This window comes from Triturus cristatus, chromosome 2_2 (genome assembly GCF_964204655.1).
Source record: "Triturus cristatus chromosome 2_2, aTriCri1.1, whole genome shotgun sequence".
NCBI classification, from domain to species: Eukaryota; Metazoa; Chordata; class Amphibia; order Caudata; family Salamandridae; genus Triturus; species Triturus cristatus.
This window is the reverse complement of record NC_140582.1, coordinates 1268462630-1268534718: the sequence shown is the minus strand read 5'-3', so window position 1 is coordinate 1268534718 and position 72089 is coordinate 1268462630. Positions and strand designations below refer to the sequence as shown.

The following is a 72089-nucleotide window of genomic DNA, read 5'->3' as shown; positions in this document are numbered from 1 at the left end:
TTTAGGGCAGATAGCTGACACAAATTCAAGGAAACCCACCCCTTCCACAAATGAAAAAGGGAGAAGGTCCAGCACTAACATTTTAGCCAGCTTCGCATTGTACAACCGTGCCATTGGGTGGTTGCGTTGGAACTGCCCCTCCAACCTAAGCATGCTCTCAATGGTAGGCTGGATTACTTTCCTTTGTGGTGCTGTTGTTTTCATTAACCCACTTAGGCTCAACGACGCAGTTTGTCTCATTGCAGTACTCGGTCGCCTTGGTGTCTCAGCCTGACTCTGAGAATGGCTCTTACTGCGGTGCAACTCAGATGTTACTGAGGAGGATGTGGGCGGTACCACTACACTACTGGGGACAGGGCTAGAAATGCCTCCCTCTTCTTCACCTTTCACCACAATAATATCACCCCCTGATTCTTCCTGACCAACTTCAATGGGTTGAGTTTTTCTACTTTCTTTTAACTGAAGTAGGTGATTCTCCCACACGATAGTGTGGTGTATTCTGACATGACTTGCTTGGCCTCCGGTACCATAGTTTGTACCAAGCTTACCCCGCCGAACACCTTGTCGACAAATTGAGCATATAGCAACGTTCTCCTCCTTGGTGCTAACAGAAAAGAAGTCCCACACTGGGGAGGAGAACTTTCTGGCACTGCTGGATGTGCCACTTTCAATACCAGATGAACTGGAGGGTGTGCTTGGAATGTGACCCTGTGCAGCTACACTGTGACTTTTATTACCACTACCTACTGAGATGGTTGAGCTGGATGTAGGTCCCTGCCGGGCCTTGGAAAATATGGCAGCTGGAGGTAGCGGTGGTGTAACCTGTGTTGGTGATATCCATGCTACATCCCGCTCAGTAGCAGCCTTTCTGGATAGGGTGAGAATGTTGGTCTACAATCCCTTTGGGGCGGGTGCAATGTGCGTGGTGACTGGCTCGTCTTCATCAACATCACCCCCCTCTTCTACATCTACCTCCATAACTCTAAGTTTTTCTGGGACCTTCCTTTTCAGAAGCATTGTCTTGTGGCGTGCATCACTCTCAGACTGAGCTGGTGGATGTCAAGTGGCATCACGATCATCAGAAGCGGGGCTTGAAGAAGAAGATGATGGACTAAGCCTCCATTTCCTTGCTGGTGGTCTGGAAGACAATAGATCTTCCGAAACAGTGGTTTGCTCCACTTCGTCTGCAGGAAGCTCGATTTCCTGAAATGCCCCAACGTCAGGAGCAACAACTACTATGGTGGGCTGTTGTTGCGGCTGCTGCTGTTCTTGTTGCGGCTGCTGCTGTTCTTGTTGCGGCTCCTGCTGTTCTTGTTGCGGCTGCACACTTATCTGCTGAGTTTCTGCCTGCGTTGATTGTGTACTACTTTGCGATAATGACATTTCAACATCGCTGCTCATTAGTAGACTGGCTACCTCTGCGACACTAAAGGCCTTGGGCCTAGGTTGGTGGGGTTGGACCGCTGGTGCTGAGGTGCTGCTCCCAGCTTGGTTCCCGGACAACACTGCTGCAGGCGTAACTTTTTTGGTGCCCAAAAAAACATTGGCCGGCACACCAGTCGTGGTTAATGGCACTTCCTTTTTCTGTTCCTTCTTCTCATCGGCAACTTTCTTGGTACTGGACCTGGTACCTTTCTTTGGGGCCATCTTCTTCAGATGTCAGGCAGGAGGCAGATGCACAACAAGTTCTGGTCACACGTGGACGTGATGCGCAGCAGGACTTCTGTCTGGCTGGCAGTACTACGGGTAGCTGGGTGATGATGATGACACCTCCTACCCTGGCTTTTTGTGCACCTAAAAGCAAATAAGCCAGGAGAAGAACATCAGTGAAATGTTGCATTTGTTGTTGTGGTTCAGTTACTTATGACTGTACTAGTGCAAACAAAAGATATAGTCTAGCCATTTATGACTTTTTTTCAACAAGGGCTATGTTATACTACTGTGTACAGTCACACACTACACTCTCAGGAAGGATAGAAAAGTTAATAAGAACCACCAAAATAAAAATGTAATGGAAGTGGGGTGGACCCTATTTGCCATTAAAATATTTGAGCATCTCATCTTCCATGGAGCTGCTGCAGGCAAAGGGGGTGGATGGATGGAAGCAGTAAGCCAATAGGAAAACCATGCAGGCCTATATGGCAAAAGCAGGACACTAATAACTCCCAACACAAAAAAAGCCACCAGCCACATGGACACTCACAAATCATAAACTAGCAGGGGGCCTGGAAAACACCAGGAGCTGAAAAAAGGCCTATAAAAGCCAGGCAAAGGGTGCATGCTAAAGCACACTGCTTTGCCTTTTTAAGGCAACAAAATGCAAATACAAACATTCACAGGCCCCACAAAGGTCTGTAGGGTGCATGCATTGCACACCAACACACACCAGACAAACACAACAAAAGCATATCTTTAAGACAACCAACATCATTAAGCCCACCCCAAAAAAACACACTTGCCAACTCAATCCAATGCCATCCATGCCCTAAATGATGTGTAAATTCAACAGACCACACAGAAACACTTGATTAATACAGCTGTGGCCACCTGCTCAGCCTCTGAGCCTAGTAGATGAAAGCAGGCCTGTTGTTGGCAGACAAGGCCAGACAAGCTTGCAGGCCTAGGCTTCAAAACGGCAACGAGCCACATGGCGAGGCCCAACAACATCAGCAAGGCCACCCCAAAAAAACAGACTTCCCAACTCAATCCAATCCCATCCAGGCCGTAAATGATGCTTGAAAATGAAATACATTCAAAAAACACCAAAGGAACAGTTGCTTCATCATGCCCACACCCATGAGGCCATGACTAGCTCGGGCCTACTACTGACTACTACTACCCACAACATTTAAAAAAAAAAGGAATGATAGTTATCAAAAATAAATTGTAGTTACAACAACTGCAATGCCCCCAATCAAACAGACACAACAACCACTTACTTGTAAAATATCCAATTAAAAAATCCTGAAATCCAATTGCAATGATGCAGCAGACAAAAAGAGTGATCTTTCCAGCTCCAAATCCAAAGGCAGAATGAGCAGGAGATGGACAAAGCAGAATGTATTTTTTTACAGCGCGAGCAAGAAAAAAATCACCTGTAAGATGCGGATTGCGGAAATTTTGACATTATCGCGCTTTCCGCGGATCGCGAAAATGCCAAATTATCGCAATTTCCGCAAGCGGAAAGGAATTTTTGTCCAGGCCTAGTTACTACAAAAGTGTGAGTTATTACAAAAGTGCAGTTTGTGAATACCACAAAGTAGTTAACTTAGTCAGAAGTGTAGGTTACTTTGCGAATCAGGCCCGCTTTGGAAGAGGAACTTTCTGCCCAGACGTGTTGTAGCGGAGGAAGTAGCTTATGGCAAAGATGCAGGGCAACAAGACAGCTCTACTCTCAATATAATAATAGCATTAATATCACCAGAACATCAACTTATACATAAGAAAAACTGGAATATAATTCTATCTGCTTCGCTGTCGCTGTGTGAGGTGTGGACATCGCATCTTGTCCTCTCTTTGGAGATTTGAGTTTTCTAGAACCGTAGCTACATTTTTGGCTTAGAATAATGTCTTGGTCTCTTTCACTCTTCCTGTCTATTTCCCTCTCTTGTTTTCTTGATTCCTCCATCTCCATCTCTCTCACTCTTCCTCCTCCTTCTCACTATCTCTATCTCAGGCTTTCTTTATCCATTTCCTTCACTCTCTCTAGCATCTTCTTTTCTCATTCTGCCTCTGGTTCTCCTCCACTCTCTTTTTCTCTCTGCAGTTTCTTCTTCTCTCTTCTTTTTTTATGTTTCTCTCTTTCCCTCCCACTTTTGCCTATGGACAATATACCCAGGATTCAGAAACACATTATGGCTGATTTACAAAAGTATTTATGAGTAATGGGATTTATAATGGAATAATACTACAAGAGTAATATTTTACATACTTTCTCTTTCCTTCTCTCTTTTTCACTCTTACTCAGACTCTCTTCCCCTTCCCCCTCTATCTCTCCTTTTCTTGAACTATTTCTGCTTGTACCCCTCTTTCTCTTGCTTCCTCTTTCTATTTCACCCGTTTCTTTCTCTCTTTCTGTTCCCTTCATCTTGCTCTGTGTCTTTCATGCTCTCCTAGCCTTCCTCTCAACTCTTTGTCTCTTTCTGTGTCTGTCTTTCTCTCTCTCTATTCAGCTTCCCCCTCTGGCTCTCTTGCTCTCTCTTTTCTTTGACTCTCTTACCTTTTCCCTTTATCTCTGTCTGCTTGTAGCACTCTTTCTTCTGAGTCCTCTTATTTATTCTCTTTTTCTCACCTTCTCTCTCTCCCTCTCTCTTTAAATCAGCCCCTCTTCTTTTCCCCACAGCAGTGACCCAGTGTGACCAACATAACAAACAAGGAGGAGCCGGTGGACAAGACTACACCTGCCCAAGACACAAGCCTGGAACTGAAGATTCCTCTTCCTGGATGGGTGTATTGCCCTACCTGAGAGAGACATTATGTCTCCGCGCAGGTAATTGGATTTAATTTTAAAGTTTGAAGCTTATTTGTTGATTTAAAAAAAAATATAGGACCAAAAATTAAACTTTAAGCTCCTTAACAGGAGTTTAGGTTAAAATATATTTTCTTGTCCAATAAAGGCAGCACTTCCCGGTTCCAATCCACCCAGATATTACTATTCAAGCCCCTCAGATCCACACACACCCTGTTGGAGCCATCGGTTTGCACTATACTATGGAAGAAAGCTACTCCGATGCGTCTATCGGTTCAATCACAACTATTTTGCCTCACTGGACTATTTTAACCTCCAGTTATTTGATATAAAAGGTCCATTCTAGACCTCAAGTGTTTCATCATTACAGTCTGGAGAAATCTGTCGGGATTCCTGATTACATTATCAACCACAGGGATAATGTTCATCTAAACTTCCTAACTCTGAACCCAGTCAGACTAGAATGTAGTCAATCGCAGACCCTATATGAAATTGGCAGACCTATACCTCCTACGCGAGTGTTCCCTGTTTTGATGTATACCCTGTATATTAATCAGTAGGATTGGAGCTCTAGAAAGTATATAGGCTCTCTTTTCAGATCTCATCAATGCATTGATTCCTTTCTCATTGTCATTCCTACTTAATCGATTCAGTCTTACTTATTTAAATTGTACTTCTATATCCTGCCCCCTTTTTGAGAGAAATTTAATTGCTGATATCTTTCCATCTTTTATTTCATCTTCAACAAAAATATTCTATTCACATAAGTTACTGTAATACACTAGATTTACAGTACAAACATCTTTTCCAAATTACAATTTTAATACATGACGCCTCTACCATTCTATTTTTAGAAGAGTAATAGGGGCATATCATCAAGCCCCAGCGATAATTATTGCTAAGCGCGCTTGGTGTGCTTTTAATTATTGCCGGCTATCGCTGGAACATATCGCCAAGCTAGCGCTGTATTGTCAACGTTTAGTGCTATGACGATAAATATTCCAGTGATAGCGGGGTTTTACATGGAACATGGCTGGTTTTCCAGCGATGTTCCATGGAAAACGGCGATAAGCTTGATGATAGGCCCTGTGGCCTTAGCCCCACAATCCACATCCCATGTTAGGTTTGCCTTAGTCAGGAATTTAACAGACGTTAAATTCCTGAGTTAAGGCAGAGTTAGCGCGATTTAAATTATCGCTACGCCTCGTTGTTAATATCGCGAAGCTGCCTTCGCGATATTTTCCCATGTTGTTTTCACAGCCACGCCTACTTTGCATCTCAATATCGATGCGAGGCTTGTGAAAAACGGGAGCTAAGTCAAGGAAACATGCGCTAGCGTGTCCTTGTAAATAATGCGATATAATTATTGCCGCTTTGCGCACAAAAAACGGATGTTAAAGCAGCGATAATTGTATCGCCGGCCCTTGGTAATATACCCCATAGTCTTCCCTAGGTATCACATTCACTCACACAATATCAGGTAAACCCCAGTGGAGGAGGGGAGATACCGTCATGTGACTTTTTTTATTTTAGTTCACCACAATGACAGATCTACTCTAATATCCGCCTCCTTCTTCTAGATACTTTTCAAAAACTGTTATCAACTTTATACACAATGTTTCGGCTCATCAGTTAACACCTTCCTCGCTATATATAGAAATCTCAGCTGTAGTGAAATGCATACATCAGCTATTTCATTATCTGCTCCTACATATGTGATGTGTCTTTCTTAACTGAATTAATCTGGTTATCCAATATAAATTATATGCAGAGTGCCCTGCTTCTATTTATGTCAATTCCTTTCTGCACAGTTAATGTTAATGTTAGGTTGAATTATAGAGCGCACTGTTACTAAACGGTGTCCTGGCGCTAACCAATGATCGAAAGTTTAGTTAGGCTTCCTTCACCAGAAATCAGATGTACTGAAAAGCCATGTTTTCAGCTCTTGTCTAAATTTGAGAAGTGAGGTAGCAGATCGAATGGATAGCGGAAGCGAGTTCCACATTTTCACGGTACTGAGGTAGAAACTTCTTCCACCCCATTTCTTTCTATCAAATTTTGGTACCCCCATGAGATTCAAATTTGATGACCTTAATGTCCTATTTGGAATGTAACATCTACATTTCAGCTCAAGATATTGGGGGTCTTGTTTATGCAAGGCTTTGTAGGCAAAGCACAAAGCCTTAAACTAGATCCTCTCGTTTACTGGTAACCAGTGCAACTGCATGAAAACACTCCTCACCGAAATGTGTTTAGGAGTACTGGATAATACTCAGGTAGCTGTATTTTGCAGTACCTGTAGTTTCCTAAGCTGTTGGGCCCAAAGATTGAAGTATAGACCGTTACAATAGTCCAGTCTTGCCAATTCCAAGACAGAGACCACCAGCCTTTGGGTAGTTTCCACGATGAATGCTAAAATCTTCCTAATTTTACTTATAACAAAATAGACGGATGAGATCAGAGCATTAATCTGACTCTTAAAAAGATAGTTTGTTGTCTATTATAATCCCGAGGTTTTTAGCTTTGTCGACTGGAAAGGGTAGTTTGCCTAAGTTAGATGGCCACCAGCTGGGGGGCCAAAAAGAGGGATTGTTCCCAAACAGCACAACCTCAGTTTTGTTGCTGTTTAGCTTTAAACAATTAAAGCTCATCCAGTATTTCACTGCTGACATGCAGTTGTTGAATTGCCTACACGCCTTTCCTCAGGTGCGTCCAACATCGTAATCAGGCCCTCAGTGTTTCCTCAGGTTCGACATCGTAATCAGGCCCTCAGTGTTTCCTCAGGTTCGACATCGTAATTGGGCCCTCAGTGTTTCCTCTCGTCTGCCCGACATCGTAATCAGGCCCTCAGTGTATCCTCAGGTCTGCCCGACATCGTAATCAGGCCCTCAGTGTTTCCTCAGGGTTGACATCGTAATCAGGCCCTCAGTGTTTCCTCAGGTTTGACATCGTAATCAGGCCCTCAGTGTTTGCTCAGGTTCAACATCGTAATCAGGCCCTCAGTGTTTCCTCAGGTCTGCCCGACATCATAATCAGGCCCTCAGTGTTTCCTCAGGTTTGACATCGTAATCAGGCCCTCAGTGTTTGCTCAGGTTCAACATCGTAATCGGGCCCTCAGTGTTTCCTCAGGTCTGCCCGACATCGTAATCAGGCCCTCAGTGTTTCCTCATTGTAGCCTTTTCAGCTGCAGCCAAAGTGGGATTACTGTAATACAGTGTAGCTAATGATGGCAGTGAGTTAAATAATATTGCAAGGACTAAAAAGATTGGGAATGATAAATCAAACAAACTGCCACCGTTGAATTTGTCATAGCTAATACAGAAAAGAAGTTATAGAGCTTTCTTTTCTGCGAGCCAAATTCCAGGCTTCTAGCATGTCTCTCCTGATTGGCCAGTCTTGCAGGCTGAGCCAAACTGCTTTGATGAGGTGATAAGGGGCCTGCATACAGACAGCGGTTATCTGGTGGGGGGAGAGCTACAGCTGCAGATAGCAGGTCAGGAAGGGGGCTGCGTAATCAAACTCATGTTCACAGAGAGCAGGACAGTAAGAATGCAAGCAAGGCTTACGCCTCGTCTTGTATCCCCCAACCGGATGAAATCGGATTGAACCCCCAGAATGGAATTTGCACAAGGGCTGGAAGGGGGAGTGTTAAGGGAAATGAGCCCCACTGATAGTTTGGCTTAGCCAGGTCTTCACTCCATTCTCAATGTTGATTTTTAAAGTGCAGTGCTTGTGGGACAAGAATATGCCACACTTCGGAGGAAGCTGTCATGCTTTTGGGTGGCACCCCACACCTATTGGACAGGAGTGCCGCCTATTTCTCTCCCCAGAACATTGGATAAATACGTGAGAGCAGCATAGCAACTCAGATCTGCTGCCTGAAACTACAAGAAGGACTGTCCTGCAGGAACCCCGGCCTGCACCAAGAGGACTGTGGTCTGAAAGACTGTGCCTGCTGCACACTAAGGAACTACAGCCCTAAGGACTTTGCCTTGATTCAAAAAGAGGAGTCACCTGCTTTATCTCCATCAAGAAGAACCCAGCTGTCAACCTTCAGCTGAACTTTAAGGGATTTGGCCAGGTGCATTGTGAGAACGGTAGTCTCAAATTCTAAGGAGGAATTCAGAGACTCTGGAACCTTGGATTCTGTTTGTGGACACTTTGAACCCTCAAGAGGAACTTCAGGAAGAAGTTCCAGACGTTTGGAGTAACTTTGGGGAAAGGTTCCATAAGGTGACTGATTCAACGCCGAGAGTCAAGCGGACTATGTCTAACCACGTCCCGGCCTGGATTTGAGGTTTGCCCCATTAAAAGCTCCGTAGCTCAAGACTTCCAGGAGTTGACTGGGAGAGGCCGCTGAACAAAGCCTGTGAACCCGCTGTGAACCTAGGCTGATAAAGTGCCTTGCTTGCAGTCGAGAGAAAAAGCTCAAAAGTTTCTAAGTTCGAAGGCAAAATGTTGACGGTAACCTCCCGCTTAGTGTATCCGACCACGGCTCTATTGCGGTTGGCCTCAATCTTTGACTTTGTCCCGGTCAAGCATGACCAGATGTCCCCATTTGGCACTATTCCTTTTTAAGCACTAGAAAGAGGTTATTCTTAAAAATGCACATCGTCGGTTCCCTACATTGGATCATTTTAAAGATAAAAACATTTCCCATTTCTATACATAGGTGCTGGATTTGTATTGTGTGTTGTGTCTTACTTATCTAATGTATTGGTGTTTTTCCATGCTTTACACACCTGTCTCCAAAGTTAAGCCTGGACACTCGTTACCAGCTACCAAGGGTTGAGCAAGGGAATCATTTATTGAGGCCTTGCCTGGGCCTATATTGTGTTGGCAACCTTTTTTGTAGTGGTAGGGGCATACTTACCCCAACTAATAATCCACCTTCCAACAACAGTCTTTTACCTTTCTTTAACAAATTATTTTTTCATCCAATATAAATTAAACACATGGGGGCAGACGTATCAGTTATTCACACAGCAGAGCAAGACACCTTGACACCGTGAAAAATGGAAAGGGAAAAGAAAGTAATGTGTCATATTTAACATGATACAGCGCATTCTTGTCCTTCCCTTGTGTGGCACACAATGTGCTGTCTTGCACCAATGCAGGCATACTTGCACCATGGTGCAACACACTCAGAAAGAGGAAACAACAAGCAGAAATAAAGATATTTCTATTTGCTGTGCTTCCCCTGGTTAGGCGTAGCATTGTGACCCATTCCCAGGTTTACCAGTGTTGGTAAATATGGCAACGCACCAAAATCAATGGGTGGATGTGTGGGAACACCCATGCTCCACCCATGGAACGCCTCCCTGGGGTAGAGCAGCACCACGCAGCGTTTTGTGCTGCCTTGCATTACTCCAGATTTACCAATGCAGAGACACTCAAGGTGGCCTTGCGTTACTACAGATTTACCAATGCAGAGACACTCAAGGTGGCCTTGCGTTACTCCAGATTTACCAAGCAATGCGGAGACTCCCAAGGTGGCCTTGCATTACTCCAGATTTACCAAGCAATGCAGAGACTCTCAAGGTGGCCGTGCGTTACTTCAGATTTATCAAGTCACTCAGGACCAACCAAGGTGGCCTTGCGTTGCTCCAGATTTATCAAGCACTGCAGGGTCACTCAAGGTGGCCTTGCATTACTCCAGATTTATCAAGCCCTGCAGGGTCACTCAAGATGGCCTTGCATGACTCCAGATTTACCAAGCGATGCAGACTCTCACGGTGGCCTTGTGTTACTCCAGATTTACCAAGCAATGCAGAGACACTCAAGGTGGCCTTGTGTTACTCCAGATTTAGCAAGCAATGTAGGGTCATTCAAGGTGACCTTGCGTTACTCCAGATTCACCAAGCAATGCAGAGACACTCAAGGTGGCCTTGCATTACTCCAGATTTACCAAGTAATGTAGAGACTCTCAAGGTGGCCTTGCGTTGCTCCAGAATTACCAAGCAATGCAGAGACTCTCAAGGTGGCCTTGTGTTACTCCAGATTTACCAAGCAATGCAGAGACACTCAAGATGGCCTTGCGTTACTCCAGCATTACCAAGCAATGCAGAGGCTCTCATTGTGGCCGTCCGTTACTCCAGATTTACCAAGCAATACAGAGACACTCAATCTGGCCTTGTGTCACTCCAGATTTATGAAGCAATGCAGAGACTCTCAAGGTGGCCTTGCGTTACTCCAGATTTACCAAGCGATGCAGACTCTCACGGTGGCCTTGCGTTACTCCCGATTTACCAAGCAGTGTAGAGACTCTCAAGGTGGCCTTGCGTTACTCCAGCATTACCAAGCACTTCAGGGTCACTCAAGGTGGCCTTGCGTTACTCCAGATTTACCAAGCAGTGCAAAGACTCTCAAGGTGGTTTGCGTTACTCCAGATTTACCAATTAATGCAGAGACGCTCAAGGTGGCCTTGCGTTATTCCATATTTATCAAGCACTGCAGGGTCACTCAAGGTGGCATTGCGTTACTCCAGATTTACCAAGCAATGCAGAGACTCCCAAGGTGGCCTTGCGTTACTCCCGATTTACCAAGCAGTGTAGAGACTCTCAAGGTGGCCTTGCGTTACTCCAGCATTACCAAGCACTGCAGGGTCACTCAAGGTGGCCTTGCGTTACTCCAGATTTACCAAGCAGTGCAAAGACTCTCAAGGTGGTTTGCGTTACTCCAGATTTACCAATTAATGCAGAGACGCTCAAGGTGGCCTTGCGTTATTCCATATTTATCAAGCACTGCAGGGTCACTCAAGGTGGCCTTGGGTTACTCCAGACTTACCAAGTAATGCAGAGATGTTCAAGGTGGCCTGCGTTATTCCAGAATTATCAATCCGCTCAGGGCCAACGAAGGTGATCTTCCGTGCCTTGATAAATCTCACTTACATTTCGCATCACCCTCATGCCTTCAGGTCGCAAGGGCGACACAAAACTATGATAAATTTGCCCCTTGGTATAGATGTTTTTTTGATGTGCAGACACTTTCTGCATGGTTCTTCACACCTTAACCTGATTCTCTTCCCTGCTAGCACAATGGGGATCAGCTGTGATTCTCTCAGTTACTGGTCGGAGGAACGAGAAAATGTTGATAGTTACAATATGCTCTTATTCCATGTGCTGATTCCATGGATTATGTTCATAAATCTTCTTTTTGTGTTCATATATCACGTCGGAGTTATTGATCCCTAATCTTGCTCTTATTCCATGTGCTGATTCCATGGATTATGTTCATAAATCTTCTTTTTGTATTCATATATCACATCGGAGTTATTGATCCCTAATCTTGCTCTTCTTCCCTGTTCTGATTCCATGGATTATGTTCATAAATCTTCTTTTCGTGTTCATATATCACATCAGAGTTATTGATACCTAATCTTGCTCTTTCTGTGCGGCTTAGTTTTCTCTGCACAATATTTCTAGGTCTTGGCAAAATTTAAATCACAGCGCTGCAATTCATGTAATTTCATGAATTTCACATTCTGCTTTTTAAGGTTAAAGTTCCCAAATGTTCACCATTATGCAACTTTTTTATAATTATGGCATGCTCAGGGCAAAAATTACCATAAATGGTGTCATTTGAGGTACTGTGAATGCACAGGAACAACAGAACGTGGGCAGCTGTTTAAATGTGTCCGTGCACCAATAATTGACACAAGGACGCATTTTGCACAAAAATACATCACGAAATGAAAGATTTGAATTTTGTGGAATTACGTGGAATTTCACATAATATTGCCATAATTTCATATAATTATGTGAATTTCACACAACCCTAAATATTTCCTTGTTTTCCCCTGTCACAAAGGGTTTTTTTGCCCCAGGCCCTCCTCTCATCAGAACTCTGCAGTGCCCCTATTTGTACTCATATAGCACAAGAGCAGTCTCAGTCTGGTTTTGTGCTCTGAAAATGATGAAGCAAGTAACATCAGTCGCAGCTAGATAGCACCAGATAACCTCGAGACTGACCTATGGCATTGGTTTTATTTATAGTGTGGGGCTCGTGCACCAGTGAAAGGCCCCGCATAATGCTGGCCTCTGACAGGACTGGTTTCTCCTGACCAGCAGTAAAGAGTATCACAGTGGTTTTTAGGTCTCGGCTAGACTGCGAATGTGCTGTCTCAAAGAGACATGTTGGGGCCCATATCTCTACAGGAATGTCACTTTTAGTGAAGTTTCTGTGGCGATAAACTCTTCGCCGTATATACAAGGCAGCGTTAAAGCACATAACGTGGCTTAACGCTACCTGGTAAATAAGGCCACCTTTCACAGTACACTTAATGTGAAAGGGGTGGGCAGTGGGTGTTGTGTTGGGCGTTCCACCGCAACACCCGTTGATTTTGATGCTGAGCCCTATTTACAAGGCAGTTCGGGCTGGACTGTTCCCATGAGGCACAGGGTCAAGACTGATTTGCATATGGCCATGTCTAAACTGGGGTGGTGTAGTGGGCAAAAGAACGATGGATTTAACCCAGATCTCTTGACTGGGGGAGAATGTATGCATTGTCAGCATTCCGTCCATCATTTGTTTGTTGTAACGCTATTTACAAGGGTGGCGTAAATAGGAGACAGCGCCAAAATTAAGACCAGGGAAAAACTGGTCTTAACATGGTGAAACAAGGAGAAATGGTTATTTTCTCCACGTTTTTCCCGTTTCTAAGTGTGTTGCATTGTACAGCACACATAGAAACAGTAAATCGCCATAAATTATTGTTTATGTGCAGGAAGGTGCACTTTCCTGCATATAAAGAATCATTTAAAAATGATTCATTGCAACTTCTATGTGTGCTGCACAATGCAGCACACATAGGAGTTTCAAAACCGGCATTCTGGGTGGTTTATGTGCAGGAAGGGACACATTCCTGCACATAAACAATCAGTGCCCCCAACCCAGACACCCTTGCACTATGGTGCAAGGGCACCTGCACTGAAATCATTTTTTAAATATGATCTTTTGTTGCAAACATATTGCTATCACCGTAAGTTGCCAGCAATCACACCGGAAGTTTGGCTCTGGCAGCGGTGGGCGTTCCTGGTGGAAGGGTTCGGGGTCAGCCCAAGAGGGGTGGGGCTGCGGTCCATTCTAGAGAGGATCGAGCCTCGTTAGTTCTTTCCAGACCATCTTTGGAGAAATCCCGACTTTTATTCACTCCATTTTCTCTAGTGTATTCCGAGGATTCCCGTTGCTGTTATTCCACATATGCAGCATTCTCATCGTGTTCCCGATTCTCCGCAGTGAATGTGCCTTTTGTGGACGCTCTGGCATCGCTCCAACATTACCATGAGTGTTTGAATCTCATCTTTGGAATGCTTCTACTACAAGAATTGGATCTTGATTGGTCTTAGACATTTCGACCTGCCTGATTTACCTACCTACCACCTGTGTCCCACTGCATCTGGTGTCCCTTCGAATGCACACTGGATAAATGCCTGGCTACGCAGACACCCGCTGCCTTGGACTGCTAATGAGTCCCTTAGGGACCCATTTTCAGAACTGTGGTTTGGGCTTGCAACTTCTTCACAATGCGAGGTTTGAGCCCTTGGCCTACGAGGAAACGTGCATCTGCGCATTAACCACAAGATACAGACTCTATTAACACGGATGCAGGTTGCCCAGTAACTGCCTCAGCATCGGCTGAGACTGGAGAGCATGTTTGTTCGTTGGAGCTCGTGACTTGGGATGTGGACCAATCGTTATGTGAAGAGTCGGATTCCTTCAAGGAATCTTTGCCCTATGAAATGGCGAGTAAAATTATGGATTCCTCCGAATCACCTTGAATTGATTGTTTGTGATTGACATTTCCTTCTAATTTTAGTTTTCAGCCATTCTCATCTCTAGAACAGGGCTTTCAGATTACATTTATCATATTCAGGACCTATGTAAGTGCTTTATGATGAACAAAGGGAGGGTGTCATGTGTTTACTGCATGGCCATTTGTAGTATTCCCGATGTTAGCCAAACCGTGCACGTTGTAGGCCTATTTTTCCTTTGCACACGTTACCTTATAAACCTGCTTGCTTTTGTACCACATTGTACTTTCACACTGAACCCTGCATATGTTTTCGAGTTCTGTTCTTTTCCTGGGATTTAGTCTGAGCACCATAGATAAGGTCAAACGACAATGTACATTGTTATTCTTTCTGGCCAGGCACTATCACCTAGACTTAACACAAGAATGCAGCTGTTGTTTCTGCGCACACATATCCTATCATACAAATGAATACACAAGCTACAAACAAACACATGGAACGAGAGCTCTGAGACAAGAGCACTGCCTCTGCGGAGATCCAGAGCATCCATCTGTGAATGTTACGGTTCGGGGTCTGCCGGTAATCCCAGAGATCTTTCATATGTAATCAGTCAGCTTTAGTAGCAGGGGAGGGGGGCTAGGTCACTCTGTCTTATAAATTGACAGGGTTTTTCATAGTATATGGACTATTAACCATACTAACAGTATTTTAATTGTGAATTTGTTTCCTAATTGTAGCACCTATACTGCATTTCAGAGCACGATAGTTTGAATAAATATTCTAAACTTTCCTTGTGTCTCCTTATTATCTCATTGTGAACAAGTACAAGTGAGAGAGCGAAAGGGCGTGTCCTGCTAACGCGAACCCTGAGGGAGTAGAGAGTGTTGTGTTCTGGGTGGGTGCCCACTCACTTGTTTCTCTGGTAAGGTTAGGAGAGCAAGGGAGGCATTATAGCTGGTCAGACTCGGGCTCATAGGTACTGAGATGGTATGGTGATTCAGTCCCTACATACTGATGTTCTATGGTCCCAAGCATAGTTCTGTTCCAGAGCAGAATCCCTGCAACAATATGTAGGGGTAGGTGACACTAAGGTATCTCAGGCAGATGTGAATGGGTTGGTCACACTGAGACACCGCTTCCAGGTATGTAGGGGTAGATGACACATACACCACTGCCACGTACATGGGGTGGGTGACACTGAAACACATCTGACAGGCATGTAGATGAGAGTGACACTAAGATTTCTCTGACAGGTATGTAGGTTTGGGCGACAATGAGACACCTCAGGCAGGTATATAGGGGTAGGTGACATTGAGACACTTCTAAGTGCATATAAGGGTAGGTGACACTGAGGTGATACTCTGTCAGCATATAGGGGTGGATGAAACTGAGACAGCTCTGGGAGAATATAGTGGTGGGTGACACTGAGACACCTCTGGCAGAATGTAGGGGTGGGTGACACTTAGACACCACGACCAGCATGTAGGGGTAGGTGACTCTGAGAAACCTCTGCCAGGTTTGTAGAGGTAGGTGACACTGACATACCGCTGCCACATATGTAGGGGTAGGTGAAACTGAGGCACCTTTACCAGAATGCAGGGGTAGGTGACACTGAGAAACCACTGTCAGCATATAGGTGTGAGTGACACCAAGACACCTCTACCATCACGTAGGGGTGAATGACACTGAGACACCTCTGGCAGCATGTGGGATTAGGTGACACTGAGATATCGCTGCCAGGTATGTAGGGGTTTGTGACACTCTGAAAGGTATATAGGAGTAGGTAACACTGAGACTCATCTGCCAGCATGTAGGGATAGGAGACACAGACACTTTGCCAGGTATGTAGGGGTAGATGACAAAGTGCCACCTCTGCCAGCTGTGTAGGGGTAAGCGATACTGAGATACCTCTTTCAGGTATGTAGGGAAAGGTGATACTGAGACATCTTTACTAGGTATGTATAGGTAAGTAATACTTGGGTACCTATGCAGGTATATAGGGGTAGGTGACATTGAGACATCGCAAGCAGGTATGAATGGAATGGTGACACTGAGATACCGCTACCAGTTATGAAGGGGTATTCAACACTGAGACACCGCTGCCACATATGTATGGGTAGGTGACACATATACCACTGCCACTTATGTAGAGGTCAGTGACACTGAGACTTCTCTGAGAGGTATTTAGATGTGGGAAACACTGGGACACCTCACGCAGGTATGTAGAGGGTAAGTAAAGCTAAGAATCCTTTAGCAGCATGCAGGCGTAGGTGACATTGAGATACCTCTGACAGCATGTAGGGATGGGTGACACTGAGGCACCTTTACCAGCATGTAGGGGCACATGACACTGAGACACATCTGCCAGCATGTAGGGGTAGGAGACAATAGACAACCCCGCCAGGGTATGTAGGGGTGGGTGCAACAAAGACATCTCTGCCATGTATGTAGGGGTGGGTGACACTGAGCCACCTCTGCCAGATATGTAGGGTTAGGTGATGCTGAGACGACGCTGCTAGGTATGTAGAAGTAGGTCACACTGAGCCACCTCTGCCAGATATATAGGTTTAGGTGCAACTGAGACACCTCTGCAGCATGCAGGGGTGGGTTGTCATGTAGTTCCTACTGATCAGTAGGATCTGTGCGTGGTTTTGGACAACATAAACTAAGGGCTTAGTGTCAAGACTGATTCCGGACACCTCATAGGATATGTTGGCCTGTAGACCAGCTAGCTCACAGTGCCACCGTCAGCACCCCTAACCTCCCAGCGAGCGAATGGTTTCTGGCAACCACTGAACATGACAACCCTGTCCCCTCACGGGGATCGTGGAAACAGTACAGATCCTTTTGCTCAGTCACTTGTGCTCACTTATCCTCAGAGTAATGTACAGAGAATACACAGTGGGACGTTTTCAATAATGTTTATTGAACCAACGTTATTCTTCCATAAAATACGTGTGATGCAATGATTAGGAGACAGAAGCAGATACACGTGATTACAAGCACCAAAAGTGTAAATAGTAGATACAGTTCTACCATGGTGCTAAACAATTGTAAATATGCAGGCATGTAAACAAGGCAGTAATCTAGCGTACTCCTACTATGTGAACCCTACTCTGACCTAGAGTGTGTGTAGGTGTGAAGCCAATGTTCCCCCCAAGGGACGATGCAAGGGCATTACCTGGTGGGATAGAGGGAAGGACCCCGTCTTGGTCACAAACTGGACACCCCTCACGAGATGTCAGACCGCTGCGTGGTGAAGTCTCAGCATGCAAAGACCCCCGGTGTTAGCTGAAGTGCCTCCTCTACTAATCTATCAGGATGATCATGTTTTATAAGAGAAAGCAGCCTCAGGATGTACACATAGATTAGTGATGTTATGGGTATGTAGATAGCCCTGACGCCCCATGGATGAAGATAGTGATGACACTTGTACGTAGTGGGAAACGAGACCTTGTACATGATGGTCAGGGCGTTGTGATAATGCTGTGCGAAGCTAGATGTAAAAACACGAGTTTCGGTTCAGGGAAACTAATCCAACATTGTTGTGCACACAAATATGTGCAAAAGGTCAGAGCTGGAAATGTTATTGATGAGGACAATGTAAGAAAAACGCTGCTTCGCTACATGGGCCTGACTCGGTAATATAACAGGGTGACACTGAGACACCTCTACCAGTATGTAGGGGTGGGTGACACTGAGACACTGCTACCAAGCATGTAGCGGTGGCTGACACTGACACACCGCTATGTATGTATGTAGGGGTAAGTGACACATACACCACTTTCAGGTATGTAGGGGTGGATGACACTGAGACACATCCAAAAGGCATCTAGGAGTGGGTGACACTGAGACTTCTCTGACAGGTTTTTACTTATTTATTTATTTATTATTTATTTTAGGGTTTTATAGAGCACGAACCAGACCCGTGAGGGTATCAGAGCGCTTTACAAGACTGAAGGGTGGTATGCAATAGATTTAAGAGGGGAGGGTACTATTGGGGTAAAAATAGGTAACTACAATATATAAGCAAAAACAAGCAGTACAAAGTCCTGGATACTTTTGGGATAAAAAAAATAGGTAGATACATTATAGAAGAAGGCACGCAGTCTCAAATTCTTAGGTGGAATGCCCAGGAGTGCAGGGTTGGTATCAACCGTAAAAGCCATGGATAATGCCAAAGTGGTGGGTGGAACAGATCGTTGAGGTGATTGTAATTTGATCGTTATGCAAGGAATTTGCCTATTAGGAAAGTTTTGGTCTCCTTTTTAAAGCGTGTCAAAGTTGGAAGTATTCTGATGGTGGGTGGGAGAGAGTTCCAAATTCTTGGAGCGGCCCCAGAGAAGGCCCAATTGTAGTTTTTTTTTTCCAGAAGCGTGCTGGTTGGAGAAAAAGGTCTCTGGCAGATCGGGAGTTCCTGGCTCCTCCGGATATCACGAATTTCCGGACGAGAAATGCAGGGGAATTGGAGTAAAGAGCCTTGTGAGTAATGCAGGCCTGTTTAAGTTGGATTCTGGCCTCAAGGGGAAGCCAGTTCAGAGCTTTAAGGTGGGGCGAGATGTGGTTGAATTTCTTTGAGCCAGTTAGGAGTCTGGCGGCGCTGTTCAGGCAGGCTTTCAAAGGGGCCAGAAATATCTTGGGTAGCCCTGCGAGAGTAGAGCATCCATATTCGAGTCTGGAAATCACTAGTGTATGGATTGCCATTTTTAGGTCGGAGACATCGAAGAAGGGTTTCAGGCTTAGGTAACTCAGGTGAAATCTGGCTGTTTTGGCCATCGAGTTAATATGGCCCGCATGTTCAAGCTGCCGTCAAGGGTTATTCCAAGGGATTTCACAGAGTCCACAATAGGAGGGAAGTTTAGCGCTGTGATAGCCTTGATCTATTCCTGGATGTCTAGATTGGTTTTGGGTGGGGAGATTAAAAGAAACTCAGTTTTATTTGCATTAAGTTTGAGCTGGTTGGCGGTGAGCCAGTGAACAGTCAGCTTCAATGCCTCATTCAGGGAGAGAATGTCCTCAGGGGAAGAGATTTTAATGTAGATCTGTGTGTCGTCCGCGTATAGGAGGTAAAAGTTATTGGCGGTGCTTAGCACCTCTGTGAGCGGTTCAAGGTAAAGATTGAAGAGGGTAGGGGAAAGGGTTGATCCTTGGGGGACTCCAACCGTGATCGGAGAGGGAGTGGATAGGTTACCGTTGATGAGGACTCTCTGTGAGCGACTTTGGGGAAGGGACCTAAACCATTCAAGGACGTTGCCATCCAGACCCATCATGAGTTTGAGGCGCTCAAGGAGTGTTTCGTGGTTGATCGCATCGAATGCCGAGGATAGGTCTAGGAGGATTAGGAGACAGGATTTGCCTTGGTCATCCACAATATGAAGGAGGTTCGTTTCAGTGCAGTGTCCAGGTCTGAACCCAGATTGGAAGTCATCTAGAAGGTGCAAGTTGGTGATGTGTGACTCAGCTGCTGGTGCACACATTTCTCCAGAACTTTGGCTAGGAGTGGGATGTTTGATATGGGTCTGTAGTTGCCGGTAGAAGCCGGATCCAGCATAGGTTTTTTTAAGATGGGAATGACTTGGCCGGCTTTAAGAGAGTCAGGTATCGAGCCCTGTTCGAGGGAAGCATTGATTATTGCAGTCCAGGAAGGGATTATAGCCTGAGAGGTGGCAGCTAGGCAGTTAGAGGGGAGAGGATCATTGAAGTGATTGTTCGGGTTTCAGGAGGCTAGAATTTTCAAGATAGAATATTTGTCATAGACTTTGAAGTTAGACCAGTGCGCTTGGGTTTTGTTTGATGTTTGGGAGGGCAGCGCAGAGAGAAGAGGTAGAGCTGACGGATTTTGGTGATGAGTTGCGGACATAAGTTTGTTTTTCTAGGGCAGAGATTCGTTGCAGAAGAAGGATGAAAATTCCTCGCATGATATTAGCAGTTTAGGCATTTCTTTGGAGGTTTTTGCTAGTTTGTTAGATTGGTGTTTGACCAAATCAAATAGCTTGTGAGGTCTGTTCTTGGCGTTCTCTAGTTCTGTTCTGAAGAATTCTTTTTTAGAGTTGAGGATTTTCCTATTGTAGGCAATTCTGCCCTCGCGGAGAAGTTTTAGATGGGTTGCTGATATGTGCTTTTTCCAGTTTAGTTCAGTCTGTCGAAGGGATCTCCTCTCTTTGTTGAGGGATCTGTTGAACCAGGGATTCCTGTCTTTGATCTGGGTTCTTTTTAGTTTTAGCAGAGCAAGGTCATCGGGAATGTCCGATATAGTTGAGGAGTAGTGATCTGCTAGGTTGTTAACCGAAGTGCACTGAGGGGGGGGAGGTCGGTCTCACAGCGTGCAGCCAGTTTCCCTAAATTAAGGATTTTGGTGTCTCTAACCCATCGTTTGGGAATCACTGGTTGTGGTGTCCATGTCTTGTGGGTGCTAGGCAGGAGGAAGGTGATAGCGTGGTGGTCAGACCAATCACATGGGTCAATAGAGATAAGTTTGACCGCTGATTCCTTAGCGATGATCCAGTCTAGGATGGCGCCTTTCATGTGAGTAGGGAGAGAGCAGGCTTGGGTAGGGGCTTGGTCGGCCAAGAAGTCTCTGATGGCGTTGACCTGGGGGTCCTTAGGATCGTTCCAGTGCAAGTTGAAATCGCACAGGAAGATGTCATTAGAGTTAGGGGAAACCTTGGCTGTGATGAGTTCCATGAGGTGGTCAGTGAAGGTGTCATTCTTGCCTGGGAGGTGGTAAAAGATGTGTAGTCTGCACAGTGCGGAGGTGTTGTTGCAAATGGAGAGTGTATTCACAGGGTCCGCCGGAAGTTCAGTAACAAGGAGGTTAGAGCGGTGGATGCAGGCAATGCCTCCCCCTTTTTAATTTGAATGCGTGTCCAGCCTAACGATGTTGTAATTGGGCGGGGCTAAGAGGTCTAGATAGGGCAATGAGGATTCCTTGAGCCAGGATTCAGTCAAGATCGCTAAGTCTGTGGTAGTCATACGCTGGTGGCAAGGTAGTGGGGCTGGCTCGACCAGTGACGTGATCCCTAGCAAGTTTGGTTTGTGAAAGGCTAGGCACACTTGTTGGATTGGGCGAGGGGTGTTGCAGGGGGAGCGTGGACTGGGTAGGGTAGTGAATAGGCCTGGGCAAAAATTTCGTTCCGTTCGCGGAAATTGCGATAATTTGACATTTTTGCGTTCCGTGGAGAGCGCGAAAATGTCAAAAATTCCGGTTTCCGCAGCTTGGCGATAATTTGTTTCTTGCTCACGCTGTAAAATGATACATTCTCGCGCGCACGCGATCGCCTTACCTGAATCCCTGCGTTCGCCGACAAGTTTTCTTGATCCGGTCGCGTTCTCCATGAGATGTTGTATTGTTTTTAGCCATTTGCGCTGTCTCGCGACCGCAGTGACGTCATGCGTCGCGCGATCACGTCTTTCTTCTCGCGATCATGCACCGCGAGAACAACTCAAAACAAGATGGCCGCGCCCGCAAGCAACCACATGGGTAAGTTGGCGACCCGCAACCATGCAGAAAATCTCGCGAACATGCCGGAAAAAAACTTCCGCATCTTCGCGATATTTCTGCTTGTTTGCGATAATTTTAAACATTCTCGCTATAATTTGCGAAGGTTAATTCCGCAAATTCCGCCCACCCCTAGTAGTGAACATATTTTTTAAGGAGGGTGAAGATGTCCGCAAATTTAATGAGGTCTGTGGGTGGCGCTTGTATCAGGATGATGCCACTATTGTATAAGGTGATGGTGAGGTCAGTGGGTATAAATCCAGAGGGAACACCCACCCAATAGATATGTAGAAGGGCCTAACACATAGGTCCCCAGATTAAATACAGCACTAAACTGGAGCTGAGAGAACAGAACAATTTAAAAGAGATACCAGACAAAGTTTATACATAGAAAAATATAAATTTCTTGTTCATTGTGTTTTTTTTATATATATAGCGACATCATTTTTCCAGATACTTTTTGTTGGTTTTTACTCAGTCAGTCAAATACTTTTATTCGATCAATAAAAGATCATAAAAAGAGACAAAACACACATAAAATCACAGTACGGAAATACAGAGCAAAGGTACATCAATTACAAATCTGGTATATAAGGAACATAATCAAAATTTAAAAATTTAAAAATACGAAGAGAACCTATTACATCGATTCAGTTCTTAAGTTAAAATGAATAAATAGAGTTTGAGGATACAGTTTCTATCTAAAAGACTAGCAGGGATAAAATAGTCCATAATTAATGACCGCCGCCCATCACTGCCACAACCGTTGTGTTAATAGTGTGTCGCTCTCTGGCACGCATCTTACTAATGCGCACAGCAGCGACTAAAAAATTTGCTACGTAAAAGGCAGTGGTGATATTAGGCAGGAGTTGTAGGGACAAGAGCGCTGGCCGAACCTGAACATGGCCAGCCTCTTTAAGTAAGGGTAACAGGTATTTTCTCCTGATGTGTACAAAATGTTCACAAAACATGATGAAATGTAATGTATCTTGGCTAGAAAAATTATCGCAGTCACATGGGGGCGCATTATCCGGGGTTGCCCACGTGGGATAAAAACCTAGCACATACGGTATCAAGTTTAAACGAAATTTAATCAAGAGAGACCTGTGAAGTGGGCTTGTGACAAAAGCCAGGTAGGGTTCAAGGCCCGGAACAGTAATTAGCCCATAGGGTAACTAGACATAATATCGAAAAAAAAATATCGAGTAGCCAGAATATCGAGTTTTTAATATCGAATGGACAGAATATCGACTTGCAAAAATATAGTGGTGAAGAATATCGAAAAACAGGTAAGAAATATCGATTGCAATAATATAGAAGTAAGTAATATCGACAGTCATAATATAGTTGTTAAAAATATCGAATTTTTTATAGTGTTTTAAGTGTTAGTATATGTGTTAAAAGTATGTATTAATATTGGAATGTATGTTAGAATATTTTTAAATTAATGAATTTTATGTTTTTTTAATTTTTTGTAATTTAATTCCGTAGCGGGTTGTGGGTTTATAGGGGAGTAGGGTGGGAAGTAATTTAATTATAGTACATTAGATAATAATTTATAGGAATTATTAATTATTTTTAATTTAATTTTGCGTTTTACTTCTGTAGCGGGTTGTGGGTTTATAGGGGAATAGGGTGGGAAGTAATTTAATTGTCATTAGTTAATTATTAATTGGTATTGAAAATTAATTGGTTGTTGATGAATTATTAATTGGTAAATAATTAGTATTAATTGGTAAATAATTTGTATTAATTGTTTAATTGATAATTATGTTAATTGTATTCATTTAATATTTGTAGCGGGCAGTGTGTTTATAGGGGAATATGGTGGCAAGTAATATAATTGTAAATAAATAATTATTTAATTTATTTGTGTATATTGTTAATTAATATATCTTTAATTTAATTTTGCGTTTTACTTCTGCAGCGGGTTGTGGGTTTATAGGGGAATAGGGTGGGAAGTAATTTAATTGTTATTAGTTAATTATTAATTGGTATTGCAAATTAATTGGTTGTTGATTAATTATTAATTGGTAAATAATTAGTATTAATTGGTAATTAATTAGTATTAATAGTTTAATTTATAATTATGTTAATTGTATTTAATTAATATTTGTAGCGGGTATTGTGTTTATAGGGGAATATGGTGGGAAGTAATATAATTTGAAAAAAATAATTATTTAAATAATTTGTGTATATCCTTAATTAATATATTATAAATTAATTATTAATTGGTATTATTTGCATTTATTAATGTTTGTTATTGAAAAACAATTGTTTGTTAATTAATTATTAATAGTTAATTAATTAAAAAAAAAATTATTGGTATTTATAAATAATCAATTCTTGTGTGATTGGTAATTAATTGTAATACTTGTTTTTGTATTAATAATTAATTAATTTAAAAAAATTATACATTTATTATTTTCTCTACTATTGCACTTACTTGAGTGGGAATAGTAATTTTTACCCCTACGCTATCCAATACTTTCCCTATTATTGCACTCTCTGAAGTGTGAATATTAATTTTTACCCTCCCGCTATCCAACACTTTCCCTACTGTTGCATTCTCTGGAGTGGGAATATTAATTTTTACCCTACCGCTATCCAACGCTTTCTCTAGTGTTGCACTCACTGGAGTGGGAATAGTAAATTTGACCCTCCCGCTATCCAACCCTTTCCCTACTGTTGCACTCTCTGGAGTGGGAATAGTAATTTTTACCCCTACGCTATCCAACGCTTTCCCTACTGTTGCACTCTCTGGAGTGGGAATAGTAATTTTTACCCTACCGCTATCCAACGCTTTCCCTACTGTTGCAGTCACTGGAGTGGGAATAGTAAATTTGACCCTTCCCCTATCCAACGCTTTCCCTACTGTTGCACTCTCTGGAGTGGGAATAGTAATTTTTACCCCTACACTATCCCATGCTTTCCCTACTGTTGCACTCTCTGGAGTGGGAATAGTATTTTTTACCCTACCGCTATCCAACGCTTTCCCTACTGTTGCAGTCACTGGAGTGGGAATAGTAAATTTGACACTCCCGCTATCCAACGCTTTCCCTACTGTTGCACTCTCTGGAGTGGGAATAGTAATTTTTACCCCTACGCTATCCAACGCTTTCCCTACTGTTGCACTCACTGGAGTGGGAATAGTAAATGTTACCCTCCCGCTATCCAACGCTTTCCCTACTGTTGCACTCTCTGGAGTGGGAATAGTAATTTTTACCCCTATGCTATCCAACGCTTTCCCTACTGTTGCACTCACTGGAGTGGGAATAGTAAATGTTACCCTCCCGCTATCCAACGCTTTCCCTACTGTTGCACTCTCTGGAGTGGGAATAGTAATTTTTACCCTCCCGCTATCCAACGCTTTCCCTACTGTTGCACTCTCTGGAGTGGGAATAGTAATTTTTACCCCTACGCTATCCAACGCTTTCCCTACTGTTGCACTCACTGGAGTGGGAATAGTAAATGTTACCCTCTCGCTATCCAACGCTTTCCCTACTGTTGCACTCTCTGGAGTGGGAATAGTAATTATTACCCCTACGCTATCCAATGTTTTCCCTATTATTGCACTCTGTGGAGTGGGAATAGTAATTTTTACCCTCCCGCTATCCAACGCTTTCCCTACTATTGCACTTACTGGAGTGGTAATAGTAAATTTTACGCGCCCGCTATCCTACACAGAAAATATTGAATATTTTTAATTAATATTACGTTAAGATATATGTATTATTTTTTTTTTTTACTTACTTTAATTATTCATTAAGTTTACTGTTATTTAAGTATTTTTAAGTATGTGTCAGTTAATTATATGTATTATTTCATTAATTTAACATTACTTTTAAAACATTTAAAAAATTCGATATTTTGACTAACTATATTATTTACAACGATATTTTGGATTCGATATTTTTGTAATTTCCTGTTTGGAGATAGGACTTCGATATTTTGGTATTCTATATTTTTGCATCGATATTTTTGTAAGTCTATATTTTTGTAGTCGATATTATGTCAGTGATCCAGCCCATAGTTCCTTCTCACTACCGGCTTAATTAATTCAGTGTCCTCCCTCTCGACCGTTAATCTTGTCATTAATGCGGTCTTAATCCCCTTAATGTCCTGCTTGTTAATGCCTTCGGGGGAATTAAAGAGCACTGAACGTCCCACTGAACTCAGCATCTTTTTGACGTATACTAGCCATGGAATTGTGTGGGCTCTTTCCAAGGCTAGACAATCCTTTAGTATTAAATGCGTTAAAGGAATATCTTGATTAAGCCAGGTTTTAAGCCAACATATGACAGGTGCCATTTTAATTAGATCAACAACATACCCCAAGCCCAGTTCAGAATGTAATGTAAAAGTAGGTGTGGACTGAGGAACGGACAACAAGGATCTTAAAAACTTGTTTTCCACCCTCTGGATGGTGTCATTTCTGGAATAGCCCCATATGGCGGAGCCATAGGTGGCCAATGCCAGGGTTTTAGCTTTGTAGACTTTCAAGATGGCCTCCAGGGGGCGACTACCCAGCCGTTTGGCAAAGCCAAGTATAGCTGCCACAGATCTTGCCATTGCGTTGCCTTTAAGGTTGTGTTGAGGACCCCATGATCCCTTCTCGTCAAAAATGACCCCTAAATAGGTGAAAATTGGGACCCTTTTGACCTCGTGGCTTAGACAAAAGAAGGATTTAAATTTCTTTTTCCTACTAGCCTGGCCCGTGATCATGACCTGTGATTTCTGAGTATTAACTTTCAGGTCTAACGATGTCATAAAGTCTCCGAAAGAGGCCAATAATCTGTCAAGGGCCACTCCTGTACGCGCCAAAAGAACGGCGTCGTCCGCGTAAAGGAGAACTGGGATCTTGGTGTCTCCTACCCGTGGTACATCCCCCGCAGCATTTGCCAGGGCGGGGTCCAGTGCATTGATGTAAAGCGTGAAAAGGAGGGGTGCCAAAATGCATCCCTGCCTTACACCTCGCTCTGACTTGAAGCGGCTGGTACACCTTCCCTCCTGGGTGACTCTCACCGAGGCTGATAAATCACAGTGGAGATCTGCCAAAAAACCAACCAGTGGGGGATCGACTCCATTGTCCAAAAGAATACTCCACAGTTTCGACCTATTGACTAGGTCGAAGGCTGAGGAGAGGTCCATAAAGGCCATGAACAACGACCCCTCCTTTGCGATGGTGTATTTGCAAATAAGTAAGTGGAGATTCAAGCATTGATCCTGCGTGCTCCTGTTAGCCCTAAAACCATATTGGGCGTCGCATAATATATTGTTACCTGCCAACCATGTATTCAGTCTGCCCAAGATGACTCTGCCTAAAATTTTGACAGCAGAGTCAATTAGGGAGATCGGCCTATAACATGCCGGATCATCCCTCTGGCCTTTTTTAAAAATTGGTATGATAGTGGATGTCGCCCAGGACTCAGGGATATACTTGTGTCTTGTAACATTAAAAACATTAGTTAATAATTTGGCCCATAGTTTAGGTGCGGACCTATATAGGTCAGCCGGGACGCCGTCAGGGCCTGGTGCCTTACTCTTCGATGTCTCTTGGATGGCTTTTTCCACCTCCTCCACCCTGAAGGCCGAAACAGGACCAACCTGATTTAAGGCTGACAACTCCTCTGAATTCCCATGCGAGACGGAACTATAAATTTTTCCGAAGTGGGTTAGCCACTGTTCATCAGGTATGCTACATTCTAAGGTCTGATTCCCACTATCGGAAAAAAAGGGGTGATTTATCAATCCCCAGAATTTAGAACTATCCCGCAAGGTGTCCGGTAACAGCAAATTGTTCCAGGCTTCTTCCTGGATCTCATTTTTACGTGCTTTGATGGCCAATTTATACTGTTTCCGCAAAGAGGTAATTAGAGGTCTGTTTCTTGGTTTGCCTTTTATTGCCTTCAAAAGAGCAGAATGGGCCTTAATACAATTGGTGTTGAACCATTTTTTCCCTATGGCACGTCCTGCCTTGGGTTTGGTCAGGAGGGCCGCATTTATATGTTGACAAATGATGGCAAAAGCCTCAACAATGCTAGAGTTGGAGTTGGCATGGTCTAGGCATATGTCCATCTCCGGTTTAACTTTAGCCAGTACATCTTGACAAAAAGAGATCAGGGACACCTGAGCCCATTTTACCCTCCTGCCCTGGTCTTTTACTATCAGGGCTCTAGGTCCCAAGATACTAGGCTCTTTAAATGCCAATAACCCATCCGAAGCGGCCTCCACTATCACTGGATTGTGATCACTGAATGCGGAGTCCTCCACCCTGTAGTTTAAAATCAAAACAAGAAGCAAAGAGGAAACAAAAATGTAATCGATGACTGACCCTGAATCCGGGCCTTTAAAGGTAAACGGTCTCTGCCCCACCGTGCAGTGACCAGGTTCAGAGAGATCTGAGGTGGCCAGTAGGCTCTCCAAAGCCTCACCTGATTTAGTATGTTCGAAGTGTGTGTGTGAAGCGTTGGAAGAGCCCTCCTCGTCATCCAAAATGCAACCTAGACTGCACGGATGGATATTAAAATCGCCCATTAAAATTACCTCAAAATTATTGTGTAGAGCTCTATATTTATCCAGAACCTCCCCCACAGATTCTAGATGGTAATTTGGACTGACACTGTCTTTAGAATTATAAAAATTTATCAAGAGTAGAGAGGGAGATTTTGCCACCACTAATTCTACTACTAAACAATGTTGGGAGCCAGAATCAACCTGTTTGGCGGATCCTTTCAGGTTCAAAGAAACGAGCAAGGCAAGACCCCCCTTGGCCCTCCCCGCCAAGCTAGGTGTTGCTGGGATATAGAAGTGAACAAACCCGTCCAAAAAGAGATTGTTTGATATGTCCCAAGTTTCCTGTAGGGCGATAATATCGTGGGACACAACATAACCAATCCATAGATCATCCTGGCTTTTAAGTCTGGTGCCGGCGACATTCCAACTTAAAATTTTACAGGTGTTTTTTCTGTCGGACAAATCGTGCGACACACAGACATCTACACCCTTTCCCTCAGATCTTGTTGGTGGGTTATCAACAGAGGGTGACAGATTATGGAAAGGCCCCTCTAGGCCCGGTCAGGCTGATGCATCCAGGTGGTATGTATTATCGATACTCTGAGTGGGAGGCATTACAAAGTTTGGGTTGGGTCCGGTCCTATCCTGGGATTGAACAAGGCTTTCGGGGGTGTTAAAGTGAGGATTATAGAAATGCCTTAAATCATGGACCCTTATTTCTGACCTGTCCCAACTAAGTGGATGGTCACAGATGATGCGCACAACTCGGGTATCCCTGAAATTAATGATAATACAATCCCCTTGGACATTTTTTGGTCTGGGACCAACCCAACTAACTCTTCTGGCAAAGAGAATTTTCCCGTCCACAAAGTTCGGGATAGGTCTCTTTTGATTGAGCCAGAAGATGACTTTATTTTTAAGTTGTTGATAAGATTCCTCTATGTCGCTCTTTAATTCCGGAATGCCGGATAAGACAGCAACATATGGGATAGATTCAGGAGGTAAATGAATGCAGACATTCGAAGATTTGGAGGGTTTAGTTATCCTATCTCCATAGACTATGTTTGAACCTTTGTGTAAAGACCTACTATCCACTTTGGTTCCGGGTAGGTCCTTTGAGCGATCCCTATCCTGGGTACTACCCTGGGTGCTAGTGTTGTCTGCTATCGAGGTTCTGGGTGGAACTGTCCCAGAGTCGACTATAGGGGGTATAACAGTTTTGGGGGAAGAAAGTGGCAGGGCAGGAAGGGTGTGGGTCACCTTAGTGGGATTAACACAGTCCTTGGTGGCTAATTTAATAACATTTTTTAATGAGCAAAAATTATCTAAAATAGTTTGCTCAAGACGATCTACTTTGTCAGAAACCACCTTTACCCTATCCAAAAGTGGTGATAGCAGGGAACGGACTATTTGTTCGATCTGGGGGATCAGGTCATTATGTTGGGGCTGATCCTGATGTCCATTATCAGTTTTATCACCAATAGTGATATCGACAGACTGAACCAAACCAGACTTTGCTGGTGGGCCAGTCGCGATATTAGTATGCTTTGCTGATCTCCCGCCCTGTGATAGCCCTACTCTCTTCCTCTTACATGCTACACTGTTACTACCCTTCTTTTGGGCTCTTGTCTGTGGATGACTAGAGGCAGATTGGGTGTGAATCAGAGCACTAGTAACTGTAGGGGGAGCCTCTCTCGGGGGATCATTTGTGTCGTTTGTATCATTTTGATCGACTATTGTAATGGAGCTAACTGCTTTATCCATCTGTTGCCCAATAGCTTCCACACCCTGCAATACAGGGTTCTTAGGGGATTTTGCTAGGGCAAGTAAGCCTAAAGAGGAACGTCTAACTTGACTTAGCTCGGCAGATAACCGGCGCTCGGTAATAGCTATTTCTTGTTCTAAAACCGAGACCGCTCTCGTGATGAAATGATCCATAGAGCCAGACACAGACCCGCCCCCTCCCAAACGCTTCACCCTGCCTGCCATCAGGCACTGTGTACGCCCCTATGACAGGATACAGTCCCAGGGCGGTGTTGGTGATATATTATGATGGTAGTCCGAGTGTTACGTCTCAATACAGCTTTTCACGTTATCAGCCTAAGGGATCAGCAACCTCAGATCATACGTATGCAATACAAACTACTACTCATATCACAAATGACGAAATATAGTGCAAATCTACCTTCCTGGCGGTGAGCACTTAGAAGTGTCAGAGGGATGGCCCAGTCCAGTCAGGTCCAGGCAGTGACGGGCAAGGACGGGCCCGCCCTTGGCCCGGGCTTCGCCCGGGCGCTGCCCGCGCGCGTCCCGCGCTGCGTGTGGCCTGGGTGTAATTTATACAGCCCGGGCGCTGCCTGATGACATCAGCGGCAGGCGCCCGGAGCTGAGGGTGCTGGGAACTGTAGTTCTGCTGCCTCCCGGCGGTATCCCAGTTCGGGTAGGATTCGTCGTGGCCCCGCTGAAAATACCGTTCCCCTCACGGCGAGCCTGATTCCAAACAGCGACAGTGGTGAGTTGAGAAAGCGCGTCCCGCGCTGCGTGTGGCCTGGGTGTAATTTATACAGCCCGGGCGCTGCCTGATGACATCAGCGGCAGGCGCCCGGAGCTGAGGGTGCTGGGAACTGTAGTTCTGCTGCCTCCCGGCGGTATCCCAGTTCGGGTAGGATTCGTCGTGGCCCCGCTGAAAATACCGTTCCCCTCACGGCGAGCCTGATTCCAAACAGCGACAGTGGTGAGTTGAGAAAGCGCGTCCCGCGCTGCGTGTGGCCTGGGTGTAATTTATACAGCCCGGGCGCTGCCTGATGACATCAGCGGCAGGCGCCCGGAGCTGAGGGTGCTGGGAACTGTAGTTCTGCTGCCTCCCGGCGGTATCCCAGTTCGGGTAGGATTCGTCGTGGCCCCGCTGAAAATACCGTTCCCCTCACGGCGAGCCTGATTCCAAACAGCAACAGTGGTGAGTTGAGAAAGCGCGTCCCGCGCTGCGTGTGGCCTGGGTGTAATTTATACAGCCCGGGCGCTGCCTGATGACATCAGCGGCAGGCGCCCGGAGCTGAGGGTGCTGGGAACTGTAGTTCTGCTGCCTCCCGGCGGTATCCCAGTTCGGGTAGGATTCGTCGTGGCCCCGCTGAAAATACCGTTCCCCTCATGGCGAGCCTGATTCCAAACAGCGACAGTGGTGAGTTGAGAAAGCGCGTCCCGCGCTGCGTGTGGCCTGGGTGTAATTTATACAGCCCGGGCGCTGCCTGATGACATCAGCGGCAGGCGCCCGGAGCTGAGGGTGCTGGGAACTGTAGTTCTGCTGCCTCCCGGCGGTATCCCAGTTCGGGTAGGATTCGTCGTGGCCCCGCTGAAAATACCGTTCCCCTCACGGCGAGCCTGATTCCAAACAGCGACAGTGGTGAGTTGAGAAAGCGCGTCCCATAAACACATTAAATAATAAGAAAAGACATACATATAATGCATAATTATGGTGTAAGCAGATTACTACATGTCCCACACATCGCTCAACTCATGCATACCTACATTCATTCCATCAATCATCCACTAACAAATAACGGTCAAGGTGGAAAGACTCCAACGATGTAATCATATATGTGGTTGACTCATGTATCATCCAGATGGGAAATAAACGATACTATGAGATAGAAATAGCCGAAAGTTCAGGCGCCAACGCGCGCTTCGATATTGGACCCGGACTTGGGTCCCACCTTCATCAGTGCGAAGACCGGTAGATAGTGGGGGACATAGGCTATACCTAAGGTTTATTCAAAAAAGCATGTATGAACAATACAAACAAAACAGTGATAAAAATTACAAAAATGATCTGATGCAATATCCTAATAATGGTAAATCTGTCCATAAGGATCAGCTCCAGTAGTGCATACAAGGGCAATATCTGTAACATAATTTATATACATGGTCCAAAAGGTACCAATAGAGAACAAGTGTGAGAGGGCACCTCCAGGGTAGAAATAATCAGAACCACAAACTGGTAACTATATATAATATAGAGCAGGATCAGACATTCATGCAGTGACCTATGTCAGGACATATAAGAAAATAAAGGAATAGAAAAGCCAGTAAACCGCGGGTTAGACAACCGTGTTCGGAAACGGAAAAATGTGATGATTGTATATGCAAGTGCGCATATTGGGAGAATCTCAAACACGCTACGTACTTATAAAATTAATGCCCCTAATATAGGGGTTTTAAGTGCACATCTTCATGGAATAGAGAAATCTAAATTCAAAGTTTTCATCTCTTCGCAGGGGCAATCTGGGGAAAATAAATCAGAAAGCAATCTATTAAGAAGTCTACAATAATTTCCGTGGGTTATAACCAAAGGTTACGGAACACGCAGGAGGTGATATTCAAGGGAGAAAGAAGCTACCCACGGGACTGATTGTGGCCCGACGTCTTCATTAAAGGGTATGTATGCCTGCTCAGGTCGGGCTCAAAATCTTCAGCGAGATTTAGAGACAGAAGACTCAGGAAGATGTGATCAAATCTAGGAAGAAAACATGAGTCATGAGCACAAAAAATGATGAAAGTGCGTTTGGTATTACTGGGGCACGATTCCATGTCCCATGGATCGAGAAGGAATGCTTTGTACTGAGACAGACCAGCTAATAGATGACAGCTGCGCAGAGATGGAGAATCAACTGGCTTTCAGGAGATCATGAAGAGTTCAAATACAAGTGGACCAATGACGAGAGGGATACATCAAAGCAATCAATGTCTTTAGATTCTTTCAAGCCACGGGTGTCACCTAAATATATAGAGAGAACACGTATCGCAATATCCGGGTAGTAAGATCGCAATGTAACTACCATATATGGGGGGTACTAATAGCAATTTCTTCAGCATGTGGGGTATATTAGAGAATAATAGAGATGGTGAGGTCAGTACACAGGTTTGCAGATGGTGTGATTGTAAGTTTGTAGCAGTGCGGGATGTTCCTAGCTTCCCGCACTTTGAGGAGGTTTGAGAAGGCATTGCGCCAAAGAGTCGTTTTCCTGGAGTGGAAGATGAGGTCATTAATGACTGCGGAGCAGGAATGCCGCAAGATGGCGCAGAGAGACCAAATGGCATCAATAGGCAGTGCCCATCCGAACAGCCACTGGCACGATGTCGGTGCTCTGGGGCGGAGGAGACGTAATCATCACCCAAGCGTTGACCTCCATGCTCCACAGGTCTTCGGGGGTGCTGTTCACCTGCCGCAGGCAGGGGCTCGTCGCTCTCCAGGTTGGCCAGCGAGAGAGGTCACCATGGGGAAAGTCTCCTGCAACCAGGTCCCAGGTATGTAGGTGTGGGCAAGACTGAGACACCTCAGGCAGGTATGTAGGAGTAGGTGACACTGAGACACTACTACCTGCATGTAGGAGTAGGCAGGGCCAGCTCTGGGCATGGGCAGTGTGGGAACTGCCCAGGGCCCCGAGCCTGCAAACATTCATGGGAGCCTCGCACCACTGTGACACGTTTTCAAGGACCTCTGTTACGAGGCCCAGGAGACAGGTGTAACCCCCTCCAAAAAGAAGGACCCCCCTCCCCTGAGCCCCTCAGCCATTCAGAGAAAGGGCTTCAGCCCAATGCCGGGTGCTTGGGCTGGGCTGCTGGCTGATATTTCAGATCCATTGATAAACTTTGAGAAACTTTCAGTCGCCTCCCTCGAGACATTTTGGCTTAACAGGTTTAGTTCTTTTTGTTTTTTATCCCCTTCCTTTCTTGGTCCTTCTCTCTGTGCCTAATTGCTGTACCTGCATTTTAACAGCGGTTTTTAGAAGGGGACTTAAAGTGCCTTTTTTGTGTTAAGTGCTCCCTGCCCCCTCATGAATGAAATGCAGGGGTTTCCTACAAAGGTCACACTCAATACAAACAATGGCTTTGTATCACAATGGGCACTGCTCACCAAGGATGAAGGGAACAGGAGTATAGCAGAGCATAACCAGGTGAGTTGATAATAAAATGGGCAACACAAATGGTAAAAGGTGAGAGGAGTGGGAAGAGCTCATAGGGGATAGTAAAGAGAGATAGGCAGAATCAGCAAAGTGGCTGGAGGAAAGGGAGGCGGGGAAGAGAAAGAGATGGATGAAACAGGCAGAATCAGCACAGTGGCTGGAGGAAAAGGAGGCGGGGAAGAGAGAGAGATGGATGAAACAGGCAGAATCCAGTGCTTAATCTGAGCCAGATACAATGCTAGGTGGAGAGTTCAGTTGTGAAGAATTGAGCAAGGAATGGGGAAGTGGCTATAAGAGGGGGAGGAATAGCGAGAGAAGTTGAGAGACTGGTCAGAAAATTGAGAGGTAAAGAAAAGAGCATGGAGAGGAAATATGAATGTAAAAGTGGCTGAACCAGAGAAAGAAAGAGGCTGGGTGAGAGATATAAGCACCATATCCATCCACTCTATTTCTGTCTTTTAAAATGATCGGATTTGGCGAAGGTGTTAATGGAATGAAATACCACAATAATGTGCTCTGTGACGAATAGTCCCCCAATCCTCAACAAACATCTTACTATTTCTCTCTGTGGCCAAAGTGTCCTGTGAAGTGATAAGGAGTATAAGGCACCCTACAAGACTTAAGTATTTGTGAGTCCCAGGGAAAGGGGCCAGGCTTGGATAGGCAAGGAGCCGGAAAATCCAAATTTGACCGATGGCCTATGGCGAGGTAAACTGGCCCCTGGACTGGCTTGGCCATTGGTGCTCAACTCAAAAGGCTGCAGCAGACTTAGGGCTGGTGAGCGCAGAGTAATGTGTCGGTGTTCACAAAGTCATCCAACTCATTGTCAGGTGCAGAATGACAGTAGGAGGGCCTGGACAGGCACAGAATGGGTGCACCTTCTCCTACAACTAAGAATCCCAAAACTCGGGGAGTGACAGCAAGGCTTGAGGAAATTGCTGCTTTTCAGCAGCACAGTTAGAATTGGCCTCCAATGGGAGGTAGGGTAAAGAAGGCTGAGCGTACAAGAAGAGGGGGCCCAGCTGAGGAGTGGGGGGCATTCCAGAGAGTACATCAAAGCACATGGAGTGATTTCACAATTGTGAGCCTATATGAGTAGATGTCCAGAAGGTTCAAGGAGGCAGATCTTGCATTGGATGCTGGGAGGACCAAAAGTGTTTGGATAGGGGGCTTGGCATGTGACTAGAGTGACTTGTGGATGAGCAAAGGGGTCTTGCAAGAGTCTTGTATTCAGTTATCTCTTAAAGCAAAATCCAGGTACAATTTGGTTATTACATCTTAGACTGAACATGAGTCGAGCAGCGCGGTTCTTTACCTGTTGCATTTTGGCAAGTGTCTTCCCTTTTTAAAATTGTAAATTTCTGGGATGTTTGTAGCTTTAGTTTGCAAGTCACACACCGTCTACCCATCGCTATAGATATTCCAACTTGCTGGATATCCTGTAGTTATAGATGTAAACTTGCAAGAGTTTACTATATTAAATCCCTCTTGTGTAAATCCCTGGTGTGTATTTGGTAACAGCGCAGTTTGGATGTTGGCATGTTTTTGGTACCAGCGCAGTATGGATGCCGGCGTGTATTTGGTGACAGCGCAGTATGGATGCTAGTGTGTATTTGGTAACACCACAGTATGGATGCTGGGGAGTATTTGGTAACAGCGCAGTATGGATGTTGGTGTGTATTTGGTAACAGCACAGTATGGATGCCGGCGTGTATTTGGTAACAGCGCAGTATGATACTGGTGTGTATTTGGTAACACCACAGTATGGATGCTAGTGTGTATTTGGTAACTGCGCAGTATGGATGCCGTGTGTATTTGGTAACAGCACAGTATAGATGCTGGTGTGTATTTGGTAACAGGCAGTATGTATGCTGGTGTGTATTTGGTACCTGCGCAGTATGGATGCCGGTGTGTATTTGGTAACAGCACAGTATAGATGCTGGTGTGTATTTGGTAACAGGGCAGTATGGATGCTGGTGTGTGTTTGGTAACAGTGCAGTATGGATACTGGCATGCATTTGGTAACAGCGCAGTATGGATGCCAGTGAGTATTTGTAACAGCACAGTATGGATGCTGGTGTGTATTTGGTAACTGCGCAGTATGGATGTCGGTGTGTATTTGGTAACAGCACAGTATGGATGCCGGCGTGTATTTGGTAACAGCGCAGTATGGATAATGGTGTGTATTTGGTAACACCACAGTATGGATGCTAGTGTGTATTTGGTAACAGCGCAGTATGGATGTTGGTGTGTATTTGGTAACAGCACAGTATGGATGCCGGTGTGTATTTGGTAACAGCGCAGTATGATACTGGTGTGTATTTGGTAACACCACAGTATGGATGCTAGTGTGTATTTGGTAACTGCGCAGTATGGATGCCGTGTGTATTTGGTAACAGCACAGTATAGATGCTGGTGTGTATTTGGTAACAGGGCAGTATGGATGCTGGTGTGTATTTGGTACCTGCGCAGTATGGATGCCGGTGTGTATTTGGTAACAGCACAGTATAGATGCTGGTGTGTATTTGGTAACAGGGCAGTATGGATGCTGGTGTGTGTTTGGTAACAGTGCAGTATGGATACTGGCATGTATTTGGTAACAGCGCAGTATGGATGCCAGTGAGTATTTGTAACAGCACAGTATGGATGCTGGTGTGTATTTGGTAACTGCGCAGTATGGATGTCGGTGTGTATTTGGTAACAGCACAGTATGGATGCCGGCGTGTATTTGGTAACAGCGCAGTATGGATACTGGTGTGTATTTGGTAACACCACAGTATGGATGCTAGTGTGTATTTGGTAACTGCGCAGTATGGATGTCGGTGTGTATTTGGTAACAGCACAGTATGGATGCCGCGTGTATTTGGTAACAGCGCAGTATGGATACTGGTGTGTATTTGGTAACACCACAGTATGGATGCTAGTGTGTATTTGGTAACTGCGCAGTATGGATGTCGGCGTGTATTTGGTAACAGCGCAGTATGGATCTTGGCATGTATTCGGTGACAACGTAGTGTAGATGCTGGCCTGTATTTGGTAACAGCGCAGTGGGGATGCTGGTGTGTATTTGGTAACAGTGCAGTATATATGCTGGTGTGTATTTTGTAACAGTGCAGTATGGATGCTAGAGCCTATCTGTTAACAGTGCAGTTTGGATGTTGGCGTGTATTTGGTAACAGCACAGTGTGGATGCTGGCGTGCATTTGCTAACAGTGCAGAATGGATGCTGGTGTGTATTTTGGTAAGAGCGCAGTATGGATGCTGGTGTGTGTTTGGTAACAGCGGAGTATGCCTGCTGGTGTGGGTTTGGTTACAGTGCAGTATGGATGCTGGTGTGTGTTTGGTAACAGCGGAGTATGTATACTGGTGTGTATTTGGTAACAGTGCTGTATGGATGCTGGTGAGTATTTGGTAACAGCGCAGTGTGGATGCTGGTGTGTATTTGGTAACAGCGCAGTTTGGATTCCAGCGTGTATTTGGTAACAGCAAATTATGTATACTGGCGTGTATCTCGTAACAGTGCAGTTCGGATGTTGGCGTGTATTTGGTAACAGCGCAGAATGGATGCTGGTTTGTTTTGGTAACAGCGCAGTATGGATCTTGGCGTGTATTTGGTACCAGTACAGTATGGATGCTGGTATGTGTTTGGTAACAGCACAGTGTGGATGCTGCTGTGTATTTGGTAACAGCACTGTATGCATCTTGGCGTGTATTTGGTAACAGTGCAGTATGGATGCTGGTGTGTATTTGATAACAGGACAGTATGCATCTTGGCGTGTATTTGGTGACAGCGCAGTGTGGATGCTGGCGTGAATTTGGTAACAGTGCAGTGTGGATGCTGGTGTGTATTTGGTAACAGTGCAGTATGGATGCTGGTGTGAATTTAGTAACAGCGCTGTGTGGATGCTGGCGTGTATTTGGTAACAGCGGAGTATGGATGCTGATGTGTATTTGGTAACTGCGCAGTGTGGATGCTGGTGTGTATTTGGTAACAGCGCAGTATGGATTCTGGTGTGTATTTGGTCACAGTGCAGTGTGGATGCTGGAGTGTATTTAGTAACAGAGCAGTGGGAATGTCAGCGTGTATTTAGTAACAATGCAGTGTGGATGCTGGTGTGTATTTGGTACCAGCACAGTGTGAATGCTGGAGTGTATTTAGTAACAGTGCAGTGTGGATGTTGGTGTGTATTTAGTAAAAGCGCAGTTTGGAAGCTGGCATGTATTTAGTAACACTGCAGTGTGGATGCTGGTGTGTATTTGGTAACAGTGCAGTATGGATGTTGGTGTGTATTTAGTAACAGCGCAGTGTGGATGCTGGCGTGTATTTAGTAACAGTGTAGTGTGGATGATGGTGTGTATTTGGTAACAGCGCAGTATGGATGCTGGCATGTATTTTGTAACAGCGCAGTATGGATGCTGGCATGTATTTTGTAACAGCGCAGTGTGGATGCTGGCGTGTATTTAGTAACAGTGCAGTGTGGATGCTGGTGTGTATTTGGTAACAGTGCAGTATGGATGCTGCTGTGTATTTAGTAACAGTGCAGTGTGGATGCTGGCGTGTATTTAGTAACAGTGTAGTGTGGATGCTGGTGTGTATTTAGTAACAGTGTAGTGTGGATGCTGGTGTGTATTTGATAACAGCACAGTGTGGCAGCTGGTGTGTATTTGGTAACAGTCCAGTATGGTTGCTGGTGTGTATTTAGTAACAGCGCAGTGTAGATGTCGGCATGTATTTAGTAACAGCGCAGTGTGGATGCTGGTGTGTATTTGGTAACAGCGCAGTATGGTTTTTGGTGTGTATTGATTCTACTGAAGCGCGCAGGGTGTGTGGTGGCTGGTTTCATGGGATGGTATTTTGTGAGGCAGAATCCTGGCCACCCCCATCATTATCCCTGTCTTCCTCGGCACATGGTGTCTGCTGCCCTCTGACACGTCCCTGTTTTTCTTTCTACAGGATGCTCTGGTCGAACGGACATAAAGGCAGACGTCGTGCTCTTAGTCCGTGTTTTTGTCTATACATTTGAAGATGATTACTTCCACCTGAAGTCCTTCTTGGAGGCGCTGGTGAGAGGCTTCCACGTGTCACCGGATTCCGTGCGGTTCAGCCTGGTCGTGTACAGCGATGATGCCCGGATGAAGGCTGCCTCCAAGAAGTCTTACTTGGTCAGTCGCCTGGTTCACACCCCGCGCCTGTGGAGCTTTAAACTGTTGCCCATGGGCACTACGATGGGGTCAGCCTTGACTTACGTCAGACAGGAGGTGCTGCCCGAGAGCGGGGGGGCCCGGCCCCACGTGCCCCGGGTCCTGATCCTCATCACAGCTTGGGACTCAGCTGAGGATGCTGTAGGTCCGGCCCGGGAGCTGCGGGGGGCCGGGGTGGAGGTCTTTGCTGTTGGTGTGGGGAATGCGAGGCACAGGAAAAATCTGCTGGAAGCCATAGCCAGCCCCCCGGATGCAGCCCACCTGTTCATAAGGAGGGACTATAAAGACCTTCAGCCCATCCTGCCAGAGCTGACGGAGTCCATCTGCCACAGGGTTCAGCACACAATGAAAACCATAAAACACAACCTGCTGGTGTCCAAGGAGGACATTGAGGCAGGAGAAGTTTAAACCACAGAAGCCTCCCTGGGCCCTGTCTGTCACACCCCCCTCACCGGAAATCCCACCCTTGGACTTCCGGCGGTGAAGAAAGGAGACAGATGGTGGGGCCAGAAAACATAATGGAAGGCAGTTGTCTCTCTTCGCCCTACATTTAGGGAACAATGTGTGTGTTTTAAAAGGGATTTTAGCGTCTATTTAAAACTTCAGGGAAATTGGAGAACTTTCAAACATTTATGATTAGAATTTAGGATGGAAATCTTTTTAAGACTAAATTTATCTTCTAGAACAGAGAGTTGGCACTCCCCTTGGTCTCATGTCTCATTGCAGCTGAAACATGAGATTTGACAGAATATTCTGGGCCTCATTCACCCACCTTTGACGCACGGCAGCTGCATTGCCGCGCGTCAAAAGGAAGGGGCAGGAAGTGCGCCGAGATGGTGCATTCCTGTCCTTCTCCTCTGCACCAGCGCACAAAGAGCAGCCGTGCAGACACCCTCGCACCATGATGGTGCATTCCTATCCTTCTCCCCTACGCCAGCACACAAAGAGCAGCCGTGCGCCAACGCAGACACCCTCGCGCCGTGATGGTGCATTCCTGTCCTTCTCCCCTGTGCCAGAGCACAAACAGCAGCCATGCGCAAGGCAGACACCCTTGCATCATGATAGTGCATTCCTGTCCTTCTCCCCTATGCCAGCGTACAAACAGCAGCCGTGAGCCAACGCAGTCACCCTTGCATCATGATAGTGCATTCCTGTCCTTCTCCCCTACGCCAGCGCACAAACAGCAGCCAAGCGCCAACGCAGACACCCTTCCGTCATGATGGTGCATTCCTGTCCTTATCCCTGTGCCAGCGCACAAAGAGCAGCCGTGCGCAACGTAGACACCCTTGCGTCATGATAGTGCATTCCTGTCCTTATCCCCTACGCCAGAGCACAAACAGCAGCCGTGCACAACGCAGACACCCTTGCGTCATGTTGCAAGGGTGCCTGAGTTGTGGGGATGATTGTTTATGTGCAGGAAGGGGCACCGCCCCCTGTACAAAAACAATCATTAATGGCATTTTCCTTTTTCTAAGTGTGCTGCAGAATGCAGCACTCACACAAAGGGAAACAAGCATTTGCAATGCAAATAGTATTGTAAATGACAACAGTGCTAATTGGTCAAAGTTTGAAAAATGTGAGACCTATTGCATTGAAAATGCTTGTCGTTTACAAGCGCTCCATGCTGTTCTTTCATGTTAATAGAGGCCACACCCCTTCCTTTAGACGAGCCGTGTCTAAAGAAAGGTCCACAGCCACTATTGAAGTGAAAGGGGGGTATGGTGTGCCTTTACAAAAAAGCATTTGTTTGTCAACTTTTTTGTAAAAGTGACATGTGAAAGCGTGCATGGCGCTCCGAATGTTGCAGGAAAGCATGTGGTGCCTCGGGGAAAGGTATGGGAAGTTTTCTTAAGAGTATTGTCATCAAATCTGTATTTTCTGCTACTTCCCTTTCACCCAGGGCTTTAAGTGGAATGGAAAAAGTAGGGGCGTGGCAAATGTAATTAAGGGCGTGTGTGAGAAGTTGGCCTGGTATATGCTGTTCACTAGTTCTAGTGACCACCTTGTACCATGCCAAGCAACCCTTATGGTGTGGTTGTAAGTCAACCTTTTCGGACTAGCTGCCCTAGTGGTAGCGTAGGCTAAGCAGTCTTTGAGGCTAAACTCGTGATGCGTGTTAAGCAAGCTGTTTTACCAATAGTAACCCCCTTTTATACCAATGAAAGGACACCACACAGATATATATTCAAAATATACATGTATTTATTTCTCAAAGTAACCCCTAGTCTCTTTATGAGCACAGGAGCACAAATCGTCAAACAAGATTATCACAGAATACACAGAAGTTGCACTTTATATGGATAGGCCCTGGTGGCCACTCAAACCATATACTAAAATAGTGGTATAAGTACCACGAACAGAAAAGGGAAAAGGCCTAGGGCCTCTAGAATCGCTGGGCCTACAAGGAGCTAACGTCAGTTAGTGACCAGGAGGTCCACGGGTGGCGTGTGCAGAGCAAATAGTCACACGCGGGCTCCCATAGGTTTCAATGGGTGCGTAAAAAGTACAAAGTTACTGCAAAAGGAATCTTCCGGATGACCTAGGAACTTAAGATTTGGAACACAGGCACTAGAGATGTAATACTACACTTGGGCACAGGTGTGCCAGCTTTACCTCACCCACAGGAAGCGGGTGCATAGGCCTCGTAGTGCGTCGGGTTTCTTCTATCTGTTCCGTGGGGCCTGTAGACAAAAGTGCTGCAGGCGGTCGGTCGGGAAGAGATGCGGTGGATCCAAGAGTGGATCGGAGATGTTGAAGACCTGTAAGCAGAGGGGACAGTGTTCACAGTCACTAGCCAGTGACCAGCGTGGCACCAGGTGGGTACCAGGCGATGTCGGGTGCAAACAGGAAGGAAGGTGTAGCTTGACTCTGCAGCCACGTGGTCCCTGAAGGTCGACGACGTCCAGGAGTCGAGTCACGAGCTGTCCCACGCAGGCTCTCGCTGTCGGCGGTGTCGGCGACTTGATCGAAGCAAACAAGCCTTGGCAAAAGCAATTGTTGTAGGCAAGGAGTTTAAGCTGTTGGTTCTGACCAGCAAGGTCAGAGGGATTGCTCCTTTGGAGGGGAGCAAGGGCCAGTCTGGAGCAACCAGACCAGCGGTGTTTGTCGTAGATTTCGTCGCCAAGATGGCCACTAGCCAGCGGGCCAGCAACCGGTTAGGCGCGTCGAGTGGCAAAATGCAGAAGGGCCCCACGCAGATCGTGGAGATGCTGGAGGGCTCACCTTTGGTGCAGATGCTGCTCGAGGGTTGGGCTTCTCAGGACCCAAAGCACAACTTGGAGGGAGCCTCGGTTGTTGCACTGGTCAGCTTGTCGTAGTCATTCCAAGATGGCTGGCTCCACGTGTCTCGGTGCCTCCACGGGTCTCCTCTTTTCAGGGACTGTGGATCGGGCGGTGAGAGGTCTGGAGGTCCAGGTCTTGTCAGTCTCTGGGCTCGGGCTCCGGCGGGAGGCGGCGGCAAAGCAGACGGTGATTCGCTGGATGGTGCTTGCGTTAGCAAGGTGGTCACTCCCTGACCACAGGGGAGATTTTCTTCAGTCTTCTGTGCAGCAGAATGTCGAAGTTCCCGTCTTCTTCTTAGTTTCAAGTTGATTCCAGGATGTCTGAAGTCTTAGGACACAGCTCCTACCTTTATTCGGATTCTAGGGGCCGGACTACCTGCTAGGTCCCTCCCTATGGGTGGGACCAGGAAGGGGGGTGGTTACACCCCCAATCCTTTGTCCAGCTCGCCCCAGGCCCGGGACTGGTGTGCCCCAGGACCGGTTTGAACTGGCATATGCACCGAGGCTCCTTGTGAGCCACAGGCATGTCTGGTTTCTTTCAAGCCCTACCTGACCAATACACAAAATCCTGTCTGGGGTGGTGCATGCACCTCCCCTGGCAGGAAACCCTTTGTCCACACCTCCCAAGCTGGAAGGACTCCCAGCAGCAGGAGGGCAGACTTGTGTCTGTGGTGGCAGCATCCATTTTGTGGAGCTGAGGCTATGTCTGATTTTACCCGGGTTTCAGGTACTGTACATGTCGTGTCCCTCTAGAAGGGTGGAATGCTAACCCCGTCGCCAGAATTGGCGAGGGGTTAGTATTCCAATTCGTATGACACCTTACTCGACATGTTTTGATAAAGCCAAACCAAAGATAGCATTTAACCGCGAGGTTCATAATGCACTTAAGAGTATATGGTATGACGATATCTGGAAACAGTAGAAGGAAGTTGTTCCGACCACTGCAGACAGGCTCAGCTCATGCCAGAGCACCATCTCACATGGAACCAAGCACTCTGCCTTCAGGATTGTTAAGGCCTGCCATAGGAGTGACTTATAGGTTACCAGGTGTCCCATTTAAGGTTAGGTATAGGTATACTACACCTAAGTAAGAGGTGATTACACCAACTTACCCCAGCTGAGTGATCAGCCAGTTGTGTCAAATTGTTAGGCCAAGCCTGGGGTGGCATAATACATGCTGCAGCCCTTGGCAGGCCTTGGGTACACCAATGCCCTGGGTACCTAGTGTACACTGGTACAGGGGCGGACAGGGTGATCCAACCAATTGGGTATGTACCTAGGGTACATGGAGTCCATTTTACAGAGAGAGCAGATAGCCTGAGAGCCTGAATGGCAGGATCTCAGGCCAACTAAGTCGAAAAACCAGCTAGACACTAGGCAAAAATTTGGGGGTAACCATAGTCAGATATCCACCTTCCTACACAACCCCCCCCCAAACGAAGGGAGATAAGGCTGACCTTGACCAGGTAAGCCTATATTGCCCAAGTGGCCATATAAGGAGGAACCAGCACTGGCATGGTTACCCCCTGTCTCATGGTCCACTAAGCAATCCCTCACCCTAAGGGTATCAGAGGGTCTCCACCATAGGGAATCTCTACCTGTGGTGTGTCTTGGCAAAGTAAAAGGCTGGTGTTGAGATGGAGTACTGAAGTGAGTGTCCTCAAAGTGAGGCCTCAGCTTCCTCCAATCATCCTCCACCATGGATGCCTTTCTTTCTTTAACTGAGTTGCACTGTGCTCTCAGGGTCAGCCTCTGGCTACCTAAAGCTGGAGGCTGGGTCCCTTTTGTGGGCTTACTGGAGGGACAGGTCAGGTTTGGGGCCCTAAGGTCCCATGTTTGCCTGTGCCCAACAGAATCCCCCTGGGGGAGGTCCCTAACTACCTGTAAAGGAGATCCCTCAGGAATGTTTTTACCCATCACCTGACTAGGGCTACTAGCCAGGCAATCCTCATTCTTTTGATGGGGGGGTTCTTGTGGACAGGGGCCCTCTGGGGGTCCACTGGCCTCCCTGACCTCTGCAGCCCTGGGCTGACTGAGGCAGGGTAGAGAGAGGCAGGCTACCTGCACCAGACTGGATCCCACCTTGGAAGGGGCCACTGACATCAGAGGCTCTGCCAGGCCAGGCCTGGCTACCTCTGGGGCAGTTCCTTCACAAGGGGTGAGGTCAGATCCCTGAGGAGGCTGACCTTTTCCTAATGTCTGGGGAGAGGGAGACTTTTCTTCCTCCCCACTACTCTCAGTTTGTGTGGAGTGATCCATTGTTTCAGGCTTCACTACACCTATGTCAGTCTGAGTATAGGCTGAGACCATTACAGCCTTGCCAACCTTTTCAGGGGGGCACTCAGTTTGTGTTTGAGCTGTGACTGTCACAGCTCTGCCAGTCCCTACAGGGAAGTCTGTCTGTGCCTGGGCTGTGGCTACCACTGCCCTTCCAACCTTTTCAGGGAGGAAATCTATTTGGACAGGGGTTGTGAATGGCACAACCCCCCTACCCTTTTGTGAAAGGCCTACCATTTTAGAATGGGTGTCTTGTTCAACTCCAGCCCAAGCTGAGAGTTCTAAGTCATTCCCCAGTAAGCAGTCTACAGGCAAGGTTGGGGACACTGCTACCCTTTTAGGGCCAGTGACCCCTCCCCAGCTGAGACATACCTCTGCCATGGGATGACTGTTCTGTTTGCCATCAATGTTAGTCACCTGGTAGGAGAAACCGGGCAAAAGCTGCTCAGAGGGAACTAGCCAATGGGCCACCATTGTGATGCTAGCCCCAGTGTCTCTGTAGGCCTCAGCTTTTGTACCATTGATGTAGGGCTCCTGTCTGTACCTACCCAAAGTGTTGGGACAGGCAGTGAAGTTGGCAAACCCCATGCCACCATCACAGACAAGAGTGGTTGCTGTAGGGGAATTGGCTAAGCCAGGGTCCCCCTGTGTTCCCCAAGTAAACCCACCCAGATTTCTGGGGGCACTCCCACCACCTGGGGGATTACTGCTGACAGTAATAGGTGGTGTGACAGGAGTAATTGGAGGAACAGTTTTGTTTTTAGCCCTTGGGCAACCGCTGTCAGTTTTCCAATGCCCAGGAGTTTTACACTCATGGCAGTAGGGCTTTTTAGCTGTGGTAGAGGAGGGAGCTTGGGACCCACCACCCTGTGTGGAGTTTTGGGGCCCTGAGGACGGTTTCTCTTTTTCTTTATCCCCACCCTTCTCTTGAGGCTTGGTGGTATCTTTCTTTTGGTCACCACCCTGGTTTTTAGGCCTGATCCTGGTCCTGACCCATTTATCTGCCCTCTTTCCCAATTCTTGGGGAGAGGTCAAATCTGAGTCTACCAGGTGTTGATGGAGAAGCTGGTTTTGACAATTACTTAAAATCTGCTCTCTCATCATCAAATTGTACAATCCTGTATAATCAGACACCTTACTTCCCAGCAACCAACCCTCCAAAGCCTTAGTGGCACATTCCACATATTCAGACCAGTCCTGAGTCTGTGTCTTCTGGGTGTCTCTGAACATTAACCTGTACTGTTCAGTGGTTAAGCCTAACCCATCAACTAGGACACTCTTCAGGACTCTGTAATTTCTGACATCCTCTTCTCTAACAGTGAGGAGTCTATCTCTGCCTCTCCCCTCAAAGGAGAGCCATAAGATTGCTGCCCACTGGTCTTCAGGAACCTGCTGCACTTTGCAGGCTCTCTCAAGAGCAGTCATCCATTTGTGGATGTCATCCCCACTTTTGTAGGGGGGCACAATCTTGGACAGGTTCCTATTGTCAAAGACCCTATCTTTGTCCCTAGGGACATTGCTGCCACCAGTGGGTATAGACCCACTCTCTCTATGCTGCCTAGCCTTGCTCAGTTTTTCTTCCATCAGGGCTACTTCTAGCTCCTGCTTCCTGATCCTCAGCTGGGCTTCTTGCATCTTGGCCTCATGTTCCCTCCTCTGAGGGGTGGTCATCCTTCTCCTGGAGTGACCTTGAGAGCCTCTAGAGCCATGGGAAGCATTGGAGTCACCTGAGCGATTCCTTTGCCTTCCCAGCCCTGTGTTAAGTCCACTGGGGAGATCCAGTGGGTTGAACCCACTGTCAGTCCCCAATAGCCTTGGTTTAGCTGGGCCAAGTTTAACACTTGGCACTGGGCTAGTTCTCCCTTCATCCTCACTACTGTCAGTATCCTTTTCACTCTCATCCTCTGTGGTAGGCATCCCATCTAAGGGGTGACTATTGGGAAGGGGTACTTCAGTGGCATCTTCAGAAGGGGGGCCTCCTGTTCCTGTCCCTAAGGGGGCTAACTGGGAAGCTTTCTTGAGTGCTCTCTGATTCTCATCATTCTGTAAGAGCTCTCTGAGCTCAGCAGAGTTTGGGTTCTTGGGCTGTTTAAGGCCTCTAAGAGTTGCCAAATGCCTGAGCTCATTCTGATTAAGGGTAGCAAAGCTGGATGGTGCCCTCTGGGGGTCACTCTCAACAGAGATGGGTACAGTGGACCCCTCTGCCCCGGCCATTGCTCTTAAGTGTGGGTGGATGTGTTGCAATCTACCTACACTTGGGTTTACCTACTAAACCTATCTAGTAGTTGTAGTCAGGGTGTGCTACTCCCTTTGCTCTACAACAACTAAGTTCAGTAGAACTTAAGTATATCTAATCTTGTTTTATATGTACCTACAGGTACCTATGTGATCTTTCAATTGGTAACCAAGAGATTACAATGGTAAAACACAGCAAGCTCAAATCCAACCGCTGCTCACCAATGTGAGAAGTTGGCCTGGTATATGCTGTTCACTAGTTCTAGTGACCACCTTGTACCATGCCAAGCAACCCTTATGGTGTGGTTGTAAGTCAACCTTTTCGGACTAGCTGCCCTAGTGGTAGCGTAGGCTAAGCAGTCTTTGAGGCTAAACTCGTGATGCGTGTTAAGCAAGCTGTTTTACCAATAGTAACCCCCTTTTATACCAATGAAAGGACACCACACAGATATATATTCAAAATATACATGTATTTATTTCTCAAAGTAACCCCTAGTCTCTTTATGAGCACAGGAGCACAAATCGTCAAACAAGATTATCACAGAATACACAGAAGTTGCACTTTATATGGATAGGCCCTGGTGGCCACTCAAACCATATACTAAAATAGTGGTATAAGTACCACGAACAGAAAAGGGAAAAGGCCTAGGGCCTCTAGAATCGCTGGGCCTACAAGGAGCTAACGTCAGTTAGTGACCAGGAGGTCCACGGGTGGCGTGTGCAGAGCAAATAGTCACACGCGGGCTCCCATAGGTTTCAATGGGTGCGTAAAAAGTACAAAGTTACTGCAAAAGGAATCTTCCGGATGACCTAGGAACTTAAGATTTGGAACACAGGCACTAGAGATGTAATACTACACTTGGGCACAGGTGTGCCAGCTTTACCTCACCCACAGGAAGCGGGTGCATAGGCCTCGTAGTGCGTCGGGTTTCTTCTATCTGTTCCGTGGGGCCTGTAGACAAAAGTGCTGCAGGCGGTCGGTCGGGAAGAGATGCGGTGGATCCAAGAGTGGATCGGAGATGTTGAAGACCTGTAAGCAGAGGGGACAGTGTTCACAGTCACTAGCCAGTGACCAGCGTGGCACCAGGTGGGTACCAGGCGATGTCGGGTGCAAACAGGAAGGAAGGTGTAGCTTGACTCTGCAGCCACGTGGTCCCTGAAGGTCGACGACGTCCAGGAGTCGAGTCACGAGCTGTCCCACGCAGGCTCTCGCTGTCGGCGGTGTCGGCGACTTGATCGAAGCAAACAAGCCTTGGCAAAAGCAATTGTTGTAGGCAAGGAGTTTAAGCTGTTGGTTCTGACCAGCAAGGTCAGAGGGATTGCTCCTTTGGAGGGGAGCAAGGGCCAGTCTGGAGCAACCAGACCAGCGGTGTTTGTCGTAGATTTCGTCGCCAAGATGGCCACTAGCCAGCGGGCCAGCAACCGGTTAGGCGCGTCGAGTGGCAAAATGCAGAAGGGCCCCACGCAGATCGTGGAGATGCTGGAGGGCTCACCTTTGGTGCAGATGCTGCTCGAGGGTTGGGCTTCTCAGGACCCAAAGCACAACTTGGAGGGAGCCTCGGTTGTTGCACTGGTCAGCTTGTCGTAGTCATTCCAAGATGGCTGGCTCCACGTGTCTCGGTGCCTCCACGGGTCTCCTCTTTTCAGGGACTGTGGATCGGGCGGTGAGAGGTCTGGAGGTCCAGGTCTTGTCAGTCTCTGGGCTCGGGCTCCGGCGGGAGGCGGCGGCAAAGCAGACGGTGATTCGCTGGATGGTGCTTGCGTTAGCAAGGTGGTCACTCCCTGACCACAGGGGAGATTTTCTTCAGTCTTCTGTGCAGCAGAATGTCGAAGTTCCCGTCTTCTTCTTAGTTTCAAGTTGATTCCAGGATGTCTGAAGTCTTAGGACACAGCTCCTACCTTTATTCGGATTCTAGGGGCCGGACTACCTGCTAGGTCCCTCCCTATGGGTGGGACCAGGAAGGGGGGTGGTTACACCCCCAATCCTTTGTCCAGCTCGCCCCAGGCCCGGGACTGGTGTGCCCCAGGACCGGTTTGAACTGGCATATGCACCGAGGCTCCTTGTGAGCCACAGGCATGTCTGGTTTCTTTCAAGCCCTACCTGACCAATACACAAAATCCTGTCTGGGGTGGTGCATGCACCTCCCCTGGCAGGAAACCCTTTGTCCACACCTCCCAAGCTGGAAGGACTCCCAGCAGCAGGAGGGCAGACTTGTGTCTGTGGTGGCAGCATCCATTTTGTGGAGCTGAGGCTATGTCTGATTTTACCCGGGTTTCAGGTACTGTACATGTCGTGTCCCTCTAGAAGGGTGGAATGCTAACCCCGTCGCCAGAATTGGCGAGGGGTTAGTATTCCAATTCGTATGACACCTTACTCGACATGTTTTGATAAAGCCAAACCAAAGATAGCATTTAACCGCGAGGTTCATAATGCACTTAAGAGTATATGGTATGACGATATCTGGAAACAGTAGAAGGAAGTTGTTCCGACCACTGCAGACAGGCTCAGCTCATGCCAGAGCACCATCTCACATGGAACCAAGCACTCTGCCTTCAGGATTGTTAAGGCCTGCCATAGGAGTGACTTATAGGTTACCAGGTGTCCCATTTAAGGTTAGGTATAGGTATACTACACCTAAGTAAGAGGTGATTACACCAACTTACCCCAGCTGAGTGATCAGCCAGTTGTGTCAAATTGTTAGGCCAAGCCTGGGGTGGCATAATACATGCTGCAGCCCTTGGCAGGCCTTGGGTACACCAATGCCCTGGGTACCTAGTGTACACTGGTACAGGGGCGGACAGGGTGATCCAACCAATTGGGTATGTACCTAGGGTACATGGAGTCCATTTTACAGAGAGAGCAGATAGCCTGAGAGCCTGAATGGCAGGATCTCAGGCCAACTAAGTCGAAAAACCAGCTAGACACTAGGCAAAAATTTGGGGGTAACCATAGTCAGATATCCACCTTCCTACAGCGTGGCTTCAATATACAAGCTTAAAATCTGTGCTTAGCAAGGTTGCCACCCAATTTGTATTTTGCTGCTCTGTCATTGCACACAGATATATAATACTGATACAATAAGTAACATTACACCTACAACAAGTCAGGGATATTGGCTTTGCCAATGGTTGTTGTTTGTGTAAGATAAATCAGCAACAAATATGGCTTCCTTATGTATAACGTTGAAAATGCTTCTGTTCTGAAATGATGAGACTGAAAGAACTATAACGAGTCTCGTTGAAGTTACCTCAAAAGCAGTGACGGGTGGTAATGCTGCAGAGGCAAGGTTTTTGTTTTCACCCCGAGGGCAAAAATGAAGAGCTTGATAGAGACCCGGTTCGGCAACTGCTTTATAGAACTGCTGGTGTAGAGCACCAGCAGGACGCAGCCCCTAAAGCCCTGGCTGTCACCTGTAGGAGGATGGACCCCAGCTGGGTCCACAGCTCTTGACGTACTCGGGATCACGCAGCACACACGACACTGCCAGTAAAAGCATGCCCTATCCAGCTGTGTCCCGGCATCTGTGGGGGGCTGGGACAACTCACAGTGATGCAGAGTCAGTTTTGGTGCAGGGCAGGTCAGTTCACACAGAGGTCCAGAAACTATGCGCACGCTACTACAAGCAAGGTTAGCCAAGACAGGAGGCAACCCCAGCAGGCCAACCAATAAGATGAAAACAAATGTAAAACCATGGAGGAGCTTTTATGTTGCGCAAACACCACACAAAGATATTGGAGCACTTTGCATGAGCCCGGCTACATTACATAGGATCACATTACTGTCTTGAGGCACGGGGGGAGTGATTTGCCCCGAATCACAGGATTTTGAGCACACTGCGAGATTCGATCATGGTTCAAATATTCCAAATTCGGCAGCTCTGGTTGTACACCATAGTCAACCCTGCAGCTGGACAGACATGGAGATTAAGACGCTCAGCACCATTAAACAGAGTCTTGCTGGTGGTCATTGTAGCATTGTGGGCACTAGGCCCACATGCTGGAGGAACAACTGCACGGACACCCTGAGTAGGATACTGTAACCGGCCCAGGGCACGTGCGCCCGGACCCTTTTATTTGCAGGGTCACATGACCGGTGACGCCTGTGATGGGTGGGTGTAAAGTGTGGGGTGCAAACAGGCAGAACACTAGAACGTGTCCAACAGGACACTAAATCCGTCTACGACTGAAGAGGCAGGGACAGGCCGGCTTACCCACCATAATCCTGAAACACCACACGTGCTCAAGTACACAAAGACACCAAAATGAGCACTTCAAGGAGAGGGGCGGATGTGGCGTACACCTCCAGCACTGTAAATGAAACAAGTTTTACTTCTCACAAAGCACAGTGGGGTGACGGTCATCATGATAAAAATTGTAAATGTACTGCAGCCATGCATCGGTGCGCCAAGCAGCGCTGCCATGTTCGTGATACCTTCACACAGGGAAACACTACTGCTCTGCTCCGCGCGCCATGACACATCCCTCACTAATAATTCCAAGTGACAGCTAGTTGCAAGCCTTAAGTCCTACTCTCAACTAGTTGGTTCCTTGATCATTTCTGCCACTTGGAGCACTCCATCGCACCTGTCTTCCGGGCTGAGGTGTCAAGTGAAACATAAAGCTTACGGCCGCTGCTTCTGCAAGCTAAGTGAACAGAAGTCTCCGGGATGTTTTTGTTTCACGGTAACCTAGTACAGCTTCATCAGCTTTGCTTCCAACTGACGCCCATGCTAGAAGACATCCGTTCATCTGCGACTGCCGTAACCTAAAAGTTTTTAAATGTTCTGTAAAAGAATTGACAAAGAAAGTAAGTGTAAGGAGACAGTGCTTGGCCGGTGCTCCTTAGCTTTGACTGGAAATGAGGTATCGGCTACCTGAACAACTTAGGACGCAATGAAGAAGAGCAACGTGGGAGTGATCCAATGGTGTGTAGAGGCGGGATTGCACTCAGTGTACACTCAGTGTAGTGCTTACAGCAGGTCTTGCAGACAGCAGCGCATGCGCCCTACCTAGGCTTGACCTAAAAAACAAGAATAAGTAAAAGTATTTCTCCTTTTTGTACCACTCCTATGACTCCCCTGGGACACATAGGAATTTGATGCATTCCCAGGTATACAAATCCTCGTAAATCTGGGAATGCTTCAGATTCCATTGGTGTTGCGTGGGAATACAATACGCAAGTTTAAACAAGTAATGCTCCGACTGCACAAAAGTGCTGCTAGGGCCCCATAAATGAGGCCCTCTGTTTTGCGATGTCTTCCTGTATCTGTTACACAAAAACATCAGCGACCTGATCCCGCAGCCGGTAGAACATGCCTCTTGCAATTCAACGGCTGAAGCCAGCCCGGCCATGCGCTTTGTGGCATCAATTGGTGGTCTCTAGAGATGGTTCATGCATCCTAAAAAACACATTTGAAGAACATCTACCCTGAAAGTCTGCACATTGGTGAAGACAAAAAAAACAAGGCATATGAAGAGAAAAGGTGTCTTACTGCGTCTGAAGGAGACACAAACACCGCCTTGCTTCTGTGCCCCAGTCTTTGAGGTGGACAATCAAGTGTTGGGGTTCAGAAGCAGATCAGAGGAATCAGTGGTTAACAATGAGCCTCTCAGGATAAGTAGGACAATGGAAGCAGGCAGGCTATGGGGATCCACCATCGGCCCTTCGCAGAGAATGGACTGGAGTGACACTGAGACATCCCTACCGGTGAGTAATGGAGGCTGCTGAACAGCTGCTGCTCACACAGAATGGTGAACCTCAGCAGGCAGGAGAGAGTGTGTCTTTGATTGCATCAAAGCGTCCGCACCCTCAAGACTGGAGTATAAAGAGGTCATTGTGGGGATCTCTAAGCTCTTAATACAAACCAAGGGAGTCCCCACGGATCAAGAAATGTTCATGTTTCAGGTCCATTGAGAAGAGACCACCTCTACTGTGCCTAAAATTGAAATATACATAGATTTCCCCTGGTCAAAGTCAAAAATTACAAGACTGTACCAGTTGCTGTCATGGTTTACTATCCATGCCCCTATGCCCTCCCACTACCCGCGGGCTTTCACGTAAGGACCCAGGTGCTTCTTGGTCCTGGTGTTTTCCCACCAGATTGCCAAGCTTGCCCCCTCCCTCTACAAGCAGTATACAGACCTCAGAAACCCCCCTCCTTGGCACTTAACAAGGAATTCAGAAGACATGCTTCCACAGGAGCCCATCACGCCAAGGTCCACAAGATTGCCCACTTTTGTGGGATTAGATCCAGGCTTGGTAGTCCTTAGTGGTAAGAAAGCAGCCACCCTTGACAGAGCTCTATGAGTTGCGCCCAGGAAACGCCCCTTGGTTGGCTTTCCGTGGTCCTTGTAGAGCGTTCCTGCTTCATTGGCAGTCACAAGATCCTGGTGAGCTCCTCCCTGCCAGACCATGATCTGGTTTTACTCCCATCAATCCCTGGAACCTGCTAAAGAAGTAGAGTAGAGAGCTTAATATGTGTGCAGAGCCGGCACGCCTGGTAGGGCAAAGCCCAGCTTCCTAAGGACTAACAGAACACCGCTGCCGCAACCCACTAACAAGAGAGCACCCCCTGCGATTGTAAGTGTTTTCATCAAAGAGGTATGGTGCCGCGGCTCACGGTTCGATCCCCGGCGGCAGATCAGCCCTGCACCATGTGACTCTGGGCAATAGCTCGCTTAATCTTCCCAACGGCCCCCAGTGCCTCCACACCTTTGGTTAATTGTTCACACTTTACAAATACTGGACATTTACATTTACAAAAAGCAGATGAGAAGGAAAGCTGTTCGTATCGGGTGAGGGGAGTCTGCTGCTCATTGGAACGGGGAGCGTAACTCTAGATTGTGTGATATTTCTTTGTCGTCACAAAGGGAAACCAACTGCCTCGTTTTACAGTAATGTGTATTTTCATCAACATCAAACACACAAAAGTTGATGGTAGGAATGCTTTCCATAAGTCTAACCACTGGCAATCAGTCGGGGGAGCATCACAACCCATCCTTATTTTGCCGACAATACCACCTAGTTTGGACCCAGCCGTATGTAACCTGAACACAAGCAATCCAAGAGCGCGTTTGCTCTTATTGTGGTTCACCATTCGGATGTACCTTGTTTCCTATTGAGCAATTGCAACCCTTTTGTGCGTTATGTACAATTAACACCCTCCCTGGCACTATCTGGTCAAGCTTTGATGGGCAGATGCTTGTCTGAAATGAGGCAGGGGCATGAGTGCCTGCACAACTCTACAAATAACTCCAATGTTTTAAATGTAAATATACAAAATAAATACAGCATTATGCTGTGTTCATGGACAAAACCCAGCTAAAAAGGCAACAATGTGTCAACTTTCTACATGAAGAATAATTCATACATGCCCCCCGCTGTAATAGTGCAGATGCCAATATGATACACATGTTCGCAACGTGCCCTATACTGGGTATCTGGTAAGGTGAAATTGAAAAGTTTCTGAAGCTATGGCCGAAAATAAAAACAAACCTTACAGCACAACTTATGTTGCTTGGAGTCAGTAATAATGATGCACCGGAGGACCACCGTCATGTTCTTTTTATAGCTATGGCAGTGGTCAGAATATGTATTGCCTCAGCTTGGCTGGATCCCTTGGCACCCAGATTCCATCATTGGTTGGGGAGGCTATTAGCCACCTATAATTTAGAAAAAGGGGTATATGAAAAAGAGGGCCTGAGATCAAAAAGATATTTTGGGAAAACATCTGGGCCCCCATTAAAAGATGGAAACTTAATGTTTACTACTACTAGCACTCTATCGGAATATCGGAAAGATAAATGCTCACTCTCAGGTTATTTGTAAGTTTCTCCTATAATAATGAATTTGTTACTGTGCAACATGTTTAATTTGAAGACTTTTATGTCATATGTTTACCCCATAGGGTGCTGTTTATTTTGCTTTCTATTCTCATGAAATTGTATGTATTTAATATGCTGGTGAAAAAAAAAAATCATAATCAGGGCAGCAGGTGAAGTTTTTAGATCTCATTTGACCCTTCCTGGTCTCTTGGTAAAACACCATTTTTAGGGAAGAGAACAAGGGTACAGAGTTTCACTAACTTCTTTACCGGGCAAACCAGTGGTAAACCCAAAGACGGGTTTCTGCACACAGAAGAATACGTGAAACTTAGTCAGGACAAGCTAACTTGGCACCCTGCCTCAGTCTGGCCCCTATTAGTGCCTGTCCAATCTGGAACCAGAATCTTCTAAATTCTTTCTCCTTATTGTTTGCCAGCAGATACTGCCTCTCTCCTTGTACCAAACTCCCTGAGAAATTTGAATATGAAGTAATGGCCCAATTCAGGATTTTAAGGGTGTTTGAAAAATGGGCTGATCTGACGGCCCAACGCTTTTGCCGTGCTGTTATGTATTCTTTCCAGGATTGGTGGCATATTCCACTTCATATTGTACCAGAGATTGTTTTGCTGCCATTTTGATAGTCCTTCTGTCATTTGATATTGCATTGAAATCCACCTATTATTTCTGTTCTTGGTGCATCTAATTGTTTATGTCTAAAAACGCCTGATGCGATGATCTTCTTGCTGAAGCGTATTTAATAAAGAATTAAGCAAAATATTGAAGTGTCCATGTTTAGTATACATTAGTGATACCTGTGGTTATTTAAATGTATTTAAAGTTATTATTCCTAATGTGCTTGTTCTTTATGTGGTTTCCCCCACAGGTAAATCACTGGAAATGTCCTGCTTTTCTCTGGTGACAGCTCTTTAAGGCATTGTGGACCTTGGCTGTGCCCCTACATAAGAACCCCTCAGATGAAAATAGTAGCATACAATGGGGACCAGCAGGCCCCCCCAAAGCAGAGGCTTGAGAATAGGCAACCGCAGTATTGTCCCAGTCTTTGGCTCTGACCTCTGACTTGATGGTCGCTATACAAAATATTTTGGAATCTATTCTGAATTTGCTGATTTTCTTTTAATGTTATGCAGATTTGTGGAGCGCACTAATCACCCTTGAGAGTATCCAGGCGCTTGAGCAGGTGTGTGGGTGCCTGGTCCCCGTGGACCACAGTATTCAAAGAGCCTGGACTTTAGCCTCTTGCAGAACTCAAGAAGTGAGGAGCAGGCCTGATATGTTGAGGGAGGTCTCAAGAAGTGAGGAGCAGGCCCTGATATTTGAGGGAGGTCTCAAGAAGTGAGGAGCAGGCCCTGATATGTTGAGGGAGGTCTCAAGAAGTGAGGAGCAGGCCCTGATATGTTGAGGGAGGTCTCAAGAAGTGAGGAGCAGGCCCTGATGTGTTGAGGGAGGTCTCAAGAGGTGAGGAGCAGGCCCTGATGTGTTGAGGGAGGTCTCAAGAAGTGAGGAGCAGGCCCTAATGTGTTGAGGGAGGTCTCAAGAAGTGAGGATCAGGCCCCGATATGTTGAGGGAGGTCTCAAGAAGTGAGGAGCAGGCCCTGATATTTGAGGGAGGTCTCAAGAAGTGAGGAGCAGGCCCTGATATGTTGAGGGAGGTCTCAAGAAGTGAGGAGCAGGCCCTGATATGTTGAGGGAGGTCTCAAGAAGTGAGGAGCAGGCCCTGATATGTTGAGGGAGGTCGTTCCATGTGTTGGGTGCAATTTAGGAGAACACGCGACCTCCTGCTCTACTTTAACTGCAGAGTGTGGGTGCGAGTGATAGTGAGTCAGAGCATGAGTGTTTCTAAGGGTCGTGAAAGTGTGTGCGGCTGTTTAGGTATGCTGGTCCTATTTGTGTAAGGCCTTGCATGTGTGTGTGTGAGAAGTTTGAATCGGCTGTTCCCTTGAATGGGGAGCCAATAGAGTTCCTTGAGGTGAGGTGCAATGTGGGTGTGGCGCTAGTGGTCTAGTATAAGTCTTTCGGCAGTGTTCTGGACGGTCTGAAGTCTTTGTAGGAGTTGCTTGGAGATTCCGGCATGAAGTGCATTGCCGTAATCTGGCCTGCTGGTGATGAATGTTTGCATAATGGTCCATCTGGTGTTCCGTGGCAGCCACTAAAAGATCTCATGTAGTATGTGTAGCATGTGGGGGTGCTTGCGGGGTGTACTTGTGGCGTCACGGTGAGCTTGTCATCTAGGATCATCCCCAGATTTCTCAAAAAGGTGGTGTTTGTTGCTATTGGTCCTCGCACCGATGGCCACCAGTTGAAGTCCCATGGGGAGGTCTTGTTACCGAAGAAACATGTAGTTAAAGACTCTGACCATAAAGGCTTCTGCAATATTAAAACATCCATAAGAGCTTAGCGGAGGGCTTTTTAAAGGCGATGAAGCTAAACTGGCCAACCCCTCTGCAACTGACAAAGGATCACAAACTCTTGTAGGCCCTTCTAATTTTTTTAAATCAAAAAAAGATATAATGGTTCAGATGGAGAGTACAGGCAGTTTAGATAGCAAAAATAATTTAGCAGGTTCATTTGTTCAAATTGATAGTTATGGATAATCAAGAAATTGTAAATAAAAGTATTGACAATATTGACCCTTCAACTTATACGAGTACAAAGTTATCTGAGAAATTAATATAATTTAAGGAAAATATAGAAGTTTACTTGATTTTTCAAGGGCAAATACAACAGAAGGGTGGGCATAAATCTAAAATAAGGAAAAGGAAGAGTAGAAAGATTGCAAATAAAGGTCTCCGGTTGATGTGCTGGTATAACAATCATGCAAATTATACAGAAGGGTCGGATCTCATACTAAATTTAAGCAACCTAGTAAATGCTTCTCCACCTGAAAGACGTAAGGTAGGTATAAATAAAAAAAGAGTGAAAAGAAAATACATTTTAATGAAACTAGGCAGTGAAAAGATTCCACAATAGATACTTTATCCGAAGATGATAAAGTGATGACCCCTAAAGTGATATAGGTACTGACTGGCTATATACCACAAGGAACGCACATATGTTTTATTATTACTGAAGAATCGCAAACTAATTTGATACAGAAATAGAAACAGCAGTAAATAGGCTCACCACACAGATATTGACTATTCCGGAAAGTGGAAATCTTGAGCCGACTGGTATAACTGCCAACCACCGACCGTACAAATAGTCAACATACTTGCAGACTGGTCACCAAATCCTGTTCTAAATAATTTTCAAATTCTTTTGATCCAAAGTGCATGCCAAGGATGTTAAAAACATCATCAAGTCAAATTGTTCTTCTTACTCTTCCCAATGAAACAGCGCAAAGGACCAAATGGCCAAATGCCACGTCGCACTCCTACTCCAACACTGTGGCGGGCGAGGATCTAACATCAACAGACAAAATAAGGTGCTTGGGATTTGACATTTACAAGGAACAAGAGAAAGAGTTGAGTCAACAACATCATGTAGAATGTCTTGGAGAAGAAAGGAATGTGAAATGTACTAGTGACATAAACATGAAAGAAACTGGCAACTGCATGAAGAGTAAGTTATACATGTGAGTAGGTGAGCGATGTTTATTATCAACACTGGCTTTTGAGAGAGGGATATTCACCGGGCCACCATAGAAAAAGGTGGCTGAGCCAAACTGTAGCAAAGTGCCTCTTTTGACATCGTTAGCCCCCACTTTTTGCCTGATGCCTGATGTGATTTCGAGCTGTAAGTTCCCTGGGTGCCTGCTCACCAGGTTCCCAGTGCCAGATCTCTTTCCCAAAATGGTATCGCAATTGGCACAACTTCAGCCACCCCTGTAAGTCTCATGTAAATGGTACCTGTTAGACCTGGCACCATTGGCGTGAGTCTCCCTTCCATTTTTCGCTGTTGTCTCCTCTGTTTTTCTGGTGATAGATGCTCTGGGCGCTGCACCACTGCCATTCAGTGCCACAGCGCGGATGCTCCCTGTGTAAAGATGACATATGAATTGATGTATCCCTGATTGGCTTATTTGGTTTACCTGTTAGTCCCTAGTAGCATGGCCTGTGTGTGCCCAGGGCTGGTAACCCAAATGCTGCTGGTGGCCCTGCAGCGCTGGTTTGCGCCACCCACAGAAGCAGCTTGTAAAGTGTGTCTCAGACCTGCCACTGCAGTGTCTGTGTGCAGGCTAGAACTGCCTTCTTGGCTGTGAAGTGCACCCACTTCCCAGCTCCAGAACCTTCCCTTGGCATCATGTAAGCCACCCCTATGGTAGGGTGCATTGTATGTGTAAGGTAGGACATGCTCTGATGTGTGTAGCATGTCCTGGTAGTGAATTACACCCAATTTCGTTTTTCACTACTGTAAGGCTACCTGTTCTCCATAGGCTAGAATGGGAGGTTTGGCTATTGCATTCTATAGTCCTAACTGACTCATAGAACATGGTAGAAAAACGAATTTAGTATGCCTGAGCTCAGAATATTAAAATACATCGTTTAGTGAAGTTTATTTTTATATTCTGTGTTTGAAAATACCACTTTTAGAAAGTAGGTATTTTCTTGCCTAAGCCTTCCAGTGTTCTCTGCTGTGGTGTGTATTGGCTGTCTGGTTTTGGAGGGACAGGGCAGGCTGAGTCAGACCTGGGTTGAATAGAGAGATCTGCCTTGGAGTGAGGGGAGGGGTAGCTCCTGCACTTGAATAGGGCTGTGCCTGGCAAGGTGAATGCTGGCTCCACCTCCCACTGTGCGTCTGATGGCAGAGCCCCTCTTTCTGAAAGGAAGGATGCAGCCTGGTATACAAAGTGCTCCATGGCTAGGCAGAACTGGTTCTGGCAGGGTTCAGTGACTTGTAGCTTCTGAGAATACAGACTTTTGGGGTATAAATATCTGTGCTGAAACCCCTACAATTTGTATTGCCCCTGGATCTCAAGACCAACCTCTGTCCGTGGAACTGAAGGAAGCTGCAGCAGAGGACTGTCCTGGTGTTGTGTGCTGTTCCCTGAATTGGCCTGCAGTAGTTTTCATTGGACTGGAAATAGGAGGGAAAAGGAGCTGTAAGAGAACTTTTTCATCTTAACCCTGCAATCACCCAAGGGCTAGAGAGAGAACTAGCCTCCTGACTGAAGTCTCAGGACCAGTAGACTTCATTTTGTCACTAAGGCCTGTTAGCGAGCCGCCACAGCCGAGGAGCGTCAAGAAAATCATCGCACTGCTGCCGCTGAGGGCTCACTGGGCTGACCATCGCCCCGCACGTTTGCAGGCCTAAAAATTATCGCTACAGCCGCGGAGCATCAGGAAAATCGTCGCATCGCTGCCGCTGGGGGCTTGCTGGCCCGATCATCGCCCCGCACGTTTGCCGGCCTAAAAATTACCGCTACATCCACGGAGCGTCAGGAAAATCGGCGCATCGCTGCCGCTGAGGGCTCGCTGGCCTGATCATCGCCCCGCGCGGTTGCAGGCCCCAAAATTCTCGCTAACACCCGTTAGCGAGCGGCCGCGACCAAAAGCGTGAGGAAAAACATCACTAACCCGCCGTAGCAGCATTTTTGTGGATTATTGACAACAACACCCCAGAACTGTGAGTAAAAGGGTCGCAGAGACCATTGCCCTGAACTGAACTTTGCATTCACCATTTGAACTATTTTTGCAGCATCCAGAGAGAATTATTTTTGTACAGTATTGTGGCTCTCTTTATTTGGTCTTGTGATAAGACTATATATATAAAGATAACTATTTTTGATACCTACCTGTGTTGTGTCCCTTCGTAGTGTTCCTCACTGTATTACTGTGTATGGTCATAGACGCTTAACACACTGCCTCTGAGATTAGCCTAACTGCTCGTGCTACGTTACCACAGGGTGGAGCAGGGGTTGTCAAAGGGGTGCAGCCCTTCACTCTGACTTAGGAAGAAGGGTCCCTGCTTGGACAGTGGCCATCCACCGCCAACCAGGGACCCCCATTTATAACAGTACCCCTGGCACCTAGGGCATGGGTACTAAAGGGGGTCCACAGGGGATGTAGCACGAATTGTGCCACCCCAGAGACCGTCACCAAGACCATGCACAATGCCATTGCAGGCTCCGTGCCTTGGTGCAGCGAAAACCAAAGAGTCAACATGGCACACAGCCCTGTGTGCCATGCCCCTATACACTGCATGAGGTATAGATGTCACGCCTAATGCAGGCCTACAGTCCTAAAGCAGGGTGATCTATATCCCATGTAAGGACAAAACTACAATCAATCAAGATTTATAAAATGAGGCTGATCACTCAATAGGGTATCTAGGCGCTTGCAGGTCCCAAAGGCTTATTTGAACAGCAAGGTCTCGAGGGCCATTCGTAATTCCGGAAGTGAGGTGATGGGCCAGAGGAGAGTGGGGAGGCTGTTCCAGGTCTTTGTTTCTATGTGGTAGAAGGAGCGTCCTCCACTTCTACTTCAGTAAATACGGTGAGTATGGGTAAGTGAAAGAGAGGCGGAGCATAGTCTTCTAGACGGTTGGTGGAAGTTCAAGTGGTGGTTAATATAGGCAGGTGCTTGGTTGTGTAGAGCCTTGTGTGCGTGGGTCAGCAGCTTGAATTGGCATCTCTTCTGTATGGGGAGCCAGTGGAGTTGCCCGAGGTGAGGTGCGATGTGGGTTTGTCAGGGAAGGCCGAGGATGAGTCTTGCTGCGGAATTCTGTATGGTCTGAAGTCTCTGTTGGAGGTGTGTGGCGATTCCTATGTAGAGGGCACTGCTCTAGTCCAGTCAGCTGGTGATGAGGGCCTGCGTCACGGTGCATTTCATGTGTAGGGATAGCCACTTGAAGATCTTACGTAGCATGCACAGAGTGAGGAAGCAGGTGGAGAAGACAGCATTGATCTGTGATTTCATGATGCGCTTGTCAATGATGATTCCGAGGTTTATGGCGTGGTCGGAGGGAGTGGGTGTGGGTCGTAAGTCTGATGGCTTATCAGTGGGCAAATGGTGCATTTTCAAGTAAATTTGAGAAAGCAAGAAGGTTAATAAAGCAATTGTGAAAGTGCAGTTATTACATTAATAAAGAGGTGTCATATAACAACATAGGTACCATCTTATTCAGTATAACCACCATGCTTCATAACAGACTGAGATACAATGCTGAGTACCTCACAGATTTTTTCAATTTAACAAACAATTAAACAAACAGCTAAACAGGTCACAAACAAGCAACATTCAAGAAGAAATGTTAGAATTAACGTATTGTTCACTTTTTGTAGACAAAATCAGCACGTCTGTCTTTAATAGCAGCAAACTTCTGAATAACTTGAACATTAAAGTCTGGGATTCTTTTGACGAGGTCTCTCTCTATAGCGAGAATTGCTAAAGCATTCAGGGGCTTATTTACAAGGCCCTTGCGCCACTTTTGCGTAATTTTTAGCAAGGGGAAAGTGATGTATGGGTGGGGCAAGGGGCTTGTAAATAAGCCCCTCAGTCTTTCCTCAATCACGGTGTTCCTCAGGAATGTCTTAATTCTGCTTAAAGTGGGAAAATATTGTTCTGACTCTGATGTGTCATAGGAGTGGTAATGACTATTTTTAGTAAAGCCACTGTCCTTGTAAGTGACTTTTCCATATTAAGTTTCTGAATTAAAGCCAGCAAAGAAATGGCACCAGTGGCCTCTCGATACACATGCATTCCGTACAGTACAGTCAATTCAATTTTCAGATCTTCTTTGTTGAGCATAGGATACGCTTCCACAGCCTCATTCATAGCTTGATCAGGGAAGGAATGATCATATTGTGCAAACTGATCACTTTGCAGTAATGAGGCACTCACTAAATGTTTTTTGAAAGGAAAATGTTCCTGTGCACGCATATTTATATCACTTACCTCCTTTGCAATTCGGACCAGACAGCTGATGTTTTTTCTGCCGTTTGCGAAAGTAGAATCCTTTGGCAGTCTGCTGTCTAAATTGTCATCCCCATCTCTCACTTGCTCATGCTGGTGACAAACATACTGGTAGCTCTATGCACAAAGACTGTATCAGTGTCTCGTTTTTGTAACTGGCTGTATAATATCTCGACACGAGGCATTGTTTCATGAAATAAAAACAGAAAGAACTGAAACTCTCTGTCTAGTCGCCTTCTAGCAAAGCCACAGGCTTTATTCTGACTTTCCAATTCAAAGTCAGCATTGGCTTCTATGGCGTCAAAACATTTCTCAAGATCATCTCTATCTTGGAATATTAGGTTGATTGTACGTATGTGAAAGTTCCAACGAGTTTGGGTTCCCCTTGGATGCCTTTTGGCCACAATTTCCTGAAGTACTTCTATTCTTTTGGGGGAACGTGAGAAGAATGCTGCCATGCCTCCTACATCCAAAAAGAAAATTTGTGCCTCGGAGATCTTTGATACTGCCTGTTGCATAATAAGATCAAGTTGGTAGGCGTAACAGTGCACATAATGGGTATAAGGGTACACATCTCGGATTATTTTCCATACTCCACCAAGGCTTCCACTAATTACTGATGCACCATAATAGCTTTGTGCAATACGTTTTTGTTTTTGAGGCTGCTCTGGAAAATTCAAGTTCAGTTCACAAAGTATAGCTGAAGTAATGGGTTCTGCACTAGAGTCTCTAAAATGTGTGAAACCATAGAACCTCGTCACAACTTTACTGTCGCTGTCAAGGTACCGAAAGACTAATACGGACTGTGTTTTTGTGGCCAAATCAGTGGTGTCATCAGCCTGAATAGTCACAAAGTCTGTGTTTTGCACGTGTTGGACAATATGGCTTCTCATAATTTGTAGCATACACTCAAGGAGTTTATTTTGCATCATTTTAGAGGTGCCCTTAAAGAACGGAGCACTTGCTAAATGTGCTTCCATTTCATGGTCTATGCGTGTTATTAAATCCACAAGGCCTCTGAATATACCATGATTTGAGGAACTTTCAGATTCATCATGCCCTCGTAATGCCAGTTCAAAAGCACCATAGAAACGAATGCAATCAATTATTTTTGAGAGTATGTGTCTATTCCTATCAACTGGGTCATTGTGTTTCTGTATTGATTTGCGGTATGCGTCACTTATGTGGGCTTCAATCGGTGTGTTTCCCAATATTCCCAGTCTCGTACGGTTTTCCATATGGATTCTTGTACTTCAAGTCTGTTACTCCTTTTTTTGACAAGGAACGTCACCACCACCACCAAACAGCAAGCAGGGGAAGCAGAACAGAGAATTTGTTGATGTACACCCTGTAGGCCAATCAACTTTTCTGTACCAGGTGTTTCAGAATGGACATCAGTAGGTCTTCCCTCTGTCTTGGGAAATTTGTTGTAGTTTTAGGTCGGGTCGGTCAGGTCGTAATTGTTTTACACTTAGTTTGTCTTCACGTTTCAGTCTAAGGAATGGGGTCAACGGTAGCTGTTCTACTGTAGTCATGGTGTCTTACCAATATTAAAGTTACCGGACAATCATCAGAGTACAATGTATAAGGTTTGGTGCAAAACTATCACATTTCTGTATAAATACATATCTTGTTCATTATCGCAATATATCTCCAACAGCTCCCCTTTGCACAACAATGGCTGTTAAAAATACAGCCTCATAGCCTGCTGCCCCTGTGTGCCGTACTTGTTGCTGAAGGTCCTGAAACAGACACTGCCTGAGGGCCTATAGCAAGGCAAGGGATAGATAGTGCCTCTAACAACTGTTATAGCCCAAAGCACAGGGTTATAACGATATTAGTAAATTCCATCCACTGAGGGTAGAATGTTCAATATTAAGGGGGAAACAGAAAAACAAACATTGGAATTATGTTGGAGCAGAAGGTACACCCAACCTTGTTATCCATGAGCCCATTCATTGTCTTCAATGGAGCTTCCAACATTCAATTCTATCTTTTGTTATTGATTACACAGTTCCATGCCTACAATTGATAACGATGTGCACCCACCCCTCCCACCAAGTAGACCAGATACATAGCCCTTAACTACTATGTAAACAAACATAGCATCAGTTTCCTTACTTTAAATGCTGGGGTTTGCTGGGTTGTAGGGGTGAAAGAGTAGCAAAGGAGGTTGGAGCCTCTTGTTCTTTGCCCAAAAATTATGTAATGCTTGTCAGGCTTTACCAGGTGCTGAAAAGAAAAATATAACAATTTAGTCAACCAAACACAAAATTATACGCCAAAGTCAAGCGATGCCTTATCATGCCTGTGAAAATCATTTTAGGTGAGAACTGAGAAGGGTTTCCTTTGAATACCAAGTTTCAAGTTGCTGGGGCATATTATCAAGGGCAATATCGCAGCTTTTGCTGCAATTTTTGCTGAAAAAGCAGCTATATTTTTATCTCCCTATTATCAAGCAAGTGCTAAAATGCTTTAGCGCTTATTTTATTGAGATAGCAGCTGTTTTTTTACTTGCTTAACAGGTCAGCGATATTTATCGCTAATGACATGCAAAGCAGGCGTTTCTGACTTAAACTACATGGAAACTGTAGCAGACACAACTTAGCAGTATCATCAACACGGCTCAGGACCAGCGAAGCGATAGAAAAAGTCCCGCTTACTGCGGTTATCGCAGGAATCGAACACCTCATTAAAACTTGACTTACAAGTCTTGTCAATGGAAGGTGGATCGATGGTATAAGTACATACTTGCGTATTAGCAAGGTTTTTCTTATCGCTGTCAAATTATTGCAAGACTTCTCCCGCTATTTCAGGTTTCTCACCACTATCGCTGGTTTGCACATCGCCTCTTATATAAGCGTTGATAATACACCGCTAAGAGGGCGATGTGATCCAGCGATAGATGGCGATAACAGGAAACGTGCTAAGCACGTTTTGCGATATATAGCGCATTTTGTTGGTAATATGGCCCTTAATGTTGGTAATTCAGTGGTAGGCATTGGCATAAGTGTTGGTTACTATTACTCAGTATGATTTAAACAAGCATTTGCAATGCAAATAGGTCTCGCATTTGTGAGTTAGAGCTATTGACGTTGTAAATGGCAATTTCTTTTTTACCTACACGTTTTATTTTTGGAGTGAATGTATGTAGTGTGCAAAATCCCTTGGAAAGGTCCTGCACTTCGTAATAAATATATTGAAAAAGACGCAGTGTGGATTGTGTCAACAATTGCTTGGCACGTACATCATGGGTGAAGTGTTGCCACACATGCACACCGTGGTGCTTTAATAATGCAAAACTCATTAATAAAAGTAGTGCTCACAGACTAAACAATGCGATCGGGATCGGAGCATGTGAATCTAAATCCCGGCTTCTCTTTCATTTTCTGGACTATTTGACTCACTATTCTGCATCTTGGTTATCGCCAAAACACTGGCAGGCAATGAAGTTTGCCAACGGGGCGGTGGGCAGGGGGGCTTCGGGGGGGGGGGGGGGGGGTACTTGAAATTGTATTCATTGCCTAGTTGTCAAAAGTCGCCCGGTGCTATTAGTTAAAAGAGTGCAGATTTCATTAAGATATTAAGAGTAATTTACTCGCATCTATGAGGAAATCGATATTAATTAAACAAAATGCCAGAATGCGAGTCAGTTTTCACAGTGTTTTAGACAGTACTGGTTGCTTAGTTTCATTGCATTAATTTTTGTATTTACTCTTTTACACAGCATCCAAAGTAGGTTACCTAACCCCAAAGCCCTGAGTTGTTCAATGACCCATAGAGGGGAGTCTTTTCCAGTTGAGCAAATGTGTCCAAATGTAGTTTTGGTAGTGCCATGAAATGATCAGCCAATGAGGTACTTGATGAGCAGTTATTTAACTACACGTTTAAAATGTACGGTATTGTGGCTGTTTTTTGTTTGTACCCAACCACTTCTTTAAATGTGCTTATTATCACAGAGGTTCATCTACCAGACAGTGCTCACAGAGGGGCGTGACTAAAGAACAGAACAAAATGTATTCATTTATCCTGAATGTGAAGGCACCCGGAAGGCTTAGGTGCCTGCCCGGAGAGGCTAGAGATCCTAGCACTTCTACAGACTCTGCCGTACTCCTCTGCACCAGCAGGGCACAGCTCAGAATCTGCAGCTTCTGCTAAGAAAAGGTGAGGGGGATGAGGTTGGGGCATGCAGGAGTTGCCGGCAGATTTCCAGGATATTGAAAGTGATGTTTCTGATGTGAGGCAATGGAGACTGACTTTGTCTGTTTGTCTGCACCAGTCTATTTTTCTACCATCTACCGGGCTCACTGTCATGTATCCATTCATCTCTCTTTGCTAGAGGTGCGTAAGCCAATATATTAATTAGCAGGTAGAGCCAGCCGTAGAAGAGCCAAGCGTATACGAGCCGGTGGCCGAGACGTAAAAATGATCGGCATGTTAATCATACAGTAAACATGATGTAAATGTGCGATAATGTCTCTTCAGAATTCCAAAAAGTGCATTTCTTTAGCACGTCACCTCAGTACACAAGATTATAGCACTGAATTGAGAGGAAGTTATTAAAAGTGCTTGTTTTAAGCATGAGTTAAAACACTGCCGCTCCTCCTGCCCGACAACAATGCCATTTGTGAACTAAGAGGCATCAGTTGCCATGCATACCCCGAATGTTGCCTAGAGTCTTATTATATTTAGAGTAACATTAAAATCTAGTTAATTAAACAAGAGAAGTTTTTGTACAGCAAGCATCTTGAACGCGCATATTTCAAGGGCAGGGGAGGTTGAAAAGTCACAGACTGAGGGAGGGGGCGATGGGGTGGGGAGACAGGGAAGAAAATAGTGTTAGGAGTAAAGGGGCCAATAACCATGGGAAGATACAAATGAAGAATGAGGAGGGACTAACAAGCCTCAAACCAATCGGAAGGCAGCATTTAAGACAAAAGCCAATGGGCATAGAGTGGGAGGAGCTTCCACAAAGCTTTCACACCACAGTATATACTGCATGCTTTGCAAATCGATTTGCATGCGCGCTGCAATGCTAGACGAGGCCTTAAAGAAAATAGTGCTAAGAGTAAAGGGGCCAATAGCCGTGGAAGGATACAAATGATGAATGAGGAGGGACTAACAAGCCTCAAAACAATCGGAAGGCAGCATTTAAGACAAAAGCCAATTAGCAGAGAGTGGGTGGAGCTTCCACGAAGCTTCCACACTGCAGTATATACTGCAGGCCTCGCAAAGCAATGGCACCGCATTCGCGCTGCAACGCTAGGCGAGACCTAAAAATGAGAGGGTTTTTCCATTTTATAATGTGATACATACTTCTTGGGCTGTTCCCCGTAAACATTTCTGTATCACTGGTGTGCGCATTGTGGAAAGTGGAGCAGCTGGACACTGAAAGGGGGCTCAGAGTGTAGGATTAAACATATAAGTAATAATGGGGTTCTATGCTGATTAATGGTGTGAAACTGTGTTGTTTAAAAGAAGAATGAGGACAGTGTGACAGCCTATCCACTAGGCCTCTTCAGTCACACATGCAGACTGTCATCAATTCCAACCTACACTCTGGAATTCCACATTGCTTGTCTATTTTCTTCTATGTTCTCACACGTCACGTGCTTTTGCTTTATACAGGGCAAACATGTCAAGAATATCTCAACTCCACACCTGTTCCATAAGTGACAACTGTCTTCCTCGTGTTTCCGCGTCCACCCAAGAGGGTGCGATGCAACATGGCATGTGGAGTTTGTCATTCTTTGATTGAAATAGCAGTGGGGCTGATGGGAGGTGGAGGGAAAGAAAGAGAAAACCACCATTGTAGCTTTATATGAACTATGAGTACAGAAATATTAACGGAGTCCTGCACCGAAAGACATCTTCAAAGTGATTGCAACACTATGGCTGCAAACATCCCTCTCTTCTCAGCTTCCTTCCTGCTATCCCTTCATGGGAAGGACATACTTCCTGTGGCAACCTGGGGTCGTAGGAGTCCAGGAAATGAAAGAAAGCTGCAGTAGGTATTGGTAGTTCAGCTGTCCTATGCCTTCTGGGGGAGTGGGCAAGACTAACCCTATAAACAGGTTCAATGGGACTCCTGCCCAGTGGTGGGACGAGGATGGGCACATGGAGGCAATGCTCTTTATCATCTCTCACTACCAGTCAATGTTCAAAACCTTATTGTACTTCCAAACTCCTGGATGGATTAGCAGAGTGAAAGAAGAGCGACTCATCACAGACCCCATCAGTCTTTCAGTCCCTTTCCATTGAATTTATCCACAAGATGTGAGTCTGCTGTTCTCTGCAGGGGTAAAGTCATTACTTTCTAGAGTCAATCACGTCCCATCCGGGAATGGAACAAAAACAGGCGTTTCAAAATTATAAAATGCCACCTACAGATATTTAATAAAGTGTGCAACAAATCTCTTGGAAAAATACTAAGCGACACATATCCAAGCCACTGCCAGGTGATATTCAGAAAGAGCATGCTTAAACTTAAAAAATGGCAGCCCTTGGTAGTGGCCGCCAAGCGGCGGAGAAACGCCGAGGTGACACAAGTTGAGGACGAGATTGCGGCTTTAGACGTGGCCTTGGAGGAGGAGGTTGCAGCGGCCACACTGCATAATTTGAGCTTGAAGCAATTGGAATACAGGGATCTGGTGACGAATGCTGCCAAGACCCTCAATAGGGAGCAGCAGGGTCGATTGTACGATGTCGGTGATAAGGCCGGGAAACTGTTGGCGTGGTTGGATAAAAAAGAGCGTGTTAATTGAGTGGTGCCGGAGTTGTCGATGGATGGGGGAGAGGTTGTCACTGACCCCGACGGTATAGTCCAGTGTTTCTCGGACTAGTTTCGTACGGTCTACACCTCGGTTTCGGATAGGCCGACTGAGGACTCGTGCGACCTTCTGCGGGATATTGCTCTGCCCTGCCTTTCTGCCATAGATAGGGATGACCTCGATGGAGATATAACTGTTGACGAAGTGGCGTGTGCTATCCGTGCGTTGCGCTCGGGTAAGGCCTCGGGCCCAAATGGTTTGCCGATTGAGTTGTATAAGCTTCGTCCGGATAAGTTGGCTCCTCACCTGCGCGCCATGTTCGTGGAGGCGCGGGTGAATGGGTTTCTTCCACTCGATCAACGACTGGCGACGATTGTGGTAATACATAAAGACGGTAAGCCCCGGAATAAGTGTGGTTCCTATCAGCCGATATCACTTCTCAACGCCGAGCCGAAAATCCTTGCCAAGATCCTTGCTAACCGCCTGGTCCGGGTGCTTGGAGATTTGATCCACCCGGACCAGTCGGGCTTTATCCCGCACCGTAACACTGCACTGAATCTTAGACGCCTTCATGGAGTGATTGCTAGGACGGGCACGATGCGAGAGCCGGCCATTGTGGCGGCCCTCGATGCCACGATGGCTTTCGATACGGTGGAGTGGGCATACCTGTGGGCTGTGCTAGCCAAGTTCGGCTTCTGGCCTGGCTTTGTAGGCTGGGTGAGGTTGCTTTATGAGGGGCCTCTTGCTAGCGTCGTGGTGAACGGGCGGGCGTCGACACCTTTCGAGCTTGGGAGGGGCACCCGGCAGGGCTGTCCCCTGTCGCCGTTGTTGTTCGCCCTTGCTCTTGAACCGCTGGCGGCGTGGATACGATGGCACCCGGATATACGTGGGATTCGTTGGTCGCCTGACCACGAGGACCGTATTTCGCTTTACGCCGACGATATTCTGCTATACCTCACATCGCCTAGGAAATCTCTCATAGTGGTTTGTGACGTCTTGACTTCTTTCGGTAGGAACTCTGGTCTTGTTATTAATTGGGGAAAGTCATACTTGTATGTCCTGTGTGGTGATGTCCCGCCTGTCCCGCGAAACTGCTCGATCCAGATCGCCCGGCAGGGCTTTTTGTATTTAGGGATCTATATTTCCACTGACCCCACTTTACGATACGAGAAAAACTTGCTCCCTCCCTTGGCACGTTTGCGGTGGGACGTGGCGGGCTGGCGGTGGTTGCCGCTTTCCCTCCTTGGCCGCGCCGCCCTGTTTAAAATGATGTCTCTTCCCCGTTTCCTCTATGCCTTGCAGAATACCCTTGACTTGGTCCCGGCCAGTTATTTCCGTGAGGTCGAAAGCCTCCAGCGCGCGCTACTGTGGGAAGGGCGACCGCGCATAGCGATTGCTAAGTTGACGCTTCCGTGGTATGACGGGGGTATCGCGCTTCCAGACATTCGACGTTATTATTGGGCCACTCAGTTGAGCGCGATTAACCATGGTGTCTATGGTCCGGCGCTGAGCCCCGGCTACGCCATGGACCGGTGGTTGCTGCGCGGGGGTAATTACCACAGAGCGTTGTACTCGAAGTCGTTGGACTTAACCCTTACGGGGCCCACCAGGGTGGCCGTGCATGTGTGGAAGGTGGCGACAGATTCACTGGGCTGGAAGGGTAAGCTTACCCTTGCCACCCCGCTGTTTGACTCCGATATTCTGGGAAAGCTTTGGCATACAAAAGGGTTTGAGAAATGGGACCTGATCGGTATATCCAGGGTTGGAGACCTTTTGGTTAAGGGTAGGGTGAAGTCATTCGAGGAGCTGCAGAAGGAATATGAGCTAGGGAGCACGGAGTTCTTCCGATACGCTCAAGTGTGTCACGCCTTGCGGTCAGTCCTTGTAGAGGGGGAGACGGTGCCTGAGTCCTCTCCGTTAGAGGACCGGATCCTGGATGGCCATATGCCAGAGAGTACGATCTCTCTCATTTATAAGAAACTAATTAATGTTCGGGCAGATCTTCTTCTAGGGTTGCGCGATCAATGGACTAGGGATGGCCTCGAATTACATGATGAGGATTGGCAGTATGCAGTTTCTTCTCCCAAAGAGGTCGCGATCCCTGCGCGCCTGCGGCTGATGCAGCTTAAAATACTCCATAGAGTTTACGTGACAGGGCCTAGGCTGGTCCATATGGGTTTCTCTGAGGAGGGCTTATGTAAGAGAGGCTGTGGTATGGTGGGCACCTTCCTACATATTATTTGGGAATGCGGTGCGATCATGGAGTTCTGGAAGCGAATCCACGATGTGATGGGGGAGGTGACGGGCATCGTCATGCAGCCGGAGGCGCGGTGTTGTCTCCTGAATGTTTGGGGTCCTACTGACCACGACGCGGCACAGACTCAGTGGGTGACCCTAGGGAACATGGTAGCTAAGCGCAACATCGCTCGCCTTGT

At 46.2% G+C, this 72089-nt stretch overlaps 1 protein-coding gene across 1 annotated transcript; it reads left to right on the top strand.

Annotated features, from left to right (window-relative positions):
- Positions 1-33504: 33504 nt before the first annotated feature.
- Positions 33505-39804, top strand: LOC146863567 (collagen alpha-1(XII) chain-like). Its single transcript, XM_085643189.1, has 2 exons — positions 33505-33535; positions 39149-39804. Exons 1-2 carry the CDS (start codon positions 33505-33507, stop codon positions 39802-39804), a joined length of 687 nt encoding a protein of 228 aa, XP_085499315.1.
- Positions 39805-72089: the final 32285 nt, after the last annotated feature.

Coding starts and splice junctions, on each gene's coding strand:
- LOC146863567 (XM_085643189.1), top strand. CDS start 33,505: ATGGGGAAAGTCTCCTGCAACCAGGTCCCAG. Junction 33,536..39,148: donor CTCCTGCAACCAGGTCCCAG/GTATGTAGGTGT, acceptor TTCTTTCTACAG/GATGCTCTGGTCGAACGGAC.